The sequence below is a fragment of the Panthera pardus genome, unplaced genomic scaffold (genome assembly GCF_024362965.1).
Source record: "Panthera pardus isolate Hobbes unplaced genomic scaffold, ASM2436296v1 HiC_scaffold_2, whole genome shotgun sequence".
Taxonomy (NCBI): domain Eukaryota; kingdom Metazoa; phylum Chordata; class Mammalia; order Carnivora; family Felidae; genus Panthera; species Panthera pardus.
The window spans coordinates 54,321,808-54,393,896 of record NW_026526765.1 but is presented as its reverse complement, the minus strand read 5'-3'; the positions used below and the strand labels follow the sequence as shown (position 1 = coordinate 54,393,896).

Here is a 72,089-nt window from a genome sequence, read left to right as displayed (position 1 = left end):
CACCACCTGCCTCATATCTTTGTCCCTTTCCCCACATTCTGACTTTCCTCTCTTCCCCTTCTACTCATTAAAAGTAGAATCTCTCTTTATTCTGAGCTATGCCCCTACTTTCCCTCCCTCATTTAGAAACAACAGAAAATTAAAATGTCAAGAATTTATTTTATCTACTAGAAAATCTGTCAAAACTCTGACGGAATTGACTAAGTCAGGAAACTTTGTGGGACCCAGTTTACAGTAATTTAAACAAGGACTGGGTGATGTATTCTGGTCCTTTTGGGAACGAATGTCCTGCAGATGCGGGTATATAGGAAAGGTGACCAGGTCCTATTATCCACAGAGCAGTGCCCCAAATCATAAACATACTCCACAAACAAAGAAATAAGGATGTTTATGGATATAAAACACTACAACAGAAAGAAAACAACAGGAATCCAGTGTGAGAAAAGAGAATTATCTTTGAAACTGAAACACTTTGGATTCAGTTTCTGACTGAATTACAATTAGTCACGTAACCTGGGCAAAATAACTTACCTTCCATGAGTGCCTATTTCCACATCTATAAAATTGAGATAATATTATCTACTTGGTAGTGTTTGAGAAGTAATGAGATAATGGTTAAAGTTTGTGACACAGTGACAGTATTTACAAAGTATGTGTGGCTCAGAGAGTGGGAAAGGTAGGTAATCAAATGTATTTCAAAGAAGAATGTAGAAAAGTATCTGCTATTCCCTAACCTGGTCATGGCCTTCTATATTGTCTTCATCCCTAAAATTTCTTCTCCTAAAGTGTAGAGTGCCAAAATAAAGGAACTAGTGCAATGGGCAGCTTATAAAGACTGCATGGAACATGTGTCCTCATCACTGACACCACTGGCTAACCTCTATTCATCCTCTCATTCTTTTTCTTTTTTTGTCTATAAACTCATATCACTTGACTTCCACAAATCTTTATTATTATTTTTTATTTTTATTTATTTATTTTTTAACTTTTTTAACATTTATTTATTTTTGAGACAGACAGCATGAACAGGGGAGGGTCAGAGAAAGAGGGAGTCTACGGCCATACCACCCTGAACGCGCCCGATCTCGTCTGATCTCGGAAGCTAAGCAGGGTCGGGCCTGGTTAGTACTTGGATGAGAGAAAGAGGGAGACACAGAATCTGAAACAGGCTCCAGGCTCTGAGCTGTCAGCACAGAGCCCAACGCAGGGCTCGAACCTACGGACCACGAGATCATGACCTGAGCTGAAGTTGGACGCTTAACCGACTGAGCCACCCAGGCGCCCCTTATTTTTTATTTTTTAATTTACATCTAAGTTAGTTAGCATATAGTGCAATAATGATTTAAGGAGTAGATTCCAGTTTCATTCCTTATGTAGAACACCCAGTGCTCATCCCAAAAAGTGTCTTCCTTAATGCCTCTTACCCAATGGCCCATCGCCCCACCCACAAACCCTCCAGCAATACTTAGTTTGTTCTCTATAATTAAGAGTCTCTTATGTTCTGTCCCATCCCTGTTTTTATATTACTTTTGCTTCCCTTCCCTTATGTTCATTTGTTTTGTACCTTGAATTCCACATATTAATGAAGTCATATGCTATTTCTCTTTCTCTAATTTCTCTTAGCATAATACCCTCTAGTTCCATCCATGTTGTTACAAATGGCAAGATTTCATTCTTTTTGATTGCTGCGTAACTCTCCATTGTGTGTGTGTGTGTGCGTGTGTGTGTGTGTGTATACACCACATATATACCATATATTCTTTATCCATTCATCTATTGATAGACTTTTGGGCTCTTTCCATACTTTGGCTATTGTCAAGAGCACTGCTATGAATATTGGGGTACATGTGCCCTTTTGAGCCAACACACCTGTATCCTTTGGATAAATACCTAGCAGTGCAATTGATGGGTCGTAGGGTAGTTCTATTTTAACTTTTTGAGGAAGCTCCATACTGTTTTCCATAGTGGCTGCACCAGTTTGCATTCCCACCAACAGTGGAAAAGAGATCCTCTTTCTCCACATCCTTGCAAACATCTGTTGTTGCCTGAGTTGTTAATTTTAGTCATTCTGACTGATGTGAGGTGATATCTCATTGTGGTTTTAATTTGTATTTCCCTAATGATAAGTAATGGTGAACATTATTCCATGTGTCTATTAACCATGTGGATGTCTTCTTTGGAGATTATCTATTCATGTCTTTTGCCCATTTCTTCACTGGATTATTTGTTTTTCGGGGTGTTGAGTTTGATAAGTTCTTTATAGATTTTGGATACTAACTAACCCTTTATCTGATATTCCATTTGCAAATATCTCTTACCATTCTGTTGGTTGCCTTTTGGTTTTGCTGATTGTTTCCTTTACCGTGCAGAAGCTTTTTATTTTGATGAGGTCCCAATAGTTCATTTTTGCTTTTGTGCCCCTTCTCTATGGAGCTGTGTTGAGTAAGAAGTTGCTGTCAAAGAGGTGGCCAAGGTCAAAGAGGTTTTTGCTGGCTTTCTCCTCAAGGATTTTGATGGCTTCCTGTCTTACATTGAGGTCTTTCATCCATTTTGAGTTTATTTTTGTGTATGGTGTAATAAAGTGGTCCAGGTTCATTCTGCATGTCACTGTCCAGTTTTCCCAACACCATTTGCTACAGAGACTGTCTTTTTTCCACTGGATATTCTTTTATGCTTTGTCAAAGATTAGTTGGCATACATTTGAGGGTACATTTCTGGATTTTCTATTTTGTTCCATTGATCTAAGTGTCTGTTTTTGTGCCAGTACCATACTGTCTTCATGATTACAGCTTTGTAAGACAGCTTGAAGTCCAGGATTGTGATGCTTCCTGGTTTGGTTTCTTTTCAGGATTTCTTTGGTTATTCAGGGTCTTTTCTGATTCCATACACATTTTAGTATTGTTTGTTCTAGCTGTGTGAAGAACGCTGGTGTTATTTTCATCAGGATTACATTAAATATGTAGATTCCTTTAGGTAGTATCGACAGTTTAACAATATTTGTTCTTCCAATCCAGGATCATGGAATATTTTCCATTGTTTTGTGTCTTCTTCAATTTCTTTCATAAGGTTTCTATAGTGTTCTGTGTATAGATTTTTCACCTCTTTGGTTAGGTTTATCTGTAAACCTTAATGGTTCTTGGTGCAATTGTAAATGGGATCGATTCCTTGATTTCCCTTTCTGTTGCTTCATTATCAGTGTATAGGAATGCAACCAATTTCTTTGCATTGATTTTATATCCTGCAACTTTCCTGAATTCATGGATAAGTTCTAGCAGTTTTTTGGTGGAACCTTTTGGGTTTTCCATATAGAGTATCATGTCATCTGCAAAGAGTGAAAGTTTGACTTCCTCTTTGCTGATTTGGATGCCTTTTATTCCTTTGTGTTGTCTGATTACTGAAGCTAGAACTTCCAATATTATGTTGAATAACAGAGGCAAGAGTGGAAATCCCTGTCATGTTCCTGACCTTAGGGGGAAAGCTCTCAATTTTTCCCCATTGAGGATATTAGCGGTGAGTCTTTTGTATACGGACTTTATGATCGTGAGGTATGATCCTTCTATACAATGTAAGAGTATATAATATACTTCTATACCTTCTATACCATATAAGAGTTTTTTTTTTCAGGAAAGGATGCTGTATTTTGTCAAATGCTTTCTATGCATCTATTGAGAGGATCATGTTGTTCATGTCCTTTCTTTTATGTCCTTTTCTTTATATATGATAATCAATATTATCATATTGATTGTTTTGTGGATATTGAACCAGCCCTGCATCCCAGGTATAAGTACCACTTGGTCGTGGTGAATAATTCTCTTAATGTATTGTTGGATATGGTTGGCTGGTATCTTTTTGAGGATTTTGCATCCATGTTCATCACGAAAATTGGTCTGTAGTTCTCCTTTGTAGTGAGGTCTTTAGTTCTGGAATCAAAGTATTGCTGGCTTCATAGAATGGGTTTGTAAGTTTTCCTTCCATATTTATTTTTTTTGGAACAGCTTCAAAAGAATAGGTGTTAACTCTTCTTTAAATGTTTGGTAGAGGGGCGCCTGGGTGGCGCAGTCGGTTAAGCGTCCGACTTCAGCCAGGTCACGATCTCGCGGTCCCTGAGTTCGAGCCCCGCGTCAGGCTCTGGGCTGATGGCTCGGAGCCTGGAGCCTGTTTCCGATTCTGTGTCTCCCTCTCTCTCTGCCCCTCCCCCGTTCATGCTTTGTCTCTCTCTGTCCCAAAAATAAATAAAAAAACGTTGAAAAAAAAAATTTTAAATGTTTGGTAGAATTCCCCTGGAAAACCATCCAGCACTGGACTCTAGTTTTCTGGGAGATATTTGATTATTAATTTGATTTCTTTATTGGTTATGGGTCTGTTCAAATTTTCTATTTCTTCCTGTTTCAGTTTTTGTAGTTTATATGTTTCTAGGAATTTGTCCATTTCTTCCAGATTGCCCAATTTATTGCTGTATAATTGCTCATAATATTCTCTTACTATTGCTTGTATTTCTGCAGTGTTGGTTGTGATGTCTCCTCTTTCGTTCTTGATTTTATTTATTTGGGTCCTTTCCTTTTTCTTTTTGATCACACTGTCTAGGGGTTTATCAATTCTGTTGATTCTTTCAAAGAACCAGCTCCTGGTTTCATTGATATGTTCTACTGTTTGTTTCTTTGTTTGCGTTTTGGTTTCAATAGCAATGATTTCTGCTCTCATCTTTACTCTTGTATTCTGGTGCTTTGGGGTTTTATTTGCTATTCTTTTCCAGCTCTTTAAGGTGTAAGGTTAGGATACGTATCTAAGACCTTTCTTCCTTCTTTAGGAAGGCCTTGATTGCTATATACTTCCCTCTTATGACCACCTTTGCTGTGTCCCAGAGGTTTTGGCCTGTGGTATTCTCATTTTCATTGCCTTCCATGTACTTTTTCATATACTCTAACTTCTTGGTTAGCCCATTCATTCTTTAGTAGGATGTTCTTTAGTGTCCAAGTATTTGTTGTCCTTCCAAATTTTTTCTTGTGGTTGATTTCAAGTTTCATAGTGTTGTGGTCTGAAAACATGCACAGTATTATATCAATATTTTTGTACTTGCTGAGGGTTGATTTGTGTCCCAGTATGTGATCTATTCCGGAGAATGTTCCATGTGTATTTGAGAAGAATGTGTATTCTGCTGCTTTAGGATGAAATGTTCTGAATATATTGGGTTAAGTCCATCTGCTCCAGTGAATTGTTCAAAGCCAATGATTTTCTGTTTAGATGATCCATTGCTATAAGTGGGGTGTTGAAGTCCCCTATTATTATGGTATTATTATCAATGAGTTTCTTTATGTTTGTGACTAATTGACATAAATATTTGGGTGCTGCTACATGTGTAGCATAAATGTTTATAATTGTTACATCTTCTTGGTGGATGGATGCCTTAATTATGATATAATGCTCTTCTTCATCTCTTGTTACAGTTTATTTTAAAATCTAGATTGTCTGATATAAGTATGGCTACTCTGGCTTTCTTTCAGCAACCATTAGCATGATAGATGGTTATCCATCCCCTTACTTTTAATCTGAAAGGGTCTTTAGGTCTAAAATGGGTTTCTTGTAAACAGCATATAGATGAATCTTGCTTTCCTATACATTTTTTTACCCTATGTCTTTTGATTGGATTTAGCCCATTGACATTTCGAGTGAGTACTGAAAGATATGAATTTATTACCATTATGTTGCCTGTAGAGTTGGAGTTTCTGGTGGTGTTCTCTGGTCCCTTCTAGTCCTCAGAGAGTCCCCCTTAAAATTTCTTGCAATGTTGGTTTAGTAGTCACAAACCCCTTTTGTCTTTGTTTGTCTGGGAAACTTTTTCTCTCTCCTATTTGAATGACAGCCTTGCTGGATAAACATTTCTTGGCTGCATATTTTTATGATCTAGCACCTTGAGTATATCCTGCCACTCCTTTCTGGCCTGCCAGGTATCTGTGGATAGGTCTGCTGCAAACTTGATCTGTCTTCCCTTGTAGGTTAAGGACTTTTTTCCCTTGCTGCTTTCATGACTCTTTCCTCGTCTGAGTATTTTATGAATTTGTCTATGATATGCCTTGTTGGTGGTCAGTTTTTGTTGAATCTAATGGGAGTTCTCTGTGCTTCATGGATTTTGATATCTGAGTCTTTCCCCAGGTTAGGAATGTTTTCCATTATGATTTGCTCACATAAACCTTCTACCCCCTTTTCTCTCTCTTCATCTTCTAAAAACCCTATAATTTGGCTGTTATTCCTTTTTAATGAGTCACTGAGTTCTCTAATTCTTATATCGTGCTCTTTTGCCTTAGTCTCGCTCATTTTTTCTGCTTCATTATTCTCCATAAGTTTGTTCTCTATATCGCTCATTTGCTGCTCTGCTTCATCCATCCTTGCCACCATGGCATCCATTCGAGATTGCATCTTAGTTATAGCATTTTTAATTTTGTGCTGACTAGCTTTTACTTCTTTTATCTCCACTTATCCTTTCATTTTTAGCTTAAATGCTCTAAGAAGCTTTTATCCTACTGACTGCTGTGACTCCCAAAGCCCTCTAGTTGGTCCAGGAGCTATGCCCTGTGCTATAATATGAGTCACTATTACATCTTTTTTATCACACGGGGAGATTCTTCATAGCAGAAAGGATTTCTTCTTCCCTACTGATTGAGTCTCTAACAATGAATACAGAAAGTGGCCAGAGTTAACATTGTCATTTATTTTTTAGTAGTCCAGCATCCAAACACTATTCTGACTTTTGGTGAAACCTCTCCTACATGAGTCTTGATAACAGTCAGGGCTGATATGGTACCAGAAATTATCATTTTCTGACACCTGAAAGTTAAGGCTTGAATATGAGTCATAGACATGGCCAACTGGACACCCCAACCCAGTACTCTGTATCCACAGGAAAGAAAACAAAACATATGACATGGAGATTATTCAGAGCAGCATGTGTGCCACAGTAGTTTAGTATTGGCAATCTTAGTCATAAAAAGACCATAGACAAGCTCTGGCACCTACCTGGCTGTAGTCTGTGTTGTCATTTGCCTTGTGTCCTCAGTCCAGGTTTCTGATGCTATGAACTGCAGTTTTCCACAAATAATTTTCTTCTTAGTCAGTTAGTGATTTCTGTTTTTATAACCAAGACATTTAAATAATAATTCAAAATTGTAATAAATGGATGGTCAGATGGACTGATCCACAAATAATTCTGCCAACAAATGAATAAAACAAGCAAAGAAACAATTTCCATGGTATTTGCCATTCTTTCTCTCCCTTCTCCCACGACTTGGCCTCTCAATCTTTTCCTTAGTAACAACTAATTTTTAAAACAAATAAACACTCCAGTTTCCTAGAAACCTTTAGGGTTCTTACATAAATGATAATAATGATTCCTAAGATATTGGTTTAAGTATTCAACAAGACTGTGAACTGGTTGAAGTTCACTGGTTGTGAACTGTATCCTCTCCTTTAAAGTCATTTAGTTTTTTGAAACTAAGAAAGAGATTAGAAGTAAGGAAACAAGCATCTTTTCATTTAGAGAAACTAGCTGAGCTTATTACTATATTAAAGCTTGAGATTCAATAAATAATTCTACTCATGACTCTAAACAGCAATTAGAGATCTTCCTGTAAATATCCCTTGGGTATCTTAAATTCAACAAGTCTTTAAAAATTAATTTCCCTTTTTAATTCTAAACATGGCTTAAAACTTTGTTTGTTCTTCATGTTTCAGATGAAAACATGGCACATACATAGACCTCCACCACTTTTTACTTTCAAATTTCCTTAAAATTAAGAAATACAGAATAAATCTGTATTACTACTGAGAAAAAAATTAAACTGTCCCAGCAAAAGCTTAGATATTTTGAGGCAATTCTTTAATAATGGAAGGAATAAAGAATGGAATTTTCATTATGCCAAGGAAATGCCAAGATGGGGACTAAGTGAAGGAGTCCCCAACAGAACTATCATCAGACCTCATATTCAGAGAAGCAAATGAGCACAGAGAGAACAAAACATATCCTATTAGAGCAGGTTTGTAATGTGGCAGAAAATTTATTAACACTTCTCTCTCTCGTTAAGATGAGGAAATCTATGAAGTCTCCTGTTTAATTAGCGTGGGCTTATGAATGTCTTGAACAATAGAGCACAGCAGATATGGCTCTATGACTTCTAAAACTTTTAAAGAGTTAAAACACCATGTAGCTTATGCTCTGTTCAATGGAACACTCAATAATGGAGCCCTGAGGCTCCATGTAAAAAGTCTTACTGTTCCAAGAAGCCCATGTTGGGGAAGCCATATGTAGGCACTCTTGTCAACACTCCCAGCTAAGTCCAGGTTCCAGCCACCCATGCCAAGGTGCCAGATATGTAATTCAAGCCAATATTCATAACCAGCCTTTTTGCCAGCAGAATGTCATGGAATGACCTCTATCAATGTCCCCTTCATCTGAAGAAAAATCAAGTCAATGCCTAACCCAGAAATTTAAGAGATACAATAAAATGGCTGGTGATTTAAACCCCTATGTTTTGCAGTAGTTTTGTATGCAGCAACAGAATTGATAAAAAGAAGTGGTAAAACTAAAGGTACACGTGTGGCATGGATTTAGGGAAAAGGCAATAAATGAAAGCATGATGTCAAATGGCTATCAAAGGGCTTAATGGAAAGTGAAAAACAATTTTCTTGGAAGCTGGAGGAAAAGAAATTCTTGTTATTCAGTGGCAGAAAGTTTGCCAACACTATCACCTGGGGTACTATGAGAAGCAGGAAGTATAGTTCATGAATTCAATGACCTACCTAAGGAGATTACTGGACAGTCCTGGAGATACCATCTGACCTGTTCTCAATGCCTATAATAAAATGAAAGAGGGAGCAATGAATCAAAGAATGAACTCCTCAGTTTTTGAATAGAATTTGGAGGAAATGTAGAGCCTAGGATATGCATTCCAAGCAACCCAGCATTCTCAAAGATATATAGCCTTAGGGAAAAGATCAAATTCAGAGTACTGCAAATAAAACACAGCCTCAAGGAATCCAAGTTTTGGCTGTAAGATCCTTTCTTAAGATGTGAGAGATTCAAGTCAGCACCTCAAACACCCTTTCATTTATACAGAGAGGCTTCTAAGAACATTAAAAGCATGACTCATAGTCCCTCTCAACGAGACAACATTGCTTCTAAGACTCGTAAGAACCCCCAATTCTACAGACAGAACAGACTAAGAAAGTTTCTTAGCTGTGATATTGGCTATGCTTTAGGGAAGTACTACAGAGAGGGCAGAACCAAGAGTTGCAAAGAATCCTTCACAGAGACCAGGACTGAGCCCTAGTAATGAAAGTGACAACATGTACACAGCTGAATTTCTGAACTGCTCTTACTAGTAACCGCTACATACTTGCCATTTCCCCCCTTTCTGAACAGGAGTATCTAGTATGTCTTTTCCCCATCATTGTATCTCGCCTGGATGTGTGTGCTGGGAAAGGGAAGGAGGCAAGGCATTATTTAAGTTCATAATACATCAGAACAAGAGGAATTGTGCCCACGCAATTTAACTCTAACAGCTTCATCTGCTGCTAGAGATGATTTAAATGAGATCCTGTACTTCAAGGCAGATTGTGGTAGCTTTAAAATGTGGATGCAAAATCTGTGATACTTCTCTCATCAAAGGTGATGCATACATACCCTCCCCTTGAACCAAGGTAAGCTACTGGATGCTTCAACCAATAGGATATAGTATCAGTGTGCTAAATGATTTCTGGGAATGGCTCATAACAGACCATGCAGCTTCTGTCTTATTCAATGGGAGTCTGACCATTGTGAGGCTGCCATGATGGACAGACCATCTGTTAGCACTTTGATTGACAGTTCCAGCTGAGATCAGCCTTCCAATCATTCTCACCAAGGCTCTGGAATATCAGTGAACCCACTCTGGATGTGCTGGGGCAGTCCTAAACTGGGTGAATACCATGGTACTTTTATCCATACCACATAGAAAAATCACCAAGCTGAACCTTGCCTGAAGTGGTAGAGTAAATTGTTTGTTGTTTTAAACTATAAACTTTAAACTCCAAAAATCAGGAGGTATAGTAAAATGTTTGTTGTTTTAAACTAACAGAGTGCGGGTTATTTGTTATGTAACCACAGATACGTGAAACACTTACTGAAGTTTCCAGAGTATTTACTAGCCACTTCAGGCCAAATATCAGGAATCCACTGTGTGGAGGTTACAACTGGTACCTCTTATAAAAAGTAATGTGGGGGCTGCGGCTGCTGATGCCACAAAAAGGAGTTGGTTTCAGCTAATTTCAGCAAGCCACAGAAGAAAAAATCCTTTCTCTTTAAAGGATCACTCCCTGACAGATATTTCCATCCAGCCACAATATCCTCCTTAGTCTTCACCAAGCTTCAAGCTGGGAAAACTAAATTACAGTGATTTTTTGTCCCCATCTCTTCCCATTTTATTGTCTTTCTCTAGAATGTATGTATAGGTACTCAAAAAATCTAGCAGGATTGAGCTTAAATCTCAATTCTAGACAAACATAAATATAAGTAAACAGAGAATAACCTCTGGGTATATAGAAAATTTTAGAAATTGAAAACAAAGGGAATAACCTTCTCTGATCATACTTGACTAGCTTGCTTTGGACAAGGCGTCCTACTAGGAACAACTAAAAATCTGGATAAAATTTTTATCCAAAGTAAAACATGCAATGTCACTTATCCAATCACCTCAATCAAGAGGTTAAGAAACCAAAAAGCTGAGTAGAAGTTTTTCTGGTCAACTCCTTTATCTATCCATATAGAAAAATTTGATGAATCATAAAGTTAAAATGTAAAAAAGAAAAAAAAACCTTCTAGAAGAAAATGTAGAATAATATTTCTGTGATCAGAGGATAGGCTTGAACAGGACACAAATAATACTGGGGGGGCGGGGAATGATAAATTGGACTTCAACAAAATATCTGCCCACACCAATTAAGAAAATGAAGAAACAAGCTGTAGACTTGGGAAAATACTTGCAGTGTATCTATCTGACAAAGAACTTGTATTCAGAATAAAGAACTCCCACAAATTACCAATAAAAAATACCCTAAATTCCAATTTAAAAAATGGATACAAGAATTAAACAGACTCTTTACAAGAAAATATATTTAATTGGTCAAGAAAAACAAGAAAATGTACTCAGCATTATTTTTACTAAGGAAAAGCAAATTAAAAACCACAATGAGATACTACTTCAAGGGTGATAGATGGCAAAAAAACAAAACGTTGGTGTGGATATGGAACAACCAGAATTCTTATTCTTTGGTGGTTGGAAATGTGAATGACACAACCATTTTGTAGGACTGTGGACAGTTTTTGATAAATAAAACACAGATCTACATTATAATCCAGCACAACTACTCTCAGGCATCTCTTTGAGAGAAATGAAAACATATGTATATACAATAACATGTACAAGAATGTTTACAGCAACCTTATTCATAATAACCAAATACTAAAATAACCCAAATGTCTATGAACAAGACAATGGATAAACAAATTGTAGTTTAGCCACACAATGGAATACAACTTACCAATAAAAGATGAATTAAGTATTGATATATAAATACCATTTTTTCCATAAATTCAACTTCTAGAAGTTGCAAAGGAAATGAATTAGGAAGGTGTGTACAATTTAACTACAAGATAGTCATTAAGAACATGTATAATAGCAAATTAAATCAATCAAAGTTGCTCAATTGGAAATAGGTTAAATATCTGTAGTTTACACATATAATAAGAAAATATCAAAAATTAAAACTGGAATACAGCTTCATGGAAAACTAATCACAATGTATTAATTGAACAAACCAGCTTACAGTATAATAATATAGTATAATAATATATAGTATGTTATAGACAATGGATGTCCATATAAACTTATATTCATCATATATGTATATCATATATCATAATGTATATATATATTGTACTTATAATATTTACATGTTTGCATATATGTGTACACTTGTGTGATGTGTGTGTATACCAAACATATGCATCAGAGTGTATGCACCTATAGAGAGACTAAGTGGTAGAGACAAGAAAAAGTCAGGCAGAAACAGGGTTCTAGAACGTCTTTCTTCAATGACATTGCTGACTCTTATTTTGTTTTTAATAGATATTAATCACTAATTTAAAAAACCATGAACCAATAAAAATTTAGTGTTCAAATCAAATAATATGCTTATTTGTATTCTTTTTATATAACCTAATCATCAAAATGAATCATACTTTTCATCAGATGTTTTTCATACAGTCCGTGTACAATTGTCATTTCTCTTAAATCTGATGTGACGCTAACCCATATTTCTATTGAGAAACACCAAAAGGAACAAGTCACAGATTTGCTTTTTATTTATTTTTTAATTTTTTTAAATATTTATTTATTTTTGAGAGAGAGTACGAGCAGGGGAGGGGCACAGAGAGGGGGAGATAGAATCTGCAGCAGGCTCCAGGCCCTGAGCTGTCAGCTGTCAGCCATGTGAGGCTCAAACTCACAAATCACAAGGTCATGACCTGAGCCAAATCCGGACACCCAACCAACTGAGCCACCCAGACACCCCTGGATTTGCTTTTTAATGGATTGTGAAACTATGGAACTAAACTCTAAGATACCATGCCCAAGACCCTCCTTCCCATGCCCCAAACCTTCTTAGGTATAACAGGCAGAAGGAAGAAGGGAGTGTTTCCATTGACTGAACTCTCCTTAGAACACTTTTAAAATCACTTTTTCCTTATATGAACCTAAGTAAACATTTTCTGTAAAGAGCAATATAGTAAATAATTTTGACTTACTGGCTATTGGTCTCTATCACAACTATAAAATCTGCCATTGTACTGTAAAAGGACCCAAAACAATACATAAATAAATGATTGTGGCTATGTTCCAATAAAACTTCATTCACAAAAAAAGGCAGTGGGCCAATGTAGCATAAAGATCACTGCCCTATATAATACTGATGTCTGCCCTATATAATAAAAAAATCATTAATAATGATACAAATGTAATGAAAATCTGGAGTAAATAGAATAGAAATAGTATGGACAAGGTAAGACAAGGATTAATAAATTAAATAGATTTTATGCATTGAATACTGATTTTGCTGATCTGAACTATTTTGCCAAAATGTTACTAATATGTCCTTCTCTTATATGAATATACAACCTCTAGCAAGTATTTAAAATATTTAAGAAGAATCTTGTAGTGAAAGGAAGAATTACATTTTAAGACCCTTTTTTCTTTCTTTTTTTTTTTTAACAGATATATATCACGGCAAAGGTATATACTAGTTACTGATGGCAATTATTTCTGATGGTTAAACTGATGAGTTGAGTGACCATATCATTGGGAAAACTTGGGAAACAAAACAAAGCTAAAATAATTAAAATATATGCCTTTGGAAATATGTGTTTATTGATCAACAATTTTGTTTCATTATATTGTTAGATTTATAAAACAGTTCTATTCAAAACTTAATGACAAAAAATGAATAAAATTATTTCCTTTTTTTAATATTTATTTATTTTTGAGAGAGAGAGAGAGAGAGAGAGAGAGTGAGTGAGTCAGAGTGTTAGCAGGGGTAGGGGAGGGCCAGAGAGAGAGGGAGAGACACAGAACTCGAAGTGGGCTCCAGGCTCTGTGCTGTCAATACAGAGCCCGATGCGGGGCTTGAACTAACAAACTGTGAGATCATGACCTGAGCTGAAGTCGGATGCTTAACCGACTGAGTCACCCAGGTGCCTGTGAATAAAATTATTTCTAATAATAAAACATGTACACATACATGTTCATTCAAGCAATTTTTTTTTCTACTAATTAACTGTATATTTAAAAGTAGCAGAAGAGGGGTCCCTGGGTGGCTCAGTTGGGCATCTGACTTTGACTCAGGTCACGATCTCCCAGATCATGAGATCAAGTCCTATATCAGGCTGTGTGATGACAGTTTGGCACCTGCTTGGGATTCTCTCTCTCATTCTCATTCTCATTCTCATTCTCTCTCTCTCTCTCTCTCTCTCTCTCTCTCTCTCTCTCTCTCCCCCTCCTCCCTCCCTCTCTCTCCCTCTCTCTCTGCCCCTCTCCTGTTCTCTCTCTCAAAATAAATAAATAAACTTAAAAAAAATTTTTTCCCACAGTTTTAATTATTCTGAAGTGCAATTATAGCATTTCAAATTTAAATCCTATCATTTAAAGAATATTTCATTTGTTCTGGTCTTTTATAGGGATGCACTGAAATAGTTTCCTGTTCATAAATTTTGTTTTGAACAACTGTCATTTGCTAAAAAGCAACAAGAGCTGCTCCATTTATAAATACATAAAATATTTCCAACTGATTTTGAACAAAGTGTAACAAAAAAGTGAGATGATTCGTTATCAAAAAAAAAAAAAAAAAAAAAAAAAAAGCTCAAAATACCTAGGAATAAATCTAACCAAAGATGTAAAAGATCTGTATGCTGAAAACTATAGAAATCTTATGAAGGAAATTGAAGAAGATATAAAGAAATGGAAAGACATTCCCTGCTCATGGATTGGAAGAATAAATACTGTCAAAATGTCAATACTACCCAAAGCTATTTACACACTCAATGCAATCCCAATCAAAATTGCACCAGCATTCTTCTCAAAACTAGAACAAGCAATCCTAAGATTCATATGGAACCACAAAAGGCCCCGAATAGCCAAAGTAATTTTGAAGAAGACCAAAGCGGGAGGCATCACAATCCCAGACTTTAGCCTCTACTACAAAGCTGTAATCATCAAGACAGCATGGTATTGGCACAAAAACAGACACATAGACCAATGGAATAGAATAGAAACCCCAGAACTAGACCCACAAATGTATGGTCAACTAATCTTTGACAAAGCAGGAAAGAACATCCAATGGAAAAAAGACAGTCTCTTTAACAAATGGTGCTGGGAGAACTGGACAGCAACATGCAGAAGATTGAAACTAGACCACTTTCTCACACCATTCACAAAAATAAATTCAAAATGGATAAAGGACCTGAATGTGAGACAGGAAACCATCAAAACCCTAGAGGAGAAAGCAGGAAAAGACCTCTCTGACCTCAGTCGTAGCAATCTCTTACTCGACACATCCCCAAAGGCAAGGGAATTAAAAGCAAAAATGAACTACTGGGACCTTATGAAGATCAAAAGCTTCTGCACAGCAAAGGAAACAACCAACAAAACTAAAAGGCAACCAACGGAATGGGAAAAGATATTTGCAAATGACACATCGGACAAAGGGCTAGTATCCAAAATCTATAAAGAGCTCATCAAACTCCACACCCGAAAAACAAATAACCCAGTGAAGAAATGGGCAGAAAACATGAATAGACACTTCTCTAAAGAAGACATCCGGATGGCCAACAGGCACATGAAAAGATGTTCAACGTCGCTCCTTATCAGGGAAATACAAATCAAAACCACACTCAGATATCACCTCACGCCAGTCAGAGTGGCCAAAATGAAGAAATCAGGAGACTATAGATGCTGGAGAGGATGTGGAGAAACAGGAACCCTCTTGCACTGTTGGTGGGAATGCAAATTGGTGCAGCCGCTCTGGAAAGCAGTGTGGAGGTTCCTCAGAAAATTAAAAATAGACCTACCCTATGACCCAGCAATAGCACTGCTAGGAATTTACCCAAGGGATACAGGAGTGCTGATGCATAGGGGCACTTGTACCCCAATGTTTATAGCAGCACTCTCAACAATAGCCAAATTATGGAAAGAGCCTAAATGTCCATCAACTGATGAATGGATAAAGAAATTGTGGTTTATATACACAATGGAGTACTACATGGCAATGAGAAAGAACGAAATATGGCCCTTTGTAGCAACGTGGATGGAACTGGAGAGTGTGATGCTAAGTGAAATAAGCCATACAGAGAAAGACAGATACCATATGCTTTTACTCTTATGTGGATCCTGAGAAACTTAACAGAAACCCATGGGGGAGGGGAAGGAGAAAAAAAAAAAAAAGAGGTTAGAGTGGGAGAGAGCCAAAGCATAAGAGACTCTTAAAAACTGAGAACAAACTGAGGGTTGATGGGGGGAGGGAGGGGAGGGTGGGTGATGGGTATTGAGGAGGGCACCTTTTGGGATGAGCACTGGGTGTTGTATGGAAACCAATTCGACAATAAATTTCATATATTGAAAAAAAAAAAAAAAAGCTCAATATCATAATAGAGCAGTTAGGTTTCTTTCCAAAGTTTTCAGAGCCTAAAACATTTCTATCTGATGGTGGGCAGCAAAAATGGAAAGCACATCTGCCAGCTAAAATTCTTTTTTGGTCATATTTTTTGTTTTTATTCTCACATTAACATTGGGTCGTTCAGTTACTCTAAAGTGTGTGTGTGCTTAAGCTGTATAAATTTGACAGTTTGTGCTTCTGCTACCATTGATACAATAGGAACAATGATAAATTATGTGCTCAGCATGATGAATACCAAGCACATTGCTCAAGTTTTCTTAATTTAATAATACTGTTTTCCAGTGATTCTATGCTCCACTATTTTTAGTAATACCACAAACCACGTAATTTCACTTTGAATAGTAAAACTTTTAACTGAATTTTACAAAAGCATCCACCAGAATATCAGATATTTCACATTTTACAGAATGAACGCCCAAAGCCTTTACTTTGATTCCACAGATTGGATGGGGGAAGAAATTGATCCACTATTACAATTAACTAGTTTTCTTTTTGAAGGATGTGAACATTCTGATATAAACCTGCCATCATTTAGCAATTGGAGATATTCTTCTGCTAATACAGCCAAAAACACTCACAGCTATTGCTTAAGTTTTCATACATGCACAAGAAATTCTGGATAAAAACTGAATAAGAGCTATTTTAAACAGTCATTTTATCTAAATGATAAATGATATTTCACGGAGTGATATGTAAACATACCATCTGCAGCTGCATATTAAATCAGTCTTCAGGCACATTCTTCTTCATATAATTATTAACTTCTGATGTAAATTCTGATGCTTCCTCAGCCTATTTGTCTTCTGTTTCCTATGTAGTCATTGATATCACTATGGTCCCTGTGGCAGGTAGTAATTGTCAACAAATATTTTGCATAAGCTAGATTTCTCCATCAACTTTTTTGACAAAAAGAAATTTAGTGCTTAATTTTAAGTACGCACTTCCAGTTTTTGAGCTCATCACACCCAAAAGGAATTCATTCCAAAATTAAATATATCACCCAATAAAGCATATCTTTGTATATTTATCTATATAATAAATATCAGTATCACTGTAGCAATAATGTTCAGAATACTTTCAATATTCTCGGGATCTCTTTCCTGCTATTTCACATACATTTAACTTATAAATGTCCATGTTACCCACTTTCTCCTCCAACTGGTTACCTGACAACTTTATGCATCTCACTGGCCACAGCATAATGTCTGTCTGGCACATCAAGCAGGGAAAACAATAAATATTTTCTTCCACTGACACCAAATAACGACTCACCAGTGCCTGGTCATTTTATAGTTGTTATCAAGTAAATGAAGAGGGTAAAAAACATAAACAGATCACAACTGAGTATTCTGTTTTACTTTGTTTCCCAGGTTTAATCATGTGATAAAGTGAAACCTCTGATCACCGCACGGAAGGAGTTGGAAGGTCAGCACGGAGGTCTACAAAACCTTAATAGGTGCACTCTTCCAACAGACAAGTGGAAATTGGAATTAGCAAAGTAATACCATATGCAATAGCATCAAAACATGAAATACTCAGGGATAACTTAAACAGGATATGTGCAAAAGGACTGTACACAAAATCTACCAAGCCTGGAATCTCACTCCAGCAGTTAAATGGCCACTCTCTCTAATGTGCTTCTAACCTCATGGTTACTCCTCCAGGTTAAACTCACTGATGTTCCAGTCTGTTCTCCCACCAGGTTGTGTGCTCTTTGAGGGGTTTTACCCCAAAGCTGCATCCTCACACTTAAAGTCACATCTAACATAAAGATAATTTAAAAAATGTTGGGAGTGGCAAAGAAAAAAAAATGGAAGAAGAGGAAAAGACACCCTTTTCATTAGTGTTTTCTTCTGTCATTCTGTAAACACCAAAGCTAGTCTTCATTATCAAAAATTCCTGGATTTATGTTTTTAAAGGAACCAGGGATTTTTGTTTTCATTCAAATATGGTGAGGTCAACAGATGAGGAGATGATTGCCATTGAAAAGACAGTTTGTTACCCACAGTTCCCAAGAGGAGGGGCATGCCATGTTTCACAGGGCCACACAGAAAAGGAGCAGCATCAGTCAGGAGGCAAAAGGAGTGAGGGAAAGGGGTGGGCAAAAAAGCCTTTATTGTGGTTTTCATGAGAAAGAATGGGCAAGGCAGAGTAAGCAGCTGAGTGGGTTTAGGATTGGATTGTTTGAATAACTTCAGTGGACTCTGGGGTACAGGGGTGACCTCTAGTCTTCCAGCACCTGGTCTTGGGGTGATTTAGGACAAGGGAATTATGTCTCAGACTTCAAGAGCCTGATAAAATAAGGCAGAAGGGGATATGGCCTCAAGATTGGTTGCTTTGCATACTAAAGGCATGCTCACAGACCAGTATTTGCTATCTCCAAGAATGAGGCTATCTCTCTCCCCCTCTGACTCCCACACCCTCCACCCCCAACCCCTAACAGTGAAGCCCCACATGCCTTATATAAGAAATACATAAAGTAAGAAAATATAGTTAATGCAATTTATATGGTATCTTTCCTGTATATATTATAGTTTATTCTGTAACCTCACAATAAAACTGGGTGTGCACTGCTGGTTATCTAGGTATAATCGCTATTTTTAGTCTATAAAATCAATCTAACATTTTGCTAAATATCAAGTGAAAAATTGCTTAGATGATGTGCTGAGGCATATTCCTCTATATTCTGCAATAAGCACTATGTAAACATTGAGAGAGAGATTTAATTTGTGTATGGAAAGATGGATTACACAGTCAACTTCTTTAACTTTTATTTCCTACTGTGAATCAACAAAAGCCATGCTTTAGTGCCTCCCGAGATAAGTAATAGAAAATGCCACAGACACAAACTGCTGAGTTATCTTCACCCTTGTTCTTTTATTTAATATTATGTCCATGTTATTTCATTTAATAAACGATACAAGGGCTGAGAAAACACAATAGTGTGTCTGTCCATGTAAAGATATAGGAGAAATCAATTACAACATAATAGAAAGCATTATATTTTATAACATACATTTTGTTTAAAGTATTAGGAAAAGGCCACACTATATTAGACTCCAAAAGATATTTACCTTAACACAAAATCCACTCTAACAAAAGAACAAAGCATTTATCACTGTGCTGATATCACTATTAGGTTTTCATTTCTGATGCTTCTCCCGCATGTCTGATTTTGGCATTTTTCAGGGTTAAACTCAGGAACAACAATAATTAAATATAAGACCATGAAATACTTCCATCATAATGTTCTCAACTGCTGGGTAAATGCACAAAACAAAATATTCATTTAGGAAATTGTGTTTTTGTGTCTCAAATGGCCTCTCTCAATTGCCCTCTCATTTCCAAGAATATAAACATCGGCTAGCTCAAAAAAGGGTTTTTAAACATAACCTATAATAACAATAGTAATATTAAACACCTAATATTTGAAATCTTACTATGTGCTTATTAAGTATTTGACATACATGATTCCATTCATTCCTCCAAACAATGTGAGGGATGTATTTATGCCATTCATTTGCAGATGGGAAAACTGGTGGACAGAGAAATTCAGAAACTCGATCACTCAGTAAGTAGTAAACTCTGGATTTAAATTCAGGGCTCTCTGATTCTGAACCTATACTTTTAACCACTCTATTATGTTGGATCTCAAGTATACACTGCTTGGTTGGAGCATTTTCCCCTAGAAACCATGTTACATTGTTTATAGTCCTATGAGTACCCACAAAAGCATATCGCGTTCATATAAAATGTGAATACTGTTATGCAGAATCTGACCATAATTGGAAAGCTGCCTCTGTGAGACAACACATTCTATGATTTCTGTTCCCGGATAGCAAGAATAGATTTTTTTTTTTGTATTTATGTAATTGGACTATGCAATCTCTCCTCTTTCCCCTGTGTCCTCTTAAACCTGAATACAGTAGATTATGTGGAGTTTTGTGATGTAATAAGGGAGTAAAATAAGAATCATTTTCACTATTGGGGGGACACAGGTGGGTAATTAGACAAAGACTAAAATGATTATAATGGGTACAGCAGAAGAGGAGACTCTGTTCCAAGTTTGTTTTTAAGGGAATACGCTCCTATCATATATTATGCACCTATATTTTCCAAGAACTTGCTAGATGTTTTAAAGATATTACCTCTAACCCTCACAGCAGCGTTATGAGGTACATATATTCTTATTTTATAGTTAGGGTCAGTTGAAACTAAAAGTGGTTCACACAACCAGGGAAGCAGTAGACTCAGCTTCTGATTTTAGAAGAATCTGAATTTCTGGTATTCCAGATTCCAAGTCTCCACTACAACGTGGTCATTGCTGATAACAGATGTCTGAGAGGGCAGTAAACTATCAGCCTAAAGGTTAATGTTGTTCCACAGCTGTATTTTATTTGGGGCACCAAGTGTTTTAAATAATTTTTAACTTAAGTTCCTTCGCTCACCAATTTGTTACAGTTCCCCCCAGACACCATCTCTTACACTTAGCTTCCAACACAGTTATATTAATTTAATGACTCCTGAAAGAATTTAAGAAGCCTAGTAGAAGATGAGGAGGAGGACATCAAGATATTAACACCAAAGGTCTTCACTAAATGCTTTACATGTGTTATCCCAAATCTAATCATAACCACCCAATCTGTTAGATATGGGTATTCCCATTTTACAGATAAAGACGTTTATTCATTGTCCTAAGGTCATATACTCTCTAGTGGTAGAGCTTGGATTTGAATCCAAGTCTATACTACTCAAATTATGTGTTCCTATCTACTATTGTATTGATTCTACAAGAGTACTATTGTGACAAATGTTGCAAATGTTTCTATCAAAAGCAACTCCTGAACAATAGCTAATATCATCAGAATGCACTCTAAGAACCAGCAAAGGAAGCTGATTAACTTGTTCATCAGTGGACTCTCCCTTTAAAAAAGAACCAGTCAACTCAATTGCAAACACCTTCTGCTGAGAAAACCTTTAGCCTAAGAGGTTGAATTAATTGTCCAGAGGATTTGAGGCTAAATAGTGTGTCCTTTGATCCCACTCTTGAATCAATGGCCCTCATGTCCTTCTGTCAATGTGAAGACTACAACTTCTCATCCCTAGACAGCAGAAGAGCAAATGTGCTAGAAGGGAGGCTCGCTGATGTATTAAAGAGAACTGCAACCTGGGCGGAGGATTGATGGTGGCTTCACAAGAATGTGCTCTCCCATCCACTCACAAGTGTAATTTAAAGAGGATTTTTCAAGGCATGGATAGACACCATTACTCACATCAGTTCCCACTGCCTTCTCCCTCTATAACTCTTTACCAATTCTGGTCCACAGCTACTCTGCCCTGTTTAATCAACAGCATGCATTTCAGAAGTATTCTCTAGCATCCCCAAATGAATTTCTTATAACGCAAATTGAATGAAGTGGTGAAAATGATAAATATGTCTGCAGTGTAACATATTTGTCTCAAGCTGTAGGATCTGCCTGAGGGTAAAAGGGACTCCCCAAACAAACTATGCCAACTTCAGATTTGAAATGATCTATTTGACCGTGATCTTACTGTTTGTATCCCATGATTTTTTTTTTTTTTTTTTTTTTTTTGCTGTGAAAGTTTTCATCTACAATGTTTTATGACATTGAGGTCAATTCTCTGCTTTGAAACCAAATATATAAGTAAGTTCAAGGACATGAATCTTTGCAGGACAAATATTTCATAAATTTAAATGCCTATTTGATTCATAATGCTTTTCTAACCCTTTCCCCATATTATAATTGTAGGCAGAACAGTGTATCCCCAAAAAGGTCCTTGTCGTAGTCCCTAAAACCTGGGAATATGTTATGTTACAGGTCAAGGTTGCAGATGGAATTAAGGTTGTCAATCAGGTGATCTTGAGATGGAGAGATTATTCTGGATTATCTGAGTGGGCTCAATGTAATCACAAAGGTCCTTATAAGTGAAAGAGAGAGGCAAGGAGTTGCATGCCAGAGGGATGTGATGTGAAAAAGGAAGTGGCCATGAGCCAAAGAAGATGAGCAGAAGCACTTCCAGAAGCTGGAAAAGCAAGAAAACAGATTCTCCCTTGGAGTCTCCAAGACAATGCACTCCTGCCAACACCTTGATACCAAGTGAGATCCTTTTAGTGTTCTGACCTTCAAAACCATAAGATAACAAATCTGTGATGTTTTGTTAACTACTAAATTTGTGGTAATCTATTAAACCTGCAAAAGAAAACTGAATACAGATATTGGTAACTGCAAGTGGGATGATGCTATGATAATCATCTAAAAATGTGCAAATGGTTTTGTAAATTGGGAAATGGAAAGAGGATAGAAGAAATCTAGGGATCATAACAAAAAAGCCTATGTTGCCTCAAGCAGAGTGTTAGAAACATGGATGCTAATGACTCTGATAACGAGGAATCAAAAGGAAATGAAGAGAATGGTAGAGAAAATATATATTATGTCTCATAAAATACCTAAATTGTCGTGAACAGACTGTTGGCAATGAAGCTGCATTAGTTTGTTACATGCCCATCAAACCTGGGAAATAACTCAGATATATACTCTATATATATAACCTCATTAATTCTTTCTAAGAATTATGGATAAGCCAACAGGAATATTGGTGAAAACTTAAAAAAAAAATAGAGGTAAACATCTTCACAGGTAAGTAACCACAGGCATAACTAAAAAAAAAAAAAAAAAACAAACCAGATATGTTGCATTATAGAACTCCAACTGATTTTAAAGAAAAAGCCTCCCCCACACTCCAAATCCAGATGGGTTTAGGTGTGGCAGGTTGGGACAGATACTTGGGAGAGAAGAACTGATCTGTGTAGCTCTGGGTGAAAATAAGTTGGGAACTGTAGAGACTTCAGAACATGGGCCAGCAAGGTAGGGCACTGCATAGGAACAGGGGCAAGATGTGAAAGACCTTGAGATAGAACAGCCCAAAAGAGATTTTAGTAAATAAAAATAATGACAAATGGAAAACTTTTATCTACACAGCCAATATAAATATGAAATGGCGCTAGACCTCAATACTCATCAGGAAAATGAAAATGAAAATCAGAACTACATATCACCGCACCAGGTAAAAAGGGTGAGGATAGAAGGGTTAATAAGAATGTGGAACAATGGCAATTCTTACAAGCTACTTTAAAGAAGTAAATTGCACAACTCTGACCTAGAAATTTCATTCCTAAGTATGTATCCCAGGGCAGCATCATTTACCCTAGCTCTAACCTGGAAACAACCAGAATGTTCATCAACAGTGGAACAGATACGTCATTTGTGTTATGTTCATACAATGTAATATTATGCAGCAATAAAAATGAGTGAGCTACAACTACACACAACTTGGATACTGAACATATACTCACAAACATATTATAGAGCTAAAGAACCCTGACACAAAATAATATATGGTTTGTCCACATAAAGTTGGAAAACAGAAAAAAAGCTATCGTATAGAGTTTAGAGATGCCTATGTAGGCATGAACTTAAAAGGAAAAGTAAGGCAGTAATTGTCATAAAAGTCAGGATGGTGGGAACCGTTGAACACACTGGAATTATAGGAAGGGGGGTTCAGGCATGCTGGTGATGGTCAATTCCTTGATCTGAGGAGTGGTAACATAGATACTCATCTTTGTTTTGTGGATTTTTATGCATGCAGATTACATTTCACAACAATAATGGCAAAGGGTAAATTCAAAGCTGCAAGTAGGAAAACCACAGTGCTAAAGTTCCTCAAAATCACCACAAACAATTCTGTTTACAGCTTACTTGCCGTTCCAAAACAACATGTTTATGAGTTCAAGTCATGATTTTTACCCCATGGATATAAATCATTACCATTGGGCATGACAATACATTTGAAATTACTTTCCATAAACGTGCACATATGTCTCTTTGTCTCCTTTTAAAATCTTTAATTCAGAGAGCATTTCACACTTGCAAACAGCAGAGAAGAATAACAAAATTATAAAAACACATCACTGTGTCCATTATCTCTGTGATATTGGACTTGGCCACTGCAGTTACAAACCCCTACCTACATTAGGGAGGGAGGAAAAGAATATGTTTTTTAAGGAACAGCACTTCCACATAAAGTGTATGAGAATAAAGGAATAATTATTAACTAATGGTATCATACTTATTTGTCCTAAAAGTTACTACAACTAATTCTTTAAGCAAATGAATATTACATGATCATTATTATGTCTAGTAGTACTTTCAGGTGCCAAAAGCCTAACCCTCTGATGAGACCTTTAGACATATTTCCTTGGTACAAGGGAATGCAGTATCAGTATTCCATGTGTAAATAAGTTCAATTAACAACGAGTTATAATTGCACAGGGAGATGAAAATTAGTTTAAACAAGTCAATTAAATCATAAACATTTCAGAAATAAGAGGATGTGTTTGTAATCCAATTAGTGTGTTAATATACTAATAAATTTACTGATTTGAATAGTATCTTAATTGTATAGTAAAGCACCAGAAGAAAAAAAAAAACAGTATATCTTAATTGTCATAAAGGGAGCTTTGGCTGCAGTCTGACTACATAAGTTTTGAGAAAATTATCCATGTTAATGAGATCAAAATGCTTCTATCTAGAATAATAAATAAGGTTACTTGATGGTTTGGCTAATAAAAATGCATCCAAGGGACAGGGGAAATGACTGAACACAGTGTTGTCTGCCAAATGCTAATTATACTAAGTTCCTGATGGGAGAGAATGGGACATTTTATACTGTGACCAAAAAAAAAAAAAAAACCACTTCCATAGTTTGAACACTCACATAATCATGGGAATAAAATATTCCAGGGATAATTCTTTATTGCTACCTCAATTACCACAAATTAAGCTGATATTAATATACTTTACTGCTGCTCAGCCTTAAGTGAAATCAGTAGCACTTCACAGATAACTCAAGGGAATGAACTGATCTCCTATTTCTGCGTAATTACCTGTAATTTATGGAACACAGAGAGACCATGAGCAGCCTAGTCAAGGTCACCGAAGAAGGGTGAATTGCACTGTTTTCAATCACCATCTGTGATCTGGGCTGAGGCTGCCACTTCCCCAACTGCCACAAGAGGAAGGAACCCCTCCCCAGCACAAGGGTCATAGGACCAAATCCTCAGGCCAAGGGGCAGAATAATCATGAGCTTTAAACAGAGTATTCACTTTAATGAGTACATGGCATTTGGATGAAAACGCTGGCTTTATAAGTGATTAATCCACTACTTTTGCTACATATTTATCTCACCACTGGAATTTTTACTTTCATGTTTTCTTGTTACTAATCAGTACCTTTTCTTTTCAGCTTAAAGAAGTGCCTTTTAGGGGCTCCTGGGTGGCTCAGTGGGTTACGTGTCCAACTGGCTCAGGTCATGATCTCACGTTTTGTGAGTTTGAGCCCCATATTAGGCTCTGTGCTGACAGCTTGGAGCCTCAGGTCTGCATCAGATTCTGTGTCTCCCTCTCTCTCTCTCTGCCCCTCCCCTACCCCCTCTCATAAATAAATAAACAAACATTAAAATAATTTTTTAAAAAACAAGTCCCTTTTAACATCTCTTGTAAAGCCAGTTTAGTGGTGATGAGCTCCTTTAGTTTTGCTTATCTAAAAACTCTTTTTATCTCATTTTCAGTTCTGAATGATAATCTTTCTGGGGAGAGTATTCTTGGTTGCAAGTTTTTTCCTTTCAGCACATTGACTATATCATTCCACTCCCTTCTGGACTGTACAGTTTCTGCTGAAAAATCTGCTAATTGTCTTACGGAGTTCCTTTTATTGAATAAGTTGTTCTTCTTTTGCTGCTGTTAAGATTCTCTACCTTTAACTTTTCACATTTTAATTATGTGTCTTGGTGTGGCTCTCTTGGGTTCATTTTATTTGGAACTCTATGGGCTTCCTAGACCTGGATGTCTGTTTCCTTCCCCAGGTTAAGGAAGTTTTCAGCCATTGTTTCATCAAGTAAGGTTTTTGTCTCTTTCTCTATATCCTCTTCTTCTAGGAACCCTATAATGTCAATGCTACTTTGCCTGATGTTGTACCACAGAACCTATACACAATCTGCACATTTTGAGTTATTTTTTTTTTTCTTTTTGCTACTATTTGAGTGAGTTCTACTACTCTGTCCTCTAGATCACTGACCCATTCTTCTGCTTCCTCCAGTCTGCTATCCAACCACTCTAGTCTATTTTTCAGGTCAGTTATATTCTTCAGCTTCTGTTTGGTACTTCCTTATATTTTCTATCTCTGTTGAAATTCTCACTCTGTTCATCCACTTTTTTCCCTACTTCCATTAGCATCTTTATAACCATTATTTTGAGCTTTTTATCAGGTAGATTACTTACTTCCATTTTACTGAGATATTTTTCTGAGGTCTGACCTTGTTCTTTTGTTTGGAACATATTCCCTCTTTCCTCACTTTGCTTCACTGTCTGTGTTTGTTTCTATGTATTAGGCAAAACATTTACTTCTTCTAATCTTGAAGAAGTGGCCTTACATAGATGATGAATCTTATAGTTCAACCTTCCTGTAGCTCTTGATTGTCCCTTGAACCTCTGTGGTTTTTCTAAACAGCTTGATTTATTCTTGGTAGGTCCTCATTGCTGAGAATGTGCCAAGACCTATCAGTGTTCCAAAGGGATAGATCTCAGCACCTAGTTTCAGGCTGATTGGAAGCCAAACCCTCAGGCAACAGCTTTAAAAATATGCAAAAATACACAGGTCTGTGGGCCACAATTATAAACTCTGCTGGCCTCCAGACCAGCAGATCTTAAGGTGTCCCCTGGGCAACAGGTGCAAGCATTAGGGCTCCAAATGGGTGTATAAGCTCCTTTCTGGGGAGCACTGGCCAGCTATAGAGAGGCCAGGGGAAAGCCAAAGATAGTATCTCCCTGCCTGTGTTTCTAAGAGCTCCTCCATGGTCTCTAGATGTGTGACAAACCTGAAACCTGTCCCTCAAGCTAAAACTCCAGGACAAGTAAAAAGGCCTTTTTCACAGGAAGACTCAGAGTGTGTTTCAGAGTACTGTCTGTGCAATGCCCTGGGGGTAGGAGCCTGCCAAGAACTGACTTTCTGATTGATACAGTCCTGAGCAGCCCAGAAACTCAAGCCCCTGGCCACAAGGGCCAGGCAATCAAGGTACATCCCCTGAGTGGACCACACATGCCTGCTGGCTTTACCAATGCAGCTGCAGAGCACAGAAGGTGGGAACTGCCCACCAGCTTTAGCAAGGCAGTGGGATAATGCCTTGGCTACACATACTTGCCAGCTTCAGCAGGGCGGCTTTAGCTTTAGTGAGGAGGGGAAGGGAAGGCATGCCCACCAGCTTTAGCAAGGCAGAGAGAAAGTGCCTTGGCTGTGTGCCCACCAGCTTCGGTGAGGCAGCAATAAAGTGCCATGTCTGCACATGCCTGTGACTTCTACAAAGCAGTAGGAAAAGGCCATAACCATTTGTCCCCACTGGCCTTAGCAAGGAAACAGGAGAGTGCCACATCCACGCATACCACCTACACTGGAAGGGTAGAGGAAGAGTGCTAAAATAGCAAAAACAATAGCATTTTTTAAGCAAATTTCAGGAAACCAAGAGAGAGAATAATCTCATATTAATTAATTTAACAGATATGTAACAACCACTTGCTTTGTACTGACCACCAAAACACAAGGTCCCCAGGGGCCTGGGGTTCACAACTCCAGACTTATTGCTTAGAAGACAAATGGTAAAAAACAAATGAAAGTAAATGTAAAAAAAAAAGATAAATGAGGAGGAAACTATGGCAAGATAAGGAAGGAAAAGTGGCAGAGAGAGGGGAGAAAGTTTATTTGTAGCAATAAAAGAAGGTTTATCTAATAAGATATATTTGACCACAAGCAAGAAAGAGAAAGCCACATGACTACTGGAGAAGGAATGTTTCAAGCAGAAGGTAGAATATGCGAGATTGGGCCAAGACACGGAGGTGTGTGCTTGATATGTTTGGGAAGAGGAAAAGGCTGGGAAGAGGGTTTGGGAAGGAAACTCTCCCAAAGGAAAAGGTTTGGGAAGAGGCTGAAGTTCAGGAAGCACAGGAGAAAGTTGCAGGACAGGATATCTGGGAAATTACAGAGAGCCAGATATCAAAAGGTGTTATGAGCCATTGTAACAAATTTCCTTTTACTCTGAATGATATTCCCAATTCACTGGGAGCCACCATAAGATGATGTGATCTGACATGTTTAAAAAAAAACATTTTGACTACTGCTTGTAAATAGATGTTAGTATGTTAGCAACAATCCAGGTAAGAAATTGAGGTTGTTGAATCAGGAAGAAAGCAGTAGAAGTAGTTAGAAATTATCAGAATTTGGTATATACGTTAAAGGAAAAGACAAGAAGAAACAGGCTGGGACAGAGGGAAGAACTGACAGTTAAACCGTAGGCATATTAAGCATGGGATGCCAATTTGAAACTGTTGAGAGAGCCAGATGAGTTCATATTGGTCCAGTCCAGAGATGCAAATGTAGAAGTCATCAGTTTTTCTTTGTAAATAGTTTTAACAGCAAAAGTCTAGATGAGATTACTCTGAAGAGATAGTAAATAGAGAAGGAAAGATCCAAGGACTAAGATGGGGAGATGAGAAAACACTAGCAAAGGAGATGAAGAGGAATTATCTAGCTTCTAGAAGGAAAACAGTCACCCAGATCCAAGTATTATATCTAAGGTCAAGACAGATGAAGACTAACACGTGGCCATCGAATTAGCCACGTGAAAGTCACTGGTGATTTCTGACAAGTGTTTTCAGTGGAGAGGTGGCAGTAAAAACTGATCTGAGTATGTTCAAGGGAATACAGGGACAAGCAAATAGACACCTATTTCAAGGTACTCTGCTGGAAAGAGGGTCATGAAAACAGAACAGAACTGCAGGAAAATGTGAAATCATGATTATTTTTTCAAATGTGAGAAATTACAGCATACTTGCATGTTGTAAGAATAAGTGACTAAAAAATGGGGTGGGAGAGGATTGTTGGAGAACAAGTGTTGAGTTTGGCATTAGACAGAAACACAGAGATTTCATGGGTGTGTTTTTAAGTAGACTGGCATTATGTCAGAGTGGGACCACACAGAAGTTTTCTTTTACGTGCTTCTACTTTTTCAGTGAAATAGGAAGCCAAGTTATCAAATGAGAATGAAGATGAGAAAGCATGTGTTAAAAGTTTGCTGAAAATGAGAAGAAAAGGCAATAGTCATCTAGGAGAGTAAAAGAATGAACAGGCTAAGAAAATGAGACAGGGTGACTTAACAGCAGACAGGCCCATGTAAAGATAGTCGTCATGAATTTCAAGAAAGGCTGTTCAGCATAGCTTTGTTTTTCTCTGGTCATGTTCAACTATATAGGTCTGGAAGTAAAGTAGAGAGTTGGATTCAACCAGAGTTCAGTGGTACCAGATAAATACAGTGATGGAACAGAGGAAGAAAGGGCAATGTAGTTGAGAGTATATGCAGGGAAGGGGTTAAAATGACAGATGTGGTAAAAAAAAATTACCAAACACCAAAAATATCAAAGATAAAGTGATTAGTCTGGCAGAAAGGGAAAGTCACTCTGGAGTGTATAGTGAGTTTCTCTGAGTGTGAAGTCTAAAGCTGGATATACTGCAAGAAGGAAGAATTTCTATCAAATAGGATAGGATTCTGAAAGGCACTTCTTGATTATAGAGGAGGGTAATGAAAATCTTTCTTAGGACTGGTAACTAGCTTCAAGATTGGTCATCATCTCGAGGGAGCCCGGGTGGCTCAGTCGGTTAAAGTTCTGACCGGCTCAGGTCATGATCTCATGGTTTGTGAGTTCAAGCTCTGTGTTGGGCTCTGTGCTGACAGCTCAGAGCCTGGAGCCTGCTTTGGATTCTGTGTCTCCTTCTCTCTCTGCCCCTTCCCCACTTGTGCTCTGTCTCTGTCTCTCAAAAATAAATAAATGTAAAAAAATTTTTAAAAAAAGATCAGTTATCAACTCATCGTATCTGGTCATTTGTGCGGGTATAAAACAGCGTCTGATTCTCAATGAGATGAGATAAAGTAACACAGTGTCAAACTGGTTTAGGGTTAAGAGCAATACAGTCCTTATGAGCAGATGCAAGAATGTCTAAGATGTAGGGGCAAGCAAAGATCAAAACTTTAAGGGCTAGTACAAAATATGAGCAAAGATATTTCAAAATTAGACCAGAGAATTCAAGATAAGAAAGATACGTTGAAGATAAGAGCAGTGAAAATGTGAGATTCAAGTAAAACCAATGGAATCAAAGAACTGTTAGCAAGCATATTTGAAGAAGTGAACTAGAAAGATAAGAGATGGTGGTTGGAAAGTGAGATGCTTCAAATGATGGAATGGGTATTATTTTAGAGAATCTCAAAGTCTGGGGCTCACCTAAGGGAGTATATGGCTTTATTAAGGTAGAAACAAGATTCTTAGGAGAGAAAGACTTAAAAATCACGGTGGTTGGAAGAGTTACTAACATAGAAACTAAAATCAGTCACAATGCTGATGTTGGAGAAAATGACAGTGAGCTAGGAGCTAAAATCTTCATGAAATGAGGAAGTAATATATCTGTGAAGACTGCAACAAAGGATGGGTAAGCAGTAGTCTGACCCTTTGGGTTTCAAGACTGGAGACTTTTGGGGAAGACACAGAGACAATGATCTCTAACTGACAATGATAATGACACTACATCTTTAGGAAGAGAACAAGCCAAAGAGGAGGAAGATGAGGTCAGATTGGGGATGTGCAGAGCCAAATGAAGATGAGAGCCCAGGTCATGAAAGATGACCTTGGGAAATCGTAGGCCTCTTGAAGAGGCTGAAGCATACTAGGATGAAGGACATATGGGATTCTTTCTGGTGGATTCCAAGTCAAATTGCAGAAGAGCAACGTGAGTGTGGAGGAAGAGAGAGAAGTGGAGCTCTTGCCAGGAGCTCACTGAGCTCTGGAGCTTCATTATGGTGCCTTTTAGCTCTTCTCTTTTAGCTTTCTACATTAGCCCTGGAAAAATGATGATATGCTTTAAGGGTTTCCCATAGTGCTTGGCAACCATCCCCTGCTTTAAGAAAACCTTTGCATAACATACCTGTTCCTTCTGTGGAATCATATGCCATATATTGTCAATCAAAGCCTGAATTACATACCACTTTTGTCCAGAGCCCTCAAGTATGCATTATGGAAGAAGTTTCATGTTATTATAAACATATATTTTGCAATGAGGCAATATGAAGTGTTCAGCTAAGATGTGAAGCTATAACTTTGAGTCTTCTGCCTTTCCCTTGGTCAGTATTCAGCCGATTCTCAACCAAACTTTCCATTTCATTTCTGTCTCTTAAACCCTGTCCCTAGTTTATCACCTCCTTGAATTGGTTCCTTCTTTCAATAAAAGATATCAAGTACCCATGAAGTGTTATGTGCAACAGGAGATACAAAGATAAATAAGATGCATTTCTGCCCTGGAGGAGTTCAAAGCCTTGGGTAAGAAGCAAACATGCAAATAATACACCACTTTCTGGAATGTGGCCTTAACAGTGGGATGTACAAAACATAGTGTTGTGTCCAGACTCTAGAATCCACTTTAGAATTTGTAATCAGAGTTCTTATTTTGGTTTTTTAACCTATTGGCAATTTCCTGAGTCAGTACTGAAGAGATGACTTGCTTCTTTTTTGTATTCAAAGTCTTGTTTAACTTAATCAAGACTTCAGAGCTCTCACTGCCCCAACTTTCCTTCCAAGACTACATGTCAGCAACTGCCACCCATCCAGTTCCTTCACGCAGATATGAACCCTTGCAGAAAAACACAGGAGGGCAATTGAAAACAGAGGACTTCAACCAAGAATCCTTCTTTATGTGGTAATTCATTCACTCCTTTATTCATTCATTCATTCATTCATTCACTCATTTATTCAGTATGAATACTGATTAAATAAAACCTAAGTGGTGGGCACTGAACAAGTTTCTGCTTAGTATCTGATGAGAACAAATCAGGGGACAATTCAGATGACTTCTCACGCTTTCTCGGGACAATATCCCCAAGTAGAAAGACAATGGGGATAGGATGACGCTTTATCTATCCCCTAATAATTCAGTGCAGAGGGAAAAGAATGTGACAGTCTGGAAACAGACAAATGAGCATACTTTATTCCTAGGTCAGTCTGAAATGAAGTATCCTTGTAAGAGATGCTTCAGCACCAGCTTAAGGTTCTACACAGGAAGAGGTTTTTCCCTTGTCTGTTATTGGGGATTTAGCCACATAAACAATGTTATTTGTTGTCTTTATGACATGAACAGTAAGGATTCTAGGTTTAAGGATGGGAATTAGTGGGAATTTCCACTGGGCGACTTCTATTTTCTCACTGTACTCACTTATACCAAAATAATAAATGACCTTTCTGCTCTTAAATCCAATGCTCACTTGCTATCCTCGTCTTCTTTAAGCTTTTAGCACCATATGACATGTAGATTGTTCCCTGTTTCTCAAAATGTTGTCTCTTGGCTTCCCTGACAATTCACTCTGCTAGATATTCTGTTGTAGTTTTTCTTTTTTCAAAATTGGTGTGCCAATTAAAACTACAATGAAGACCAATGCACACATACTAGAATAGCCAAAATTAAAAAGAAGAACACAGTGCATTGTTGGTGAGGATGTGGAACAGCTAGAATTCTCAGATACTACTGTGGGGTGGGGGGTGATGTAAAATGGTACATTTACTTGGAAAAGTTCAGCAGCTTCTTCGAATTAAAACACACATGTGACTTACTTAGCAACTCTACTTATAGGTATTTACCCAAAAAGAAATAAAAATACTGGTCTATAAAATGATTTGTACCCAAAAACTCATAGCAGCTTTATGCATAATAGTGAAAAAAAAGTGAAGAAGAGAAAGTCATTAACACGTGAATGAAAAACATGGTACATCCATACTATGGAATACTACCAGCAATCCAAAGAAATAAATCACTAATATCTGATTTATGCAACAATATGAATCAATCTCAGAAACATGCTAAGCAAAAGAAGGAATACATCAAAGAGTATATTATTCCATTTATATGAAACTCTAGAACAGGCAAAACCAACTTAGAATGATGGAAAGAAAATCAATGGTTGCTTGGGGACAAGGATAGGGGTATGCAGGAAAGTGCCTGAGGGAACTTTAGAAGAGGCTGTATGATCAGTTTTGTGCTTGTAAATGTTTCACAGCCAACTCTCTGAAAAAAGCATGTATATATATACATATACAAGTTTGTATAAGTGTTACTAATAGAAAAAATATATAGCACATAATTTACAATAATAAAAAATATAATACACTATACTATATATTCCACATAGCCAATTAATTCTCACAGAATGTTTTCATTGATTTTTCCCAAACTCTTACATGCTTAAATTACCTATGTTTCCAGTTTGAACAAATTTTCACAAATAAAATTGCATCCCAATTCTCTAATTCTTCTACCAATAAATTTATTTTCATTATATCTGATAGTGACACATTCTTTCTCATTCTCTTGAAAATTACATTTACTAAGCTTCAGCACTATATATGTTGGAACCTAACCTGTTCATCAACGACATGAGTAATTTCTTTCCTGAACCAGATAATAGTTTTCAAAAATAGGAAGAATATATCCTCAAATACACCCAATTTTTTGTGCTACTCATAAAGTAACAGGTTCAGATATGGCCTGTTTAAATTTAACCTACATTGCTGACATTCTACTCTTCACTTACTTGAGACAACTAAAAAGTAAGTTCCTGATTAATAGTGTTTGCCAAATTCTATAGCGTAAATACTCTTACCATGGCTGCATTCAAGTTACCAACATGACACCACTGAATACATACCAATATATATGATTTCCTCCATTTAAATAAAACACATGTAAAAACCCCCAAGATCATAGATAGTATTACATACAGTAAATAAGTAGGAAGTGTTAAATTTCTGAACATGTTTTGTTTTTAATGTAATTTATTTAATTATAACATCATATAATTTTAAACTAATGGCTGTATTTAATAACTAGCATCCAAAATTCCAAAAAATTAAATAATCAGAACCTGCAAGCCAGATCCAACACAACACTAGATAATTTCTGTATCTTGATTAGTATACTGGTTACAGGGTTGTATGCATTTGTAACTATCACTGAAATGTTTACTTAAAATTCATGCACTTTGTTGCATATAAAGCATACTTCAATAGAGATGATTTAGAGAAAAATAATTCATATCCCTTATAGTTTTATGTTAGGCCTCCTTTTCACTCTACTTGTTCTCACTAGGCCCGTTTATCTCCTCCCCTTGTATCAACATCCATACCTTGATGGCTTCTGATTGTGTATCTCCATGTTTCTCTCTCTCCTGACTGCCACTTTCTTATAATCAATCTCCACTAGGATGTTACAAAGACATTCCAAACTCAGTGCATCTAAAACTGTACTCAACATCAAACATTACTCACCCTGTTCTCCTTCACGGCCCCCCATTACAGAGAGTTCTTCTACCCACTGAGGTGCACAAGCCAAATATCAATAATGAAACTTAAATCGGGGCACTTGGGTGGCTCAGTCAGTTAAGCGTCCGGCTTCAGTTCAGGTGATGATCTCATGGTTCATGAGTTCAAGCCCGTGTTGGGCTCTGTGCTGACAGTTACGGAGCCTGGAGCCTGCTTCAGACTCTGTGTCTCCCTCTCTCTCTCTCTCTGCCCCTCCCCACTCACATTCTGTCTCTCTGTGAAAAATAATAAATAAACATTAAATTTTTTTAAAAAATGAAACTTCAATCTCTCCCACTTCCTAAGGCCACACCTATAATCAATCCACACCTCTCAAATCTACTCCTAAATATCTCTTATGTTCACTGGTCTCTAGCTCCCTGTTCTCACTACTCCAGCTCAGACCACAATTATCTCTCATCTGGATTACCCCCCAAAACCTCTTAATGACCTCTCAGCATTTACTACTGGCCCTCAAATCATTCTGCAAACTACATACAGAAAGGTTTTTATACTCGCAATTCTGACCTCACTATTTAGCTTACAAGCACCTACATGACTGGCCCCTGATTATGTCTCCTACATATTTCCTTGACATTTACCCCCCAACCTTGCTGAATTTTACCTTCCAACCCCACTGAAAATTTTTTTACTTTCTCTACACAAAATAATCTTTTCTCCTCCTTTTATGTAACTATTTTATATTCATTCTTCAGATATCAGCTTATGCATTACATCCTTGGGGAAGCCCTCTCCAACCCCTTGCAATGGATGCCCATCTGTATAGTCCCATAGCTTGTTTCACATCAAAATACTGCACACATAATTTTCTGCCTCCCCTACTAGACCAAATGCTCCTTTAGGTCAGGGACCATTTTTATTGTGATTGTTGTTGAAAGACTAACGCCTAGCAAGATGCCTGGAAAACAATTCATCACTTAATATTTACTGAATGGATCTTAGTAATACTGCAGACTGAAACGTTATTGTCAAGTACTGCTAACCCTTCTCCTTGTCTCATACACAACAGATTTCAGGCCTTGTCACCTTAAGTTATACTATAAAATTCTTTGATAGGTTGAGAGTTCTGCTTTAAATTTACTAAAACCCACATAACCTTCCTACAGCACTAATCATAATTCACTCAATGTCTGATCAATTATGTGGATTCTTATTTATTCCCAAAACTCAAATTCTTACCAAATTCCCAAGGTGACATAAAAGACCTTATCAAGAAAATATGTAGCATGTTTTGAACATTCTTCCTAAAACATATGTTGGGTTTTTTAGCCTATTTTCAAATATATTCCCTCCTCACTTACCCCTAGTTCACTCTGTTTCCTTCCTTCCCTCTCCCCACCCATGGCCTCTGCTTACTCTGTTGCCTCTATCTTGAATATCATCATCTCTTGCACTTCATTTCTCTTAGTATCTTCAAAGGATCACTTCAGTTCTTAGCTTTTCCCTGTCTTCTGTTCTTTGCTTTAAGAACATTTTTCAACTCTCTCTGTTCAATGAATAGCAGTAGGTGGTGAAAAAAATTAAGTGATAGACTCTACTATGCAGAGCTTACATGCTGGGAGATGGGAGTGGCTGACATTTAAATACAGTTTTCATGTAAGGTACTAAAGGTACTATAGAAGGCACTGAGGCAGCTTCAAGAAAGGAACACTTTCTGACTGAGCATGGCATGGGAAACAACAGGATAAATCATTTAAAAAATTGTATCTCTTTCTCTAGATTCCCAAAATAAAATACCATGTCACATACATTCCAGAATTTTCTGTGGCTAACATCTTTTAAGCATAATCATTATTTCATTTAATTCTCATTAAAACTCTAGGAGTTAGAATGACATAGATACTATTATGGTCAGCACTTTATAGCTGAGAAAACAGACTTAGAGATGCTAGGTCAAGACCCATGCTCTTAACCATTATGCGGCAAATCTTCAATCTTTGATGGGTGATATAAAATACACTGGGAGGCAAGGGGATGGGTTACATGTGTCACATGAATCCTAGGACAGTACCAGGCACACAGTAAATTGCTAGCAAGGACTTTTTTTATTGCATATATACTGGACCAAGGACAATCTTTTTATCAAGTTCAGGGACAGAAATGAAATCCATAGCTGCTAACCCTCTACTCCAATATGGTGGACACATCAGAGCTAGAATTTCTTTTGAATTGGGGCTGGACATATGTTTATTTAATGGGAAAAAAGTCTCTCAGGAAGAAGCAAAAAGAAATACCACAATACCTGCTCCTAGGAAATAAGCCCAGGTATGAGAATTTGCCATCATTTTCCCCATTTTTTAATTAGAAAAGGGGTCTCTCTCTTAACAATTCCCAGTGTAGACACTGAGGGAGTCAGGCCAACCCACAGATTCCCATCCTCTGTGCACACGACCAGGTAAGGCTAGTGTCCAACTGTCCTTCTGATACTTCTCTCGCTGTTTGCATGAAAGAAAAGCTTGAAATAAAATTTACTCTTTGCTCTCGGCAAGAACTAATACTTATCAAATGCCCTGGTCAAACACAATAAAATCATACTGTGTAAGGAAATTGCTTTTGTAATTGATTTACTAGTTTTCATAGAGGAAAAAACATTTCAGTAGCATTTTCATTAAATTGCTTGTCTACAACAACCAAAAAATATCTAGTTTTCAGTTTTTAAAGACTCAGTATCGCTGTCATTTAGATTTTTTCAAAAAAGTAATAGAATGAGGAAAAATACTAAAACTAATGGTGCACTGTATAGTAAATAAAAGATCCAGACATGTCCTTCATTGCAGAAAAGTATAGAAGTACAGGTTATATATAGGGAAGACAGTGCTTTTGTTTTTGCTATCTTGGGTTGGGAGACAGAAAAATAAAGGGAGAAAGGAGTAGTTTGGCTTTGCTTATATTCAAAAATGCCTTATCCCACTCCCCTGAGCCTCAAAGGGGGGTCCAGCAGGCAAAGAACAAATCCAACTGCTCAGATTCTGCTCCCTGGGATTCTATATGTCATTCCAGGCCTCATAATGAGCCCATAAGCGCCAACAAAAAGCTTTTATCTCTTAAAATACACTTGGTCAAAAGAGATCAAGGTAATAAACTGCACTGGTGAAATTACTTGACATAAAACCAAAACACTGAGCCTTTGGCTAAAAATCTGTATTTTGTTATTGCCATATTAAATTGTAAGCACCATAAGGACAAGGTCTGTGTATGTCTGCAGCTGTGTCCCAAGGGCCAAGCACAGAATGTAGCTCACAAGTAATATATGCCTTTGGAATAAATAAACGAATTTTAATTTCCCACTGAATCAAAAAGTATCTCTGAATGGATGTCAAAACAATATCTTTCACCATTAACTTTTCAGGGCAGAAATCTTCCCAAGCTCCCACTTGATCTCCCATATGTAGAGTGTATCAAAGGAAGAGGAACAGATTTGGGAGCAGGGCAGAAAAATGGGAGTAGTAGAAAGAGAAGCTATAATAAATTTAAAAATCTCACTTGGCTTAATCTAATCAAAAGCTTGAGCTCCAAATTCCAAATGGCAATCTTTGCTTCCCTATCAACATAAATACTGGTGATTAAGTTGTGGCTATTTTTGTGGGCACTGTAAAAAACTAAGCAAAGTAAAAAAAAAAAAAAATTCCCTTAGACAAACTAGAGTATTCCAGGAAACTTACCTGACACAGACACAACTTGAGATCATTCATTTATCCAACAAATATTTAGAGACCTGCTAATTGCTAAAGCACTATGCAAGTTGCTATGGATTCAACAGTGAACCTGCTATGCACATCTGAGAATTTTTTTGAAGGTCCCAGATAAATTTAAGAATCTGATATATAAACCCTCCCCCAGAGGGATGGCTGGGGGGAAGCACATTCAAACCATGTACATGTTTTGCATATAATCTCAGGAAAGTTGGAGACATAGGGTAGATGTATGCAGCAATCCTACAGATTCCATTCCCCTCCGCCCACGCAGTAATCTAACATGCTGCTGTATTTTGTCTTCTTGATTTAAATTAAAGTCAGGTTATGTTCTAGACAGAATTGAGTTCTTGATTAGAACTCTACAAAGGAAGCTCCCAAAGGTAGGGCAACATGTCAAGTCATCTCAGCCCCCTCCCAACCTTAGAGAGCTTCCTGAATTAACTCATAGAAATTAGGTAAGTCATTTTCATTCAGTTTTTAGAAACCTTCCCTAACTAGATTAATCAACTCAGAGCACTTTCTATTTAAAAGGTTTTACTCATTTAAAATACTTTTGCATTTTCAATATGTAGACAGCAATTTAGACATGATGCAGAATCTTTAGAGAAAAAATCAAGCCAAGTTACCCAATTCCACACAGAAAGAGAATGTCAAGTTGATATTTAAAATACTTGTTTTGTTTTAAATAATTGGACATTTTGTTTTGTTTTAAATAATTATCCTGCTCTCGCTTGCTTTATGTATTATATAATTCATGGATTACTGGAATTCATAATTGAATAATACGTAGATGTCACCTAGAGGTGCAAAACCTATTCACCTACTTGGAATTGCCTGTCTCAATAAGAATGACACTAACTTTAGCATTTTCTCTCTGATTAGAGACACTATAGATTTGCAGTCGCCTCCATGTAATATAAATCAATAAAGAATAATTTTCCAGGCAGTAAATCAATTGTCAGTTCACAGACCCTAATACCCCTGTGCAGGATTTATTGAAAAAATGAATGGCAGTCTTGTTAGGAGATGTACAGCATGCTTTATAGGGACATAATAGTGTAAACCCCAGACTATTACATTCACCACAGCGAGGAATCCAAAAGAAATAACCCTTTCTTCTCCATAGAACACATACTTAACTGGATTTTCTAATGACAAATGGAAAAACTTAAAAGACAACATAATAATAACATATCTCTGGAGTAGGAGGGTATGTCAGTCTTGGGGCACCATAACTCCTTTGCTGCGACTTTCTGCACTTTGAGTGTGGTGGACTAAAAGTTAATATTCTAACTCTTTGCCATCCAAGGGGCTATCCATTAGTCATGTAGGTTTTCTTTTTTAATTTTTGTGACATGGCTAGTCTAAATTGAGATGTGATGTTAAGTATAAATAAACACTGAACTTCTTTTTAAGTTTATTTATTTTGAGAGAGAGAGAGAGAGAGAGAGAGAACGAGCAGGGAAGAGACAGAGAGAGACAGAGAGAGACAGAGAGAGAGAGAGAGAGAGATTCCCCAGGAGGCTCCACACTGTCAGCACAGAGCCCAACATGGGGATCAATCCCAAGAATGGTAATATCAAGATGTGAGACAAAATCAAGACTTGGACAATTAACCAACTGCGCCACCCAGCCATCCCAATAAACACTGGATTTCAAAGACTGTACAAAATAAAAAACATAAAATATCTCAATAATCTTTATATTAATTATGTGTCAAAATGGTAATAACTTAGAATAATTTAGTTAGAATATATTAGAATATTTAGTTAGAATAATTAAGTAGAATATATTATTAAAATTAATTTCAATTGTTTATCTTTTCTATGTGGCTTCTAGAAAATTTAAAAGCACTAATGTAGTTCACATAACTGTTTCTCTTGTACAGCACTGTTCTACACAGTAAAGTAGCTCAGGTGACAGATTGAAAAATTTTATCATGGACAGCCAACAATGCACTCACAAATCCCTTGACGGAACTAGACAGTTAAAAGTTTGGGAATAACAAAATGAGTCTCCACCTTTTCTTTTTAGAATTTTTAATGTTTATTTATTTTTGAGAGAAAAAGAGAAATAGAGAAACAGAGGCAGAGCATGACTAGGGGAGAGGCAGAGAGAGAGACATGGAGACACAGAATTTGAAGCAGGCTCCAGGCTCTGAGCTGTCAGCACAGAGCCCGACACAGCGCTCAAACTCACCAACCCCAAGATCATGACCTGAACCGAAGTTGGACACTTAACCAACTGAGCCTCCCAGGCACCCAGAGACTCCATTTTTTAAAAGACAACAGTATATGGTTCCTCTAAAGAAGTGGGAGAAGACAATAATTGGATGTTCATGGGTGGGAAGGTAGGTCCCCACAGGTCATACAATAAGTATTATTTACAGTGCTTGGCAAAGGAAACTAGAGAACCTGAAAGAAGAGAATTACGAGACCTGCTAATGATGACATTACCAGATTTCAGCTAATGAGGGGTACAGGAAAGGGTAAGCCAAGAAAGGTTTGATTAATGCCCTGCAAAGATATTTTAAGTTTGTGTCAAAAGTTATCTTTGGTTCAAGAGCTACAAGCAATCTCCTTCACTACTAGATGCCCAGAATCTGGCATGGGGCCTGACTCTAGAAAATACTTAATAAATACCTGCTAAATGAAAGAATGGATGAAATGATTATATACAAAAATAGACCTAATGTACCTACATTATGATGCAAATGCAAAAAAAAAAAAGTATATAAATCTTTCTACTGCACTAAACTAGAAATATCCATGAAGCAGAGTGGAGAGACTGGAACTCTAGATAAAGAAGAAGGAACTGCTGAGAAAAGGTAAACAAAGACACAGAGACTGTTAGACATAAAAGGGCAAGGAAAAATGAAAATACATAGTAGCATTAGTGAATCCTAAATCGGGGGGGGGGGGGGGGGATGTAAACAAGGAGTATAAAATATAAACAGTGACAAAGCCTAGACCAATTTCCACCATTCTGTGGTTGAATAAGGAAAGTCATAGTTTTTTGAATCTCAAATTTTGAATTTGTGTAACGAAGCTTTGGAATTAATTCTAAACTTCCAGTAGTCTGTAATATCAATGATATGAGGAAAATCAAAGGGTGCAATCAACCATTCCCAAATCCTCAGTAAGTCCTTCGAGAGATTTAACATCAAGGAGAAAATATGTATGTAAACTTGAGTGCTTCTCAAGCAGGAGTGATATTGCTCCCTCAAGGGATGGTTGGCAAAGTCTGGAGTGGTTCCGGGTTGTCGCTACTGGGGAGCGCTACTAGCATCTAGTGGGTGAAACCAGAAATGCTGCTAAACCTCCTACAATGCGCAAGGCCGCACGGCAAAACAAAGAATTACCTAGCGTAAAATGTCAATAGTGCAATGTTAAGAAATCCTGATCTGGAGTAATATATAAATAATATTTACAGAAACCAATGAGGTAGAACAAGAAAATACCAGAAATTTCAAAGCACTTCACTGATAGTACAAACGAGCAGATATAAATTATAGGCTTAAAAAAAAAAGAAATAGCACCTAAATTCATCATTCCATTCACCCCTGGTTCTCCTCTCTCAATATCACTCCAGAAGTTTTGCTAGAATTCTTCTTAAGAAATCACCATCTCTTAGAAAATGAGAAAAATAATTCAAATTTATATGGGAGATGTATGTACATTTTATGCAGAGGAAGTAAAAATTATGCTTTATTCTATTATGAATAAAAAGACTTGTCATAAACTTAGACTGGGTTCATTTCTTTATGCTTAATAAAGCCTGAACACAAGCACCTGAAGAGAAAGTAGACAGAAAATGTACCCATTAAAATATTTACCCTTCCAAGTAACCTAAAGTGGTAAGAAATATAGGCTTAATTATCTTCTTAGATTTTCAGCTAGCACATGAATTTGCAGTCCTACTATACTTGAAAAATAGAGAACACATTCAATAATGCCAAATTTAAATCTACTGCTTTTAAAATACCTTCCTTTGGGCTGCAAAGTATAATCAAGTATTCTATATCACCATGAGTTTCAGTACATTAATATGTTATAAAATATGCTTTAAAGATATATCCATGATTTATAATAATTGCAACTCTCAGAAACTAATAGCCAGAAGCATTTGACTTTTACCTTCAAATATCCTCACTCAAATCCAGTTAAAGTACTATCTGAATCAGCATAAGAGCTTCTATACCAAGATATTAAAAGTAATCATCTTTTCTTTTTAGAGAATTCTGCTATTATGTTAATATTTGATGTGTTACTCTTCCCAGGTAACATTTTTTTTTTATTTTGGTAGGAATCTACTAAGAATATACTTCAATAGAATTCCAGTGGTGACATTTTTTAAGGACTCAAAGCTATAAAGCATATAGCTTTATATGCTTTATAATATGTTATATATATATGAAGAGAAGGGGAGGGAAAAGTAGACTTTTTAGAGTATCTCACCATTTTGTTTCCTGAGGCTGCTATAAGCAAGTACCACAAACTGTGTGGCTTAAAACAACAGAAATGTATTCTTTCACATTTATGAAGGCTAGAAGTCTAAAATCAAGGAATCAGCAGGGTTGGTTCTTTCCAGAGGCCCTCAAGAACAATCTGTCCCTTACTAGCTTCTAGTGGCTGTTGGCAATCCTTGGCATCCCTTGGCTTGTACCAGCAGTTAACCCTAGTATCTGCCTCCATCTTTATGTGACCCTCTCTGTCTCTACCTCCTTTCTCTCTGTGTGTCCTCTGCTCTTACAAGGGAAACAGTGTTACATTTAGAGCCCACCCTAATTTCAGGAAGATTTCATTCTTATATGCTTAAATTCATTATATCTGTATTTCTAGATCCTTAACTAATTATAGCTGCAAAGTCCCTATTTCCAAATAAGGTCACATTCTGAGGTCCTACACAGGCACAAATTTTGGAGGAGACACTAGCTAACCCACTACACTCACCATACTTTATTTGTGGTCAACTACTTTGTTTAAATAAACTTCTGACTCATTTGTGTCTCCCTCTCTCATTTTCCTTATGGCACCAAGCCTGAAATTATATATAACTAACTACCTCCAAGGACCCACTGTCTCATCTATAAAATGGCATTGGTATCAACAGATGTCAATGAAAGAATCCAAACTGACTTGGAATAAATAAGTGGTCCATGCACCAATTTGGCATCTTTCAAAAACTACCTGGAACCGTTTGGTAAGTGATGTAACTTCTTAATGTCTGTGTTATCAGAAAGATAAAATGAGTTGGTCATGATCTGATATACTTGGGAGTTTGATCTTAAACTCTTCCACTGAATAACAGTACCTATCAAAAAGATGAATTACCCAACTTCCCTTAATCTCAGGTCTTTTATTTATAAAATCAGAATAAAGTACTGATTTTATTGATAAAATAAAAATCCTGTATACAAATGTGCCTACTACAGTAGATCCAGTGGTTAGCCAAATGACAAGTTTTGTTTGGCCAGCACAATGGACTTCATTTTTATTTGTATCTAAATGACTTTAAGCAGAGAAGGCATTTTCCAATTTGCCACTGACAACACTCTCCACTGGCTTAAGCTTAGTTTATCTGTCTTGGGAAGTCTTTGAGTCTGTTACTACAATGTAGATACACAGCAAATAATAAATGAGAATGATATCAGAGGCTACCTGTCCCCATACTGACCATCCAATTTAGCAACAGGGAATTCACTACCTAGAAGGAGAACTAATTTCATTTTTTTTTAAACAATTGCATTTCTGGTAAATTCTTCCTTCCGTTTCTGTAAGTTTTATTCACTGACCTTAGTTTTTACTCCGAAGACCATATTAAATAAATCTAATTGTGCATCTAGTCAACTGTCTTTCATTTACATGAACACATCTATTGTGACTCCTCAATACATGAGATAATTTCTATGAGAGCATTCAAAGGCATAATTGTAAATTACAATTAGTATACATCATTACACCATTCATCTTACTGCTGTCAAAAAACAGCCCAAGGAAATTTTCATGCCATGAGATGATTATATTCCAAGCTTATAAATAATCAGCTCTCCTTTAGTTTTTTGACTTTGTGAGATATGATGTGAAAACCCCAATTAGTCACTCCCAATGTTTACTGGAAAAAGGAGAGAACTATACTCTTTTGCAAATTTAACAAGGGTTCTCCTTTATCCACTTCTGTTGGGCCCAAAGATCACAGAATCAGATGAATGAACAATTTTGCTTCTTACAAAAATAATTTTTAAGCCAGTCTTAAACTCTCAGATTTATCAACAGAATGTAGTATGCTCTCTCACCACCCTCTTGCCTCCAGGCCACCTTTTCAGCTCTAGGAGCCCTACAGAAAAACTTGAAAATGCTAACTTGAAACTATTGACCAATGGTCATATGTCAAGAGTCTAGAGAATTTGACAGGAGCTCTGAGCCAGACCTGGTATTCCTGGTATTTAGAATGCATGAGAAAGAAATACCAATCACCTTGGACAGCAGCCTCTCATGCAAAGGCTATAATTGCCAAGTGACCAGATGTCAATATAGTCAGCTCCCTGCAATGACTATAGGAATTCTATGGGGTCTGGAATGCTGAGATACTTACTTATCTTGCTGATAGAAAAATAAACTACTGTCACCAAGCCTTTGATATTTGGGCCCTCTAGAAGTTAATTCTCTTTAAAGATAAGGCAATCCAAAGTACCACGGTTAATGCACATTAACTGCTAGTGATGGAAAAGACAAAGATGCCATTGCCAATAATTTCTAAAGTATATCATATTTATATTTCTTTGCTATTTCCCCATTCAAACCAATAATAAATTTACCCAAATAATCCTTTGACTAATGAAATTATGCTATTCAAAATCTTCTAAAGCAAAATCTGTAAGTTAGTTGGAATACATTAATATATCAGTTACAAATTTAGAAAACAGATTCTGAAGTCAGAGTTTTTAAATTATTTTTTTAATCTACAGAAAAACTCCATCTGCATTATACACAAATACAGCAGAGCAGAGGGGGAAAAATCATTAATAATCTTAGTCATTAGAGATAATAAGTGGTGAAATTTTGGATTTCTCAAAGTACCTTTCAGACAACCAAAGACTTATAAATATGAAAACGGAGACAATTATCCACCTCATATGGCATGATTACCATAGTTCAAGGCAGCATTTTCCACAGTCATTCTATCCAGCTGAACATTCTGCCATCAGGACAGCCTTAAGAATTTTTCCTATACTGCCAAATTGAAAATACTCTCAAAACTTCCTGACCCTTGTTACCATGTAATTTCTCATATATTTAGAATGGCTAGTGAAATTAGCCCACATGATAACTACATTTTATTATATGTAATAGCCAAATCCATATAACTCAGCCTTAAAATTCCTCATGTTTAAGAGATCCAGTTCAATAAAAACGAGCTTGCTGCAACTTGATGTTTCATACTTGATATATTTATAGTTTTTTTTAGAATAAGAGATCCTTATTAAGCAAATATAGGCAAAGTAGCAAATATAATCAAATACATTTTAAGAGATTTTAAGAATTAAAAAAATAACTGAATAGTCATAGTATTATTGCTTAAAGATAAAAAAAGAAAAAATATACTTAATCAAAATGATTCCTCACTTCTATTGTGCTGATGAGCTGTGAGAATCCCAAAGTGTGAAATTAAAGAATAAAACAAATGGCTAAAAAACACTTAATAATTATTGTTAAGAAATTATATGCTTTTAGAAAGCTATATATCTTATAGTTTAAAACTTTCAATCCATAATTCAAGAAGAAGATGAAACAACCCTAAAACACTATTAAACAGTATTTAATAGATGTCAGCAATGGATAAGAAATAGAATAATCAAGAAATTAGGCCTCAGCAGCAAGGTAGCAGGAGGCTAGGACCGGAAAAGGTGAATTAAGGTATAAGTTGCAGCATTTTCTATATTGGGCATGGCCTCTGAATATGAAGGACAATCACACCTAAAGAAGGTAAAATATTACACCTATATAAAAACTTGCACACGTGGGGTGCCTGGGTGGCTCAGTCAGTTAAGCGCCCAACTCTTGATCTCAGTTCAGGTCATGATCTCACCATTCCTGGGTTCAAGCCCCACGTTGGGCTCCTCGCTGACAATGCAGAGCCTTCCTGGGATTCTGTCTCTCCCTCTCTCTGCCCCTCCCCTGCACACATGCTCACTCTCTCTCACTCTCTCTCAAAATAAAGTTAAAAAAATTACAAACATATATTTATAAGAGTTTGATTCAAAACCTGAAAGCAAACATCATGTCCTTCAGTAGGTAAAAGGATAAATAAACTCTGGTATGTCCAGACAATGGAGTATTATTTAGTGCTATGAAGAAATGAGCTATGAAGCAATGAAAATGCATGCAGGGTCTGAAATGCATTTTACTACATGAAAGGAGCCAATCTGAAAAGCCTACATACTGTACGATTCCAACAATATGACATTTTGGAAAAGGTAAAACTATGGAGACAGCAAAACGATCAGTAGTTACCAGGGGTTGCAGAAGAGTGGGGTAAATAGGCAGGACACACAGAGAATTTCTAGGGCAGTGAATCTACTCTGTGTGATACTGCAAATGGTGGATACATGTCGTTACACATTTGCCTAAACCGACAGAACGTGCAACATCAATAGTGAACACTAATGTAAACTAAGGACTCTGGATGATAAGGATGTGGCAATACAGGTTCAGTAGTTGTAGGACATGTACGACTCTAGTGGGGAATATTAATAATGGGGAAGAAGTTTGCATGTTTGGGGCAGGAGGTATATGAGAAATACGGTACCTTCCTCTCAACTTTCCTGTGAACCTAAAACTGTTCTAAAAAGTAAAACCTACTTAATTTCAAAAAAAAAAAAAAAAGCAAATAAAGACTTTTTCAGACATACAACAGCTGAAAGAATGTATCACCAACAAAACTGTACCAGAAGAAATGTTAAAGAAAACCCTTCAGGCAGAAACACTGGTAAATGATACCAGATGGAAATAGCAATCTATACAAATGAATGAAAAATAACAGAGAAACAATAGCCATATATATATATATATATATATATATATATATATATATATACACACACACACACATATATAGCCATATATATATAGATAGATAGATAGATAGATAGATGCAATCTTATTTATCTATATGGAGAATAACTGCCTAAATAAAAACAATAATTACCAATGTAGCACAGGATTCATAACATACTTAAAAGTAAAAGGTATGACCAAAAAATATCACAAAGGCTGGGAGTCAAAAATGAAAATATACTATTGTAAGGTTCCTACGTTATACATGAAGTAGTATGATATCACTTGAAGGTAGACTGCGATTAAATATGTATGTCATAAATCCTAAAGCAACCATTAAAATAACAAAGCAAAGAATCTCAGCTAATATATCAATAAAGGACACATTATACATACAGAATCATACAGATCTGTATGAATCATACAGTTTATCTATTACAAAAGAAAACAGAAAAAAGGAGGAAAAAAAGAAGAAATAGGTGAGACAAGAAGATGGCAGATTTAAATTTTATCATCAATAACAAAACATTTAAATGTTCTAAACACTCCAACTAAAAGGCAAATTTTGTCAGACTGCATACCAAAACAAACCCAAATTATGCGCTTCTTACAGGAAATGCACTTCAAATATAAAGACACTAATAGTTAAAAGCAATGATGAAAGAAACCCTACTATACTAACAAATAATCAATAGAAAGCTGGAGTGATTCTATAATATTGGGCAAAATTGAGACCAGAGAAAAGAATACACCTAGGAGTAAGAAGTTTCCTTCAAAAACATAAAGAGGTAAATTCATTAGGAAAACTTTATGTGCCAAATAATTTTACGCTTCACAAAGCACTTCAAGAGAAACTTCCAGGGAAGACAGAAGAGTACGAAGACCCTAAAGCTCACCTCATCCTGCAAATACCAACAGATAACATGTACATCAGTTCAAATAACCCACAAAATGACCTGAAGACTGGGAAAACAGACTCTCCACAGCCAAATATACAAAAGAGGCCACATCAAAGAGGGTAGGAAGGGCATAGATGTGGTGAGGAACTAAATGGACCCTTGGGACTATCTCCTGGAGGGAGGGACACCACAAGTGTGAAAAGAGAAGACCAGAGCTTCACACCAAGCACCCCAGGCACAGGAAATCTGCATGAAAACAAGAAAGGCATAATTTCATGAGTTCCTGCAAGCAGCAAAGGCTTAAAACCTGGACCTTTAAAAATCAGCAGCTCAGCTCTGGCAAGCCAGAGGGCAAGCGGAAAGGGAATCCCCACATGCAAAGAGACAGAACAACAAACAGCCCTGTGGAGATACAGCACAGAAGCAGCAGTTTGAAAATGCCTGTGGTATACAGGAGGGAGATTTGTTTACTAATGTCATAGCATGTACTAGAGGGGAAAGGATTATTAGGAGACTTCCCACAAACAAAGAAGCTGGCAGGTGCTATCTCCCTGCCCTGCCCCCCAGCCTAGACATGCAGATCTCTAGAGGAACTAACACAGTGCCAATACTCACTACTTAACTTGTTACCAGTATACCCCGCCCCTACATTCTCCTATGGACCTGCCCCCTCTAATAGGCCATTGGCCGGAGCCCATCCAAAGCAGTTTCACAAGCATGATAAGGTGATAACAGCCCTGACAGGGACCAGCACCACTACAAAGTGACCCCTGCCCAGGGAAGAGGGAAAGATAACCACACATACCAGTCAGAATGCAGCCTTCCAGTGTGCTGGAAGCAAACAACTGGTTGACTGCAGGCCCCACACACCAACAGAAGCTCCTCACGGGACAACACAGGTAGAGTACACTTTAGTTCCATGTGACTGCATTCCTGGTAAACAGCTGGTCTGACCCAAGTCAAGCCCAAGGTGGCCCCAGAATGGTAATTTACAGCACAGGGACCAAACCATGCCCACAACAGGTATAGAGAGGCATCATAAATGATTGAAATGAACGCAAAAATGACTTGGCCAAAATACTAGGGCATACACAACACACATAGGAGGCACCCCTGAAGCACGAGGTTCTAGTGAACAGGGGTCATTGCACTTCCGGGCACTACAGGATCTCTTCTTCATGAGGCCACTATTTGCAAGTGCAGGAACATAGTTTTTCCTAATATATAGAAAGAGTCACAAAGAGTTAAACAAAATGTGGAGACAGAGGTACATATCCCAAATGAAGGAAGGAACAGGACATAATTACAGCAAGAGAGCTAAACAAAACGAATAGGACATGCCTGATAAAGAATCTAAAGTAAAAGTTATAAAGATACAGATGGGACTAGAGAAAAAAAGGGGAGGAGCTCAGTGAGACTCTTCAAGAGATCAAAAACAAAAAAAAAGAACCAATCAGAGATGAAGATTTTAACAACTGAAATTAAAAACACACTAGACAGAATAAATATCAGACTAGAGGAAGCAGAAGAATGGATAAATAACCTGGAGGATAGAGTAATGGAAAGCAATCAAGCTAAGCAAGTGAGAGAAAAACAAATAAAAACAAATAAAAATAGATTAAGGGAAATCAGTGACACCATCAAACCTAATAATATTCACATTATGGGGATCCCAAAAGGAGAAGACAGAGAAAAAGGAGTAGACAATTTACATGAAGAAATAATACTTAAAACTTCCCAAATGTGGGCAAGGAAACAGAAATCCAGATCCAGGAGGCACAAAGAGCCCTCAATAAAATCAACCTAAGGAGGTCCAAACAAGACGCATAGTAATTAAAATGACAAAAGAGAAGTGATAAAGAAAGAGTTTTAAAAGCAGCAAGAGAGAAGAAAACAGTTACATTCAAGGGACTCCATAAGGCTGTCAGAAGGTTTTTCAACACAAACTTTGCAGACAAGAAGAGAGTGGCATGATTGATATATTCAAAGTGCTTGGGAAAAAAAATCCTGCAGTAAAGAAAGTCTATCCAGCAAGACTATCATTCAGAAAAGAGGAGAGATAGTTTCCCAGACAATCAACGTGACATATCACATCAATAAGAGAAAGGATAAATTATGATCATGTCAATAGAGCTGAAAAAGCAATAGATGCTTTTGTTCTCACCACTTCTATTTGGTACAGTACTGGAAGTTTTAGCCACAGCACACAGACAAAAAAAGAAATAAAAGGCATCCAAATAGGTAAAGAAGAAGTAAAACTGTCACTATTTACAGACGGCATGATACTATATATAGAAAACCATGAATACTCTACCAAAAATGACTAGAACTGATAAAATCCAGTAAGTTCACAAGATATAAAATCAATATACAAAATCCATTGCATTTCTATATACTAATAATGAAGTAGCAGAAAGAAAAATTAAGAAAACAATCCCATTTGCAATTACACCAAAAATAATAAAACATCTATAAACTAAACCAAAGAGGTGAAAGATCTGTATTCTGCAAACTATAAAACACTGATGAAAGACACTGAAGACAATGCAAACAAATGGACGTATATTCCATGCTCATGGATTGGAAAAACAAATACTGTTAAAATGTCCCTACTGCCCAATCTACAGATTTAAAGCAATCCCTATCAAAATACCAACAGCATTTTTCACAGAACTAGAATAAACAATACTAGCATTTGTATGAAACCATAAAAGACCCCAGATAGCCAAAACAATCTTGTAAAAGAAAAGCTGGAGGCATCACAATTCTTAACATCAAGTTATATTACAAAGCTGTAGTAATCAAAGCAGTATTGTACTGGCACAAAAACAGACACAGAGATCAATAGAAAAAAACAAAGATCCCAGAAATAAAGCCACAATTATATGTTCAATTAGTCTTTGACAAAGAAGGCAAGAATATTTAATGGGTAAAAGTCTCTTCAACAGTGTTAGGAAAACTGGACAGCTGCATGCAAAAGAATGAAACTGGATGATTTTCTTATGCCATACACAAAAATGAACTCAAAATGGATTAAGGATCGCAATGTGAGACCTGAAATCATAAAAATCCTAGAAGAAAGCAGAGGCAGTAATCTCTCTGACATCAGCCATAGCAACATTTTTCTAGATAGGTTTCCTGAGGCAAAAGAAACAAAAGCAAAAATAAACTATTGGGACTAGATCAAAATAAAAAGTTTCTGCACAGCAAAGGAAACAACAGTACTAAGACAACCAAATGAATGGGAGAAGATATTCGCAAATTACATGTTCAATGAAGGGTTAAAACCAAAATATGTAAATAAATTATACAATTCAACACTCAAAAAACAAATAATCCAATTTAAAAATGAGGAGAGATGAACAGACATTTCTCCAAAGAAGACATCCAGATGGCTAACAGACACATGAAAAGATGCTTAACATCACTCATCAGGAAAATGAAAATCAAAACTACGAGATATTGTCTCACACGTGTCAGAATGGCTAATATCAAAAACAGAAGAAACAACAAGTGTTGGCAAGGACGTGGAAAAAAAAAAAATCCTTGTGCACTCTTGGTGTGAGTGAGAACTGGTGCAGCCAATGAAGAAGATAGTGTGGAGTTTCCCGAAAAAATTAAAAATAGAACTACCCCATGATCCAGTCATCACACTACTGAGTATTTACACAAAGAATATGAAAACACTAATTTGTAAGAACATATACACCTCTACATTAATTGCAGCATTGTTTACAATAGCCAAATTATAGAAGCAGCCCAAGTGTCCATTGCTGGATGAACGGATAAAGAAAATGTGATGTGTGTGTATACACATGCACAAACACACAGACACACAGACACACACACACACACACACACAGGAATATTATTCAGCTATTAAAAAAGAATGAAATCTTGCCATTTGCAACAACATGGATGGAGCTAGAGAGTATAATGCTAAGTGAAATACGTTAGTCAGAGAAAAACAAATATGATATGATTTCACTCATGTATAGTACTTAAGAAACAAATGAACAAAGAAAAAAAGAGACAAACCATAAAACAGACTTGTAACTATATTGAACAAACTGGTGGTTACCAGAGGGGAAGTGGGTGGAGGAATGGGTTAAATAGGTAAAGGAGATTACAAATATGCTTATCATGATGAGCACTGAATAATGTATAGAATTGTTGAATCTCTATATTGTACTCTTGAAACTAATATAACACAGTATGTTAACTACAGTGGAATTACAATTTTTTAAACTATATGCAAAAGAAGAGTAATAAAACTCAACATAAGAAAACTAAAGAAAATAGTGCAATAACAAAAAATAAAAAATAGAAACAATTCAATGAAAGTAAAACTTGACTTTTTGGATCAATAGTATCAGGATCTGAACAGTATCAGAATTGAGAGAATATTACTACAGACTCTAATGACATCAAAAGAATATCAAGGGAAGTTACAAAAAAAATGTTTAAGTTGGATTACATCAAATTCAAAAATTTTCACTGCAAATAATACCATCAAAAAGTGAAAGAAGACAACCCAGAGAATAAGAAAAAACACTTGAAAATAATGTATCTGATAAAGAATTTACATTTAGCATATGTAAAGAACCCTTAGAACTCAACAATGAAAAAATAAAAACTTGATTTAAAACTGGGGCAATAATTTGAAGAGTCATTTCCCTAAAGAAGATATACAATTGGCCAATATGCACATAAAAAGATGTTCAACACTAGTCACTAAGGAAATACAACTAAAACTACAGTGAGATACCATGTCACACCCACTAACAACAGACAATAACACATATTGGTGAGCATGTAGAAAAATTACAACTATCACATATTTCTCATGGTAATGTAAAATGCTATGGTTACTCTGAAAAAAAAAACAGTTTGACAGTTCTGCTAAAAGTTAAACGTAAGAGTTAACGTATGATCTGGTAACTCCACTCCTAGGTACTCAAAAGAAATGAAAACGTCTGTCCACATAAAAATATATAAATAAATGTTCATAGCAGCATTATTCATAATAGTCAAAAAGTGGAAATAATCCAAATGTCCATTAAATGACAAACTAACAGGAGATCGAGGAAGATGGCGGCATAGGAGAACGCTGGGCTCACCACATCCTGCCGATCACTTAGATTCCACCTACACCTGCCTAACTAACCCAGAAAACCACCAGAAGACTAGCAGAACTGATTCTCTGGAGCCAAGTGCAGACGAGAGGCCCATGTAAGAGGGTAGGAAGGGCGGAGAGGCGGTGTGCGCTACACGGACTGGCGGGAGGGAGCCGGGGCGGAGGGGCGGCCTGCCGGCCAAGCAGAGCCCCCGAGTCTGGCTTGCAAAAGCAGAGGGGCCAAACGGAGTGTGCTCTGACAGCAAGCGGGACTTAACATCTGGGAGGTTATAAGTTAACAGCTCTGCTCAGAGAGCGGGAAGGCTGGAGGACAACAGGAGGGAGAGTTGTTGAGCTCAGCTTGGTGGGGAACTAAGGCACTCACCAGCGCCATCTCCCTGGCCCATCCCCCAGACAAAATCCCGAAGGGAACCAGTTTCTGTCAGGGAACTTGTTTGCACCACGCAAACACCCAACACTGTGCTTCTGCAGATCCATCCCTCCAGCAGCAGGTCTGACTCCCTCCCAGTGCCACAGGGCCCCTCCCAAAGTGGATCACGGGAGGATAAACGAGCTGAGCCTGCCCCTCCAGCGCCCCCCCTCTCCGTGCACCTTGCCAATCCACCCCAGCTAATACACCAGATCCCCAGCACCACAAGCCTGGCAGTGTGCAAGTAGCCCAGATGGGCCACGCCACCCCACAGTGAATCCCGCCCCTAGGAGAGGGGAAGAGAAGGTACACACCAGTCTGACTGTGGCCCCAGCGGTGGGCTGGGGGCAGACATCAGGTCGACTGCGGCCCCGCCCACCAATGCAGTTATTCAAGACAGCACAGGGGAAGTGCCCCGAAATCCCACACCACTCCAGGGACTATCCAAAATGACGAAACAGAAGAATTCCCCTCAAAAGAATCTCCAGGAAATAACAACAGCTAATGAACTGATCAAAAAGGATTTAAACAATATAACAGAAAGTGAATTTAGAATAATAGTCATAAAATTAATCACTGGGCTTGAAAACAGTATACAGGACAGCAGAGAATCTATTGCTACAGAAATCAAGGGACTAAGGAACAGACAGGAGGAGCTAAAAAATGATATCAATGAGTTGCAAAATAAAATGGAGACAACCACAGCTTGGAATGAAGAGGCAGAGGAGAGAATAGGGGAACTAGAAGATAAAATTATGGAAAAAGATGAAGCTGAGAAAAAGAGAGATAAAAAAATCCAGGAGTATGAGGGGAAAATTAGAGAACTAAGTCATGCACTAAAGAGAAATAATATACGCATAATTGGTATTCCAGAGGAGGAAGAGAGAGGGAAAGGTGCTGAAGGGGTACTTGAAGAAATAATAGCTGAGAACTTCCCTGATCTGGGAAAGGAAAAAGGCATTGAAATCCAAGAGGCACAGAGAACTCCCTTCAGACGTAACTTGAATCGATCTTCTGCATGACATATCACAGTGAAACTGGCAAAATACAAGGATAAAGAGAAAATTCTGAAAGCAGCTAGGGAGAAACGTGCTCTAACATATAAAGGGAGACCTATAAGACTCGTGACGGATCTCTCTACTGAAACTTGGCAAGCCAGAAAAGAATGGCAGGAAATCTTCAATGTAATGAACAGAAAAAAATATGCAGCTGAGAATCCTTTATCCAGCAAGTCTGTCATTTAGAAAAGAAGGAGAGATAAAGGTCTTCCCAAATAAATGACAAACTAACATATATCCATACAATGGAATATTATTTGGTCACAAAAAGGAGTAAGCACTTACACATATTATAACATGAAAACAGTATTCTAAGTGAAATAAATCAGTCTCAAAATATCACATATTTATTATTCCACTTAGATGAAATGTCCAGAATAGGCAACTCTGTAGAGATAGAAAGTAGATACAGTAGACAGAAAATGGTTGCCTAGGGCTATCAGGGAGAGGAGAATAAGGAATAACAGCTAATAGGTATGAAGTTTCTTTTAGGGCAAAGAAACTATTCTAAGAATAGAGAGCGGTAATAGTTTTAAAACCCCATGGAAATACTAAAAATCACTGAATATTACCTTTCAAGTGAACTGTATGGTATATGAATTATATTTCAATGAAGTTGTTAAAACTAACAAAGGAATATAATGAACCACCTTATGGTCATAAATGTGACAAGTCAGACGAAATGAGCAAATTCCTTGACAAAACTAATAAAGCTCATTGAAGAACAAATAGATGACTTCAATAGTCCATTATCTATTAACAAAATTTAATCTACAGTTAAAAATCCACCCAGAAAGTAAACACTAGTCACAGATAGCTTCTTTTGTGAATTGGGCCAAGCAATTAAGAGAAAAACAATAAAAATTCTACATAAAACCTTCAAAAAGTTAAACAAGAAGGAATACTTTCAAGTTCACATTTTGAGATCAGTATTCCCTTGATACCAAAACCTGGAAGACATTACAAGAAAAGGAAAATATAGAATAATGTTTCTCATGATCATAGATACAAAACCTCAACATAGTCTTTGCATATCAATTCCCACAATAAATAAAAAGAATAATTGACATGACCAAATGCAACACTGTTTTAATGTTCACAAATCAATCAATGTAATCTACCATATTAACATTATAAAAAAATAAGAAAACATGATCTTATCAATTGATGCAGAAAAATCATTTGTCAAAATTCAACTTCCATTCCTAATAAAAACTCTCAGAACTAAGAATACAGAGAACTTCCCCCACATATTCAAGACCAACTACAAATAACCTACAGCTAACATTACACTTAATGTTGAAAGACCAAATGTTCTCTTCCTTAGATAAGGAATAAAACAAGGATGTATATTCTCATTATTTCTCTTCAACATTGTACTAGAGGTTTTAGGCAGTGCAATCAGGGAAAGGAAAGAAATAAAAGCATCAAGGATAGGAAAAATAAAAACATGTAAAACACTCTTTATTCACAGTCAACATGATCATCTGTATAAAAAAATTCAAATGAAATCTACAAAAAGCCACTGGAACTAATAAATGAGTTTACTGAAGTGCAGGATAAAAGATCACTACACAAAAACCAATTGTGGGGCGCCTGGGTGGCTCAGTCAGTTAAGCGTCCAACTTCAGCTTAGGTCATGATCTCGTGGTTCATGGGTTTGAGCCCTGTGTCAGGCTCTGTGCTGAAAGCTTGGAGCCTGGAGCCTACTTTAGATTCTGGTTCTCTCTCTCTCTCTCTCCCCCCAAAAATAAATAAACATTAAAAATATTAAAAACCAATTGTATTTTTATATGCTCTCAACAAATGAGAATTTGAAATTTAAAAAATACCATTTACAATAACATAAAAAGTATGGAACATTTTATAATAAATCTGACCAAAGATGTAAAAAGAGCTATACATTAAACACTAAGTAATTCAACACAGTACTGGAAGTCCTAGCCCAAGAAATTAGGCAAGGAAAAGAAATAAAAGGAATCCAAATTGGAAAGAAAGAAGTAAAACTGTCTCTATTTACAGATATATTATATACCATGTATATATATAAAACCATAGAGACTCCACACCAAAACAGCTGTTAAGATTAATCAACAAATTATGTAAAGTTGCAGAATACACAACTGATATATAAAAATCAGATGTGTTTTTACTCGACAATAAAAAGTAGTGAAGAACTGTTAAATGTAACATGGATAAATTTTAAATATACTAAGGAAAGAAAATAGACCAGAAAGCACATATACTATATGAATTCATTTACATAAAATTCTACAAAAGGCAAATCTATACTCACAGAAAACAGATTCATGTTTGCCTTTGGTGGAGGAGATGGAGAGGGGTTAGAGGAATTACACAAATGAAGAAATTTTTTTAAATGTTTATTTATTTTTTAGAGAGAAAAGGAAGGTAAGAGAAAGTTGGGGAGGGGCAGAGAGAGGAAGACAGAGAATCTGAAGCAGGCTCCGTGCTGCTAGTGCAAGCCCAATGTGGGGCTCAAACTCACAAACCATTAGATCATGACCTGAACCAAAGTCAGATGTTTAACTGACAGAGCCACTCAGGTGCCCGTAGGAAATTTTTAAGAGTGATGCACATTTTCATTATCTCAATTTTGATGATGGCTTCACTGGCATATACATATATCCCAACGTATCCATTTTTATACCTTAAATATGTGGTTTGTTTTATGACAATTATGTTTTAATAAAGTTGTTTAAATTAACAAAAAGCAGAGAGAAAAACATTTGTATGGAAAGTTAATTTACCAGGAAGTATTATACTCAACAACTGGGAATAAGCCAGAGTTAGATTAAAATCTAATAATTTTTTAATTGATGAAAATGTTGAAAGGCTATAGTTTATTTATATTTACCTTTAAAGATTATTCTATTAGAAAAATCGGCTTCATCCAAATAGGGCTTCATAAGTCCAACTATATTAATAAAAAACTAATTTTTTTTTGCAAAATCAACATCTGTTTTTAAACTTTAATAATTGTAATCTTTTACTCTTGGCTTCTGAGTATCAACATATATTTCATAATAGTTTGGAAATACAATTCTAATTTCTATATTTCACTTTTATTAAGTATTTTGTATCGGGGGAAATCTGAAGTATAAGCACCTAACATTGTATAATACAGATTTTGTTTTAAATAGCATAAGTAATTCAATTTACATATTTAACACCATCATCCAATATAAACTGAGTACCAAAAAACCCTCACCTTCTCTCACCACATTTCTGAATTTTATGTAGACAGAAAAATGCTTATGCAGTGTGAAGATCCTTAAAGGTAAAATATGGCTCTCTCATAAATTTCCAGACACTTAATATTTACTTTTTATATGAAATATTATGGGCTTGAGGCTATAGGATATATTCAGCAGTATAAAATGTATTCTCTACCCTCAAGGAGCTTAAAATCTAATAGAGGAAATAAGAGTAACACATAATAGTAAAATCGATAGGTGATAGTATAAAAATTAGTAATGTAATTAGGTGGTCAATGAGTAATCTCTGTGAGTTTAGAGAAGGCAATAGTTTGGGATGGTTTCTAGATGATGATGCGAGTTTATCACACTGCACCATAACTGCCTATTTACTTGTCAGATTCCCCATTATAATGTAATCTCCTTGAAAGCAGAGATTCTGTCTTGTTATGAGCTGAGCACTAAAGTTCATGCGTGCAAAAGCAAGCACTCAATACATGGTTGGTGAATAATCTATGAATAACAGAATAGAAGGGTTAGGCATGTAGGATCTGAATGCACAATTCAACTTTTGGAAGAGCTGGTAGTATTAAGCAAAGGCATATAGTTGGAAAAGTAAGAATGATTCTGCAAGAGTGACCAAGCCAACATACCCAGAGTGTTAAATGAATGCAGAATCATAAGATAAGATAGAAATGGAGTCATTAGTACAACCCCCATTAAGACCGGAGGTAACAGAACCAATTAGGGGACAGATGTAATGCACATGTAAGCCAAAGAAGTCCCTAGTCAAGTCCCTACTGTCAAGTGAACAGTAGAAAAAGAAACTAGTTATAACCCAACATCCATGACAGAGGAAAAATTGTATCTGCCTTAGTAACACACACTAAAATCAGCATGATACAGAGATAAGCATGCCCACTCAACAAGGATGAGATGCAAATTCATGAAGCATTCCATATATTACTAAAAAAAAAGAAAAACAACTGTCAGCAAACGCTGAGTTGAGAGGAAGCACAAAAAGTGTGGAAAGTAAGGATGACCAAGCCTTCAACTCTGCATAACAGGAAATACAGTAGTATATTTCAACACTGGATGGGGGATTCATTTTGATAAGAAAATTAAAAGTGGTTTTAATATTAAACTTACATTTTTACACATCAAATAAGAAAACTCAAGGAGAAAGTGTGAGATTTTCAGACAGATGACTAGAGAGATGAGGATTAGATGTATTTCCTAAAAAAAAAAAAAAAAAAAAAAAAAAAAACTTAATCAGAATTTTTAGCTGAATCCAGAAGAGTAAATCTGAGCTGTAGGAAATGTCCATAATGTTAAAGGACACTGGAAAAGAGAGGAAAACATAACTGGAAAAAGACATATACTCAGGATGTCATAGCACCAAAGAGGCTAAAGAGCGATCTTAAAGCAAGGGCTGATATTAGTAGAGATAACCAGAAGTTAAGGAGAAAGATTTGACCACCATGAAAGATATCAATTACCTTTGAGAATTTAAATCAGGCTAGACATCTGGTTCCTAATTTTAAAGGAGAACAAATGGTGAAAATTTTGATGTAGCATAGTATGTACATTGTACTGCCACAAGAAGTGTGGATATAAAAAAAAAAAATTAGTGCTTAGCAATAAGGAAGAGTGTGTGTGAGGATGCAGGGGGAAGATGGTGGCGTAGGAGGACGCTGGGCTCACCGCGCGTCCTGCTGATCACTTAGATTCCACCTACACCTGCCTAAAGAACCCAGAAAACCGCCAGAGGATTAGCAGAACGGAGTCTCCGGAGCCAAGCGCAGACGAGAGGCCCACGGAAGAGGGTAGGAAGGGCGGCGAGGCGGTGCGCGCTCCACGGACTGGCGGGAAGGAACCGGGGCGGAGGGGCGGCTCGCCGGCCAAGCAGAGCCCCCAAGTCTGGCTGGCAAAAGCGGAGGGGCCGGACGGACTGTGTTCCGACAGCAAGCGCGACTTAGCCTCTGGGAGGTCATAAGTTAACAGCTCTGCTCAGAAAGCGGGAAGGCTGGAGGACAAAGGGAGGGAGAGCTGCTGAGCCCCCGGACGGCAGAGCTCAGCTTGGCGAGGAACAAAGGCCCTCGCCAGCGCCATCTCCCTCGCCCATCCCCCAGCCAAAATCCCAAAGAGAACCAGTTCCTGCCAGGGAACTTGCTCGCTCTGCGCAAACACCCAACTCTGTGCTTCTGCGGAGCCAAACCTCCGGCAGCGGATCTGACTCCCTCCCGCTGCCACAGGGCCCCTCCTGAAGTGGATCACCTAAGGAGAAGCGAGCTAAGCCAGCCCCTCCTGCCCCCGTGCACCTTGCCTACCCACCCCAGCTAATACGCCAGATCCCCAGCACCACAAGCCTGGCAGTGTGCAAGTAGCCCAGACAGGCCACGCCACCCCACAGTGAATCCCGCCCCTAGGAGAGGGGAAGAGAAGGCACACACCAGTCTGACTGTGGCCCCAGCCGTGGGCTGGGGGCAGACATCAGGTCTGACTGCGGCCCCGCCCACCAACTCCAGTTATACACCACAGCACAGGGAAGTGCCCTGCAGGTCCTCACCACTCCAGGGACTCTCCAAAATGACCAAACGGAAGAATTCCCCTCAGAAGAATCTCCAGGAAATAACAACAGCTAATGAACTGATCAAAAAGGATTTAAACAATATAACAGAAAGTGAATTTAGAATAATAGTCATAAAATTAATCACTGGGCTTGAAAACAGTATACAGGACAGCAGAGAATCTCTTGCCACAGAGATCAAGGGACTAAGGAACAGTCACGAGGAGCTGAAAAGCGCTTTAAACGAAATGCAAAACAAAATGGAAACGACGACAGCTCGGATTGAAGAGGCAGAGGAGAGAATAGGTGAACTAGAAGATAAAGTTATGGAAAAAGAGGAAGCTGAGAGAAAGAGAGATAAAAAAATCCAGGAGTATGAGGGGAAAATTAGAGAACGAAGTGATACACTAAAAAGAAATAATATACGCATAATTGGTATCCCAGAGGAGGAAGAGAGAGGGAAAGGTGCTGAAGGGGTACTTGAAGAAATTATAGCTGAGAACTTCCCTGAACTGGGGAAGGAAAAAGGCATTGAAATCCAAGAGGCACAGAGAACTCCCTTCAGACGTAACTTGAATCGATCTTCTGCACGACATATCATAGTGAAACTGGCAAAATACAAGGATAAAGAGAAAATTCTGAAAGAAGCAAGGGATAAACCTGCCCTCACATATAAAGGGAGACCTATAAGACTCGTGACTGATCTCTCCTTTGAAACTTGGCAGGCCAGAAAGGCTTGGCACGATATCTTCAGTGTGCTAAACAGAAAAAATATGCAGCCGAGAATCCTTTATCCAGCAAATCTGTCATTTAGAATGGAAGGAGAGATAAAGGTCTTCCCAAACAAACAAAAACTGAAGGAATTTGTCACCACTAAACCAGCCCTACAAGAGATCCTAAGGGGGATCCTGTGAGACAAAGTACCAGAGACATCACTACAAGCATAAAACATACAGACATCACAATGACTCTAAACCCGTATCTTTCTATAATAACACTGAATGTAAATGGATTAAATGCACCAACCAAAAGACATAGGGTATCAGAATGGATAAAAAAACAAGACCCATCTATTTGCTGTCTACAAGAGACTCATTTTAGACCTGAGGACACCTTTAGATTGAGAGTGAGGGGATGGAAAACTATTTATCATGCTACTGGAAGCCAAAAGAAAGCTGGAGTAGCCATACTTATATCAGACAAACTAGACTTTAAATTAAAGGCTATAACAAGAGATGAAGAATGGCATTATATAATAATTACAGGGTCTATCCATCAGGAAGAGCTAACAATTATAAATGTCTATGCGCTGAATACCGGAGCCCCCAGATATATAAAACAACTACTCATAAACATAAGCAACCTTATTGATAAGAATGTGGTCATTGCAGGGGACTTTAACACCCCACTTACAGAAATGGATAGATCATCTAGACACACAGTCAATAAAGAAACAAGGGCCCTGAATGATACATTGGATCAGATGGACTTGATAGATATATTTAGAACTCTGCATCCCAAAGCAACAGAATAAACCTTCTTCTCGAGTGCACATGGAACATTCTCCAAGACAGATCATATACTGGGTCACAAAACAGCCCTTCATAAGTTTACAAGAATTGAAATTATACCATGCATACTTTCAGACCACAATGCTATGAAGCTTGAAATCAACCACAGGAAAAAGTCTGGAAAACCTCCAAAACCATGGAGGTTAAAGAACACCCTACTAACGAATGAGTGGGTCAACCAGGCAATTAGAGAAGAAATTAAAAAATATATGGAAACAAACGAAAATGAAAATACAACAATCCAAACGCTTTGGGATGCAGCAAAGGCAATCCTGAGAGGAAAATACATTGGAATCCAGGCCTATCTCAAGAAACAAGGAAAATCCCAAATACAAAATCTAACAGCACACCTAAAGGAAATAGAAGCAGAACAGCAAAGGCAGCCTAAACCCAGCAGAAGAAGAGAAATAATAAAGATCAGAGCAGAAATAAACAATATAGCACCTAAAAAAACTGTAGAGCAGATCAATGAAACCAAGAGTTGGTTTTTTGAAAAAATAAACAAAATTGACAAACCTCTAGCCAGGCTTCACAAAAAGAAAAGGGAGATGACCCAAATAGATAAAATCATGAATGAAAATGGAATTATTACAACCAATCCCTCAGAGATACAAACAATTATCAGGGAATACTATGAAAAATTATATGCCAACAAATTGGACAACCTGGAAGAAATGGACAAATTCCTAAACACCCACACTCTTCCAAAACTCAATCAGGAGGAAATAGAAAGCTTGAACAGACCCATAACCAGCGAAGAAATTGAATCGGTTATCAAAAATCTCCCAACAAATAAGAGTCCAGGACCAGATGGCTTCCCAGGGGAGTTCTACCAGACGTTTAAAGCAGAGATAATACCTATCCTTCTCAAGCTATTCCAAGAAATAGAAAGGGAAGGAAAACTTCCAGACTCATTCTATGAAGCCAGTATTACTTTGATTCCTAAACCAGACAGAGACCCAGTAAAAAAAGAGAACTACAGGCCAATATCTCTGATGAATATGGATGCAAAAATTCTCAATAAGATACTAGCAAATCGAATTCAACAGCATATAAAAAGAATTATTCACCATGATCAAGTGGGATTCATTCCTGGGATGCAGGGCTGGTTCAACATTCGCAAATCGATCAACGTGATACATCACATCAACAAAAAAAAAGAGAAGAACCATATGATCCTGTCAATCGATGCAGAAAAGGCCTTTGACAAAATCCAGCACCCTTTCTTAATAAAAACCCTTGAGAAAGTCAGGATAGAAGGAACATACTTAAAGATCATAAAAGCCATTTATGAAAAGCCCACAGCTAACATCATCCTCAACGGGGAAAAACTGAGAGCTTTTTCCCTGAGATCAGGAACACGACAGGGATGCCCACTCTCACCGCTGTTGTTTAACATAGTGCTGGAAGTTCTAGCATCAGCAATCAGACAACAAAAGGAAATCAAAGGCATCAAAATTGGCAAAGATGAAGTCAAGCTTTCGCTTTTTGCAGATGACATGATATTATACATGGAAAATCCGATAGACTCCACCAAAAGTCTGCTAGAACTGATACATGAATTCAGCAAAGTTGCAGGATACAAAATCAATGTACAGAAATCAGTTGCATTCTTATACACTAACAATGAAGCAACAGAAAGACAAATAAAGAAACTGATCCCATTCACAATTGCACCAAGAAGCATAAAATACCTAGGAATAAATCTAACCAAAGATGTAAAAGATCTGTATGCTGAAAACTATAGAAAGCTTATGCAGGTAATTGAAGAAGATTTAAAGAAATGGAAAGACATTCCCTGCTCATGGATTGGAAGAATAAATATTGTCAAAATGTCAATACTACCCAAAGCTATCTACACATTCAATGCAATCCCAATCAAAATTGCACCAGCATTCTTCTCAAAACTAGAACAAGCAATCCTAAAATTCATATGGAACCACAAAAGGCCCCGAATAGCCAAAGTAATTTTGAAGAAGACCAAAGCAGGAGGTATCACAATCCCAGACTTTAGCCTCTACTACAAAGCTATCATCATCAAGACAGTATGGTATTGGCATAAAAACAGACACATAGACCAATGGAATAGAATAGAAACCCCAGAACTAGACCCACAAACGTATGGCCAACTCATCTTTGACAAAGCAGGAAAGAACATCCAATGGAAAAAAGACAGTCTCTTTAACAAATGGTGCTGGGAGAACTGGACAGCAACATGCAGAAGATTGAAACTAGACCACTTTCTCACACCATTCACAAAAATAAACTCAAAATGGATAAAGGACCTGAATGTGAGACAGGAAACCATCAAAACCTTAGAGGAGAAAGCAGGAAAAGACCTCTCTGACCTCAGCCGTAGCAATCTCTTACTCGACACATCCCCAAAGGCAAGGGAATTAAAAGCAAAAGTGAATTACTGGGACCTTATGAAGATAAAAAGCTTCTGCACAGCAAAGGAAACAACCAACAAAACTAAAAGGCAACCAACGGAATGGGAAAAGATATTTGCAAATGACATATCGGACAAAGGGCTAGTATCCAAAATCTATAAAGAGCTCATCAAACTCCACACCCGAAAAACAAATAACCCAGTGAAGAAATGGGCAGAAAACATGAATAGACACTTCTCTAAAGAAGACATCCAGATGGCCAACAGGCACATGAAAAGATGTTCAACGTCGCTCCTTATCAGGGAAATACAAATCAAAACCACACTCCGATGTCACCTCACGCCAGTCAGAGTGGCCAAAATGAACAAATCAGGAGACTATAGATGCTGGAGAGGATGTGGAGAAACGGGAACCCTCTTGCACTGTTGGTGGGAATGCAAATTGGTGCAGCCGCTCTGGAAAGCAGTGTGGAGGTTCCTCAGAAAATTAAAAATAGACCTACCCTATGACCCAGCAATAGCACTGCTAGGAATTTATCCAAGGGATACAGGAGTACTGATGCATAGGGGCACTTGTACCCCAATGTTTATAGCAGCACTCTCAACAATAGCCAAATTATGGAAAGAGCCTAAATGTCCATCAACTGATGAATGGATAAAGAAATTGTGGTTTATATACACAATGGAGTACTACGTGGCAATGAGAAAAAATGAAATATGGCCTTTTGTAGCAACGTGGATGGAACTGGAGAGTGTGATGCTAGGTGAAATAAGCCATACAGAGAAAGACAGATACCATATGGTTTCACTCTTATGTGGATCCTGAGAAACTTAACAGAAACCCATGGGGGAGGGGAAGGAAAAAAAAAAAAAAAAGAGGTTAGAGTGGGAGAGAGCCAAAGCATAAGAGACTCTTAAAAACTGAGAACAAACTGAGGGTTGATGGGGGGTGGGAGGGAGGGCAGGGTGGGTGATGGGTATTGAGGAGGGCACCTTTTGGGATGAGCACTGGGTGTTGTATGGAAACCAATTTTCCATATTTATGGAAACCAATTTATGGACAGTAAATTTCATATATTAAAAAATAAAAAATAAAAAAAAAAAGGAAGAGTGTGTGTGTGTGTGTGTGTGTGTGTGTGTGTGTGTGTGTGTGTGTGTAAAACCAGGAAGGAGAGGGAATGGGCAGGAGAGTGGGAACTGGTGCACATTTAAACACAACAAAATATACTAATAATCCAAATCCAAGAATAATCAATCTTGCAGACTGCCTAATTAGATGTTGACTTTTAAAAGCAAAACCTCAACATCTCTTTAGACCTACTCTTTCTAAAATAGTAGCCACCAACTATTTGTGGCTGTTTAAATTAACTGAATTAAGTTAAAAATTCAGTTCCTCATTCACACCAGTCACATTTCAAATGCTCCACAGCCACATGTGACTAGTGGCTATCATACAAGACAATGCATATACAGAATATTTTCATAATCCCTGAAATTTTTATTGGACAGCTATGCTTCATACCATGGCCTTTTGAAAGTAGGTAAATTAACTCCAAATTTTTCTGAAATGTGTTGTATTTTAATAGAATAATGTGTTCATCCTCTTTGGTCCTTCTCCAAAGTAAGCACAAGCACCTACATGCATGCGCACGTACAGCATTTTACTGAGAAAGACATAAATCAAAAACAGAATTCAACTTGCACAGAACCATAAGCATTGATTACAAATCCCTAGAAATACTACATGACTGGTGAATGTCTTCTTTTTTAGTTTTTTTTCCTGACACATAAATTCATCAAGCATTTTCAATATACATACATTTCACAGATGGGTTTCACAGATGGGCAGACTGAGGCCCACCGAGAGGAACAGTTATCAGGAATAGCTATGAGGAATGTCAGTCAGTTGCTCCAGCATGTTTCTCTCTCTGAGGACTCTCTTTTCAACAGCCAGAGCCCAGTCAGCTCTATCTCCATGTACTTCCAGAGAAAGCATTTCCCGTGATCTCTCTGACAGGTGTCAGAAACCTCACCCACAGGCTTTGTCAAATACTAGCTGAGAAATCAACCACGGGATAGATACCTCCTACTAGATGTGTACCATGTAGGTACGTAGATATTTCATCTGAGACAATTATCCACTGCAATATGACAGCATACAAGCACACATGAATACCTAGTTTTTTACTGCTTTTCTGTCAAACAGCCAAATGAAAACTGTTCAAAAAAAGCATCTTCTTCAGTTCCCCTCTCTACTCACCATAAAGGTCGTTACTCATATTTATCTGCATGCGTTTAATAAGTTACATTCATAAATGCATCCAGAGTGGGCTCCAGCAAGTCATAAAAACAGACTGGAATAATAGAAGGTCATACATTTTGAAGGGATAGGAAGGATGACAAACATGGCAGAAGAACTAACAATAATTCCAACTTTCTCTACCTTCCACAGTGAACACTGGATTTTTCTGGCATACAACTCCCAGTGAAGTTCTGTATGACATTTCAGGAACTTGCAAGGATAATGATTACCAACAGTGCTCATCAAATGTTAGTATATTCCTCGATTATTTTTTTACATTTTCTCCTTTTTGTCCATTGTGTTGGCATCATTGCCGCCAGCTAGGTATATATGTGCAGTTACTAACAAAAGAGAACAGGCTGCACAATACACTACTAGAATTACCATCTGATTGATCAACAGTGTTCTCACTAACCCCTGTCTAATGACTCACATGATTATCCTCCTAAAATTCTCAAATATTTCCCAAGATTTCCCTTCCTTCATTCAATAAACTCATGAAATTCAACATCCTCCAGGAAGTCTTTGTTTCAGTCAGTGGGTTTAGCAAATTGATATTCCTCACCCCTCTCCCTTACTTCCTGTTATTTCCATTCAGATAACAGCTCAAATATCATCTCCACAATGAGGTCTTGCTTGGCTAACTCCTGTCACTAACTGTCTCTAAGTCACTGTCACATCACCATACTTAACTTTTATCATAGCATTTACCATTAGGGGACGTTATCTCTATACAGGTTTCTAATATGTCTGTTTATTTTATATCTTCCCAAAATAGAATTTGAGCTTCATGAGAGCAAGACTGTCTGTTTTACTTACTGGACTGTGACTGGTACATTACAGATATTCAAGCATCCATTGGATGAAATCCAATCAAGCCTCTGGCCTAAATTTCAGTAACTCTGGACAGTAGGGAACTGAGGGAATAGAGGAACACATTAAATAACACCAAGAGGAAACAGGCAAATCAAGAATGTGGGAAATAATACATAATAACTGACTTGAACTCTTCAGTAAGTCAGTGTTGTGGAGAAAACAAAGTGGAGGCATTTTGTTTATGGGATTGTTATTTTCTTAGGAATGATAATGACACTGTGGTAACTTAGGCATATATCCTTATTCTTAAGAGATCCTGGCTGCATTATTAATGGGTGATATTTTTTAATATATGCAACTTAAATTTTCACATAGAATGGCAAAACTCTGTGTGTGTGTGTGTGTGTGTGTGTGTGTGTGGAGAGAGAGAGACAGAGAGAGAGAGATAAAGAGAAAGAGGAAGTATAGATAGTAAATTTTAAAGGATATTATATAGGTATTTATTGTACTCGTCTTTTGACTTATTTGTATGTTTTATTATGAAAATTTTCAAAGTTGGGAAAAAAACCTTTGGATAAATGACTAACTAGATGAAAGGTAGTGAATCCCTCCTGATTCTAGCCTACCGAATACCAAATGCTCAGGACCTACTATTCCTCTAATTTTTCATGGTAAGAATGTTCACTAATACTTATTTAATAATCTAAGTCATCCCTCTGTTAACTGTTATACCTGTATTGTATGTCATTTATACCATATGGTTCAATGATAAACCTTTATAGAGTCAGAGCCCAGATGTTGGGGATCATGCCAGTCAATTCATTTACAATGCCCATACTAGGGGGCTAAACAGAGAGAGATGATTAACAAATTATTTGGAGGAACAAATATTTGCAGATCAGCTGCACATTTAGGTAAGTCATGGATCTTGAGCATCTAGACAGAGATTTTCAAACCAGTCCCAGAAGAGCTGGCTATGAAAGAGAAAGTAGTTAACTTATAAAATGAAGTTCAGTTCATGTGAGGCAGGCTTGGCAGAATTTGCACCTCAAACATCATGGTCACTAAAAAGGACATCTGGCAGGGCCCAAAATGACATACACAAACTAATGAATTTCTTATTCCCTTTGACTTTCCCGGATTGCTCACTTGAATATAAGCTGCAAGAAAATAAAAGTTTGACTATTTTTTCACACTGCTATAATATCAGTACTTAAAAAGAATGCCTAGAACTTTTTAGATACCCAATAATTATTGTTTGAATGAATTAATGAGTCGAATTCTGACAGAACAATGGTTCTCCAACTTTAGCAGGTATCAGAATCATTTGGAGCACTTGGTAAAACACAAGATTCCTAGACCCGACTCTTAGAATTTCTGATTCAATATTTCTGGAATGTGGCCCAAGAACAGACATAATGCTAATGCCAGTGGCCTGGAGACCACGTTTTGAGAAGCACTGCTGTAAGAATTACCTCTCTTAACTTTCTCTTTGCTTCAGACAGTGCTACCTAAGAAGCAAAGACAGTACTATGCAATCCTTTTGTATAAGATACCTAATATACCTCATTGTTTATTTGACAAATAATCTTCTTATGGTATTACAGAAACATTTAAGCTTGAATTTAGGTTACTCAAAATTCAGACACTTTCCCATCAATCAAGCCAAATATTTGCCATAGGTATTTTACTCCTTGCCAGGGGAAGCTAGAATTCCATATTATCAGCTCAGTATACTACTCCTCCAGCTCATTTCTGTGCATTTGGAAGAAGGCTGGGAAAATATACACTATCTCTTTGCAACACGATTGCTCCGTGAAGCATGTCTGCCCCCAGAGAAATCAGGTGCCTCATGCACTGCAGAAATTTATGTTAAAGAAAGTCTGTTTATGAGAGGCGAATGTGTAACCCAAATTTATCTCCCAGTGACAACTTCAGAATCTGAAAATTTCCAACATCCCCCCCTTGTGAGTTGCTTGAAATTGCTGTTTTTCAAGTCAAGAACACCTGTTTAGTGTTTTTCTCCTCACCCTCTCTGGTAAATGGAACCACTAGGAAAACAGCATCTGAAGGTTTTAATGGATAAGAAACACAAAGTATTGACAGATTTCAGCACATTATACAACCCTTACCCTGTCCCCCTAATGAGGTAAGATCAAAAAGGAAAAAAACAGTTGTGATATTGGGCTCTGGAGTTTGTTTTTAAACTGCTGCAAATGAGCTCAGATAGAGTACCATTCTACTGGGTACAGTCATAAGCAATTTGCACATTGCTGTGAAATAACATATACAGACATGACTGTGGTAAGTGAACAACTAAAGATTTGATGTTCAGCATCAGGCACACTTCCAAATAACTTTCCATCTCAACTATACGACACTCTAGCAATCAAAATTCCACTTGTGCCTTTACCACTGGGTCAGATCTAACTACAAAGCAAAAAACAAAACCAAAAAACAACTAAAAAGTCTGAGCCACTTACTGAATCTTATTCTAATTAGGTAGTTATTGAGTACCTACTCTGTAATAGAATACAGATTTTGAGAACAGAGAAAGAAAATATTAATTACAGCTAGATGGGATGACAAATGATCTGATAAGCTGCTACGGAGGGGCGCCTGGATGGATCAGTCAATTAAGTGTCTAACTTCAGCTCAGGGTCATGATCTCATGGTTTGTGAGTTCAAGCCCTACATCGGGTTCTGTGCTGACAGTCAGAGCCTGGAACCTGCTTCAGATTCTGTGTCTCCCTCTCTCTGCCTCTCCCCTGCTCACACTCTGTGTTTCTCTCTCTGTAAAATAAATAAACATTTAAAAACACTGTTATGAACTACTTATTTTGTGCTAGTCACTCACTTAGGTGCAAACATTTGATTTGATGGTCACAGTCCCTATTTGTAGGTCTTGGTCTACTCAAAAATACACACAAACAAGTCAAAAAATAAGTGGTTATGTAATTCCAAGTTAAGAAAAGGTAAGAAGGTCTTTCATTCAGCCAACATGTGCTATTCAGTCAGGTCCTATGGCTTGAAAGATGGGTAGAATTTTGAGAACCAGATGAGGAAAAACTGAGCAAAGGAGGGAGAATGGTAATCTATGCAGGATGAATAACATAAGAAAATTACAGGTGAGCCATCAAATAGAAGTGAGATCTCAGAAGGCTTTGAACTCTATACAAGAGAGTATGAGATTTATTCTCTAGTCCAGAGGTCTACAAATTGGAGTTTACAAAATAATTAAGCCACTGAAGGTAGGAAGAATAAGTTAAAAATGTGTTTAAACTTATCCAATTTTTAAAACACAAAGATCAGTGTGGCTTTCTTACTTGACTCATATGTTGGATCGACACAAATCTTGAAAAGAATTCGACAGAGAGGGTCAATCTTGCCCTCACTTGCAGTGCTTATATATACAGCCGCCCTGAGATGCAATGGATGTGGATAATTTTAATTAGTAGAGTTCTTATAATTCTTTATACTAAGATGAGAACTTATCAGGAACATCTTATATAGCACTCATTTGTTGGTTACCTCAAGGGAGATATTTAAACAAAGTTGTTTATTGGTTATCTCAAGAGAGATAGTTAAATGAATTACAGAGTTCTTAAATTAAAGATGAATTATACATTTTTCTTTTAGAGAAATTAATACCAAATTTGCAGACCTTTTCTATGATCACAATAGACTTAAAATGTGATACATACTTTGTCTGTTCCTTCAAGGTAAATGTAAAGATTTTAATAGCTAAGAAAGGAACTTCTTTGAGGATAGAAAAAAAACTATGGAGAGAACATTTAGAATATCAATGTTTGGGAATATTCCCATTTTTAAATTTTTTGTTACCAAATGACATAAGTATGTTATGTATTTAAACAAATGTATAGCAACATATTTAAATTTGGAAATGGGATTTTCGTCTGTGTAGGAATCTTCTAAATGAATTTCAGATGGTTTACAGCAATTTGTTAATAATTGAAAATGCCAGATTCATTAATTTACAAGATTAATTAAATTGCAAGGAAAACTGATTAACATTAAAGAAGGTAAAAATGTATGTGTCAAATTTCAGTAAAAAACACTTTGACACAACTAGAAGAGCAGACTGAAAAATGAATCATGACAGTGCAGTAAACAATATAATCTCTTATATGTATATTATGAGGTAACTTTTTTAGTTGTAACA

The 72,089-nt window shown here is 37.2% G+C and overlaps 1 non-coding gene across 1 annotated transcript; it reads left to right on the top strand.

Annotated features, from left to right (window-relative positions):
* Positions 1 to 59,123: 59,123 nt before the first annotated feature.
* LOC128778454 (U6 spliceosomal RNA) lies at positions 59,124 to 59,225 on the top strand. The gene has a single exon (XR_008424040.1). It is a non-coding gene; the product is annotated as a U6 spliceosomal RNA (small nuclear RNA).
* Positions 59,226 to 72,089: the final 12,864 nt, after the last annotated feature.